Genomic DNA, 72,089 nt, shown 5'->3' with positions numbered 1-72,089 from the left:
CTAGACTATAGACTAGACTATAGACTAGACTATAGACTAGACTATAGACTAGACTATAGACTAGACTATAGACTAGACTATAGACTAGACTATAGACTAGACTATAGACTAGACTAGACTATAGACTAGACTATAGACTAGACTATAGACTAGACTATAGACTATAGACTAGACTATAGACTAGACTATAGACTAGACTATAGACTAGACTAGATAGACTAGACTAGACTTAGACTAGACTATAGACTAGACTACTAGACTAGACTATAGGCTAGACTATAGACTAGACTATAGACTAGACTATAGACTAGACTATAGACTAGACTATAGACTAGACTATAGACTAGACTATTGTACCAAAAAGTCCAAAAATTTAAAAACTTAATTAAAATTCTCACCTCAAAATATCGGAAAAAAACACAATTTTAAAAAACACCAACAAAATAAATGAACACTTTATTACCCTGTCATCTAATTTCTTATGCAGACTTTACACAGAAAAAACCATGAACATTTCTATTACGGATTTCGCACAAAATCCCTGCCATTCATTGGCACAATACAAAATGGTTGAGCACGAAATGAAATACAAACATTTATTTGACATTTATCACTTTCATCAAGCGTAAAAATGTACAATGTCTAATTTGTCTTTTTTGATTTCCGTTCTAATGAAAGTCTGAGTGACTTTTAACAATCTAAAATGCTAATAAAGCTTAAACAATATTACGGCACACACACACTTAGGGAAGGAGAAAATACACACAACCCAATCATCTACATAAAAACACGAAAAACAACAATAGAAATCAACACCAACAGCATGGCGTAACAGTAAAAACAAAAAAACCTTTAGCAGACTTTGTCTTCCATTTTACAATTCAACTTAGAGTAAAACTGTATATGTGTGTGTGTGTGTTTGCGTGTTAGTAAAAGAGTGCATAAAAGCAAAACACCCCTGCCCTCCGACAAGTTCAAAAATGTAATGAATGTTTTACTGCCATTTTGTTCTGTTGCTTTTTTTCTTGCAAATTTAGCTGGTAATGTGAAGTTGATGCCAGAATATCATTGTTTAATTTGCATTTTTAGTTGTGTAAGTGCAAGAAACAAAGAAAAAGCTTATTATGCATAATATTCCCGACAACCAGCTGCTGGTGAATGCAGAAATTGTAATGGATATTAGATAAATAAATATTTTAAATGTCAGACGTTTTGGAAAATAATATTTATTTATACCTTTTGTTGGTTTTAGCAAATGTGCTAGAAAATTTTTGGTTAGAAAAAGAATTTTAAATTAAATTAGAAACTAAGATAAACAAGTTAGAGTACTATATTCGGCTATGCCGAATCTTAAATACCCTCCACCAGCAAGCTACTTTTTATTGAAACCCATTTAACTATCTAATTTTTAGATAACTTGGCAAAATTTTTGTTTCCTTATTGAGGGTACTAACATTTATGCATGTGTCAAACTAATTTTAATTAGGTCGAGAAAAATGTATATTAATATGGGAGCTAAGACAACCTATGGAGCGATCCGGAAGAAAAAATCCGTAGAATGATTTATATATACAAAATACACATTTATGTCGAATTTTATCCCGATAACTTTGATTGTTAATGTGCATTTGAGTAATTTTCGGAAATGGTCCTTATATGGGAGTTGTGACCAATTATCAACCGTTAAGGGAAAAATTTCAGACCTTATATGGGAGCTATGACCAATTATGGGCCTATCCGGAAAAAATTTAGTGGAATAATTCATATTTATACGAAATATATTTATGTCGAATTTTATCACGATAGCTTTATTTGACAATGAAATATGTATTTTTAAGTGATTTTCGGAAATGGGGTTATATGGGAGCTATGACCAATAATGGACCGATCCGTAACAAAATTAGTGAAATGATTTGTATGTATACAAAACATATTTGTGTCGAATTTTATCCCGATATCTTTATAATTCAATGAAATATATGCGTTTAAGTGATTTTCGGAAGTGGACTTTATATGGGAGCTATGACCAATTATGGACCTATCCGGAAAAAATTTCGTAGAGTGATTTATATTTACACTAAACATATTTGTGTCGAATTTCATCAAGATAGCTTTATATGACAATGAAATATGAGCTTTTAAATGATTTTCGGAAGTGGGCCTTATATGGGAGCTATGACCAATAATGTACCGATCCGTAACAAAATTAGTAAAATGATTTGTATGTATACATAACATATGTGAGACGAATTTTATCCCGATATCTTTATAATTCAATGAAATATATGCGTTTAAGTGATTTTGGGAAGTGGACTTTATATAGGAGCTATGACCAATTATGGACCTATCCGGAAAAAATTTCGTAGAGTGATTTATATTTAGACTAAACATATTTGTGTCGAATTTCATCAAGATAGCTTTATATGACAATGAAATATGAGCTTTCAATGATTTTCGGAAGTGGGCCTTATATGGGAGCTATGACCAATAATGGACCGATCCGTAAAAAATTTCGTAGAATGATTTGTATGTACACAAAACATGTTTAACTCGAATTTTATCACAATAGTTTTATTCATCAATGAAATATGTGCGTTTAGGTGATTTTCGGAAGTGGACCTTGTATGGGAGCTATGGCCAATTGTGGACCGACTGAGATCTGCGTTGACAGTATGATTTCTGTTCACATTATATTTATATGTGCAAAATTTTGTGTTGATACCGATATATTTGAGGGAGTTATTAGCGATAAACTAATTTCCGGGAATATATACCTTTGTATGGGGGCTATGGGAAATATTGAATCGATTGTAAAGATTTTCAACATAATTAATCACTGCCATGAAAAAATAATGTGTGACAAAATTCATCGAAATATCTTTGGTAGTTTCTGAGAAAACTTCAAAAGAATGATGAAAAAAACGTAATTTTTTTCGAGGTAGTCTGAAATTTTTACTCATAGCTTTTTACGTTGTGAACCAATTTTGCTGATTTTCAATACCAAACTGCTTAGGATAACAATAAATATTTTGGGTGAATTTGGTTGATTTCCTTTGCTTAGTTTTAACGTGAGCGTGTTTTACACAGACAGACAGACAGACAGACAGACAGACAGACGGACAGACGGACAGACGGACATAGCTAAATCGACTCAGAATTTCATAAGGACCCAGAATATATATACTTTGTTGGGTCTTAGATGAAAATTTCTTGGTGTTACACACGGAACGACAAACTTATATATACCCTCTATCACCACTGATGGTGGTGGAGGGTATAAAAATATTTATGGGAAATTTTCTAAAAAAAAAGAAAATTTATGTAAAATTTTCTAAAAGAAAAAAATTATGTAAACACTTACTTTAAAAAGAAAATTTGATGAAAATTTTCTATAAAAAGAAAACTTATGGAAAAATGTCTTTAAAAAGAAAATTTATTGAAAATTTTCTCTAAAAAGAAAATTTGAGAAAAATTTTCTATAAAAAGAAAATTTATTGAACATTTTCTTTAAAAAGAAAACTACTTATGGACAATTTTCTTTAAAAAGAAAACTACTTATGGACAATTTTCTTTAAAAAGAAAACTACTTATGGACAATTTTCTATAAAAAGAAAATTTATGGACAATTTTCTATAAAAGAAAATTTATGGACAATTTTCTATAAAAAGAAAATTTATGGACAATTATCTATAAAAGAAAATTTATGGACAATTTTCTATAAAAAGAAAATTTATGGACAATTTTCTATAAAAAGAAAATTTATGGACAATTTTCTATAAAAAGAAAATTTATGGACAATTTTCTATAAAATGAAAATTTCTATAAAAGAAAATTTCTATAAAAAGAAAATTTCTATAAAAGAAAATTTCTATAAAAGAAAATTTATTGAAAATTTTCTATAAAAGAAAATTTATGGAAAATTTTCTATAAAAGAAAATTTATGGAAAATTTTCTATAAAAGAAAATTTATGGAAAATTTTCTATAAAAGAAAATTTATGGAAAATTTTCTATAAAAGAAAATTTATGGAAAATTTTCTATAAAAGAAAATTTATGGAAAATTTTCTATAAAAGAAAATTTATGGAAAATTTTCTATAAAAGAAAATTTATGGAAAATTTTCTATAAAAGAAAATTTATGGAAAATTTTCTATAAAAGAAAATTTATGGAAAATTTTCTATAAAAGAAAATTTATGGAAAATTTTCTATAAAAGAAAATTTATGGAAAATTTTCTATAAAAGAAAATTTATGGAAAATTTTCTATAAAAGAAAATTTATGGAAAATTTTCTATAAAAGAAAATTTATGGAAAATTTTCTATAAAAGAAAATTTTGGAAAATTTTCTATAAAAGAAAATTTATGGAAAATTTTCTATAAAAGAAAATTTTTGGAAAATTTTCTATAAAAGAAAATTTTTGGAAAATTTTCTATAAAAGAAAATTTTTGGAAAATTTTCTATAAAAGAAAATTTATGGAAAATTTTCTATAAAAGAAAATTTATGGAAAATTTTCTATAAAAGAAAATTTATGGAAAATTTTCAATAAAAGAAAATTTATGGAAAATTTTCTATAAAAGAAAATTTATGGAAAATTTTCTATAAAAGAAAATTTATGGAAAATTTTCTATAAAAGAAAATTTATTGAAAATTTTCTATAAAAGAAAATTTATGGACAATTTTCTATAAAAGAAAATTTATGGACAATTTTCTATAAAAGAAAATTTATGGACAATTTTCTATAAAAGAAAATTTATGGAAAATTTTCTATAAAAAGAAAATTTGTGGAAAATTTTCTATAAAAAGAAAATTTATGGAAAATTTTCTATAAAAAGAAAATTTATGGAAAATTTTCTATAAAAAGAAAATTTATGGAAAATTTTCTATAAAAAGAAAATTTATGGAAAATTTTCTATAAAAAGAAAATTTATGGACAATTTTCTATAAAAAGAAAATTTATGGACAATTTTCTATAAAAAGAAAATTTATGAAAAATTTTCTATAAAAGAAAATTTATGGAAAATTGTCTATAAAAAGAAAATTTGTGGAAAATTGTCTATAAAAAGAAAATTTATGGAAAATTGTCTATAAAAAGAAAATTTATGGAAAATTTTCTATAAAAAGAAAATTAATGGAAAATTGCCTATAAAAAGAAAATTTATGGAAAATTTTCTATAAAAAGAAAATTTATGGAAAATTGTCTATAAAAAGAAAATTTATGGAAAATTTTCTATAAAAAGAAAATTTATGTAAAATTTTCTATAAAAAGAAAATTTATGGAAAATTTTCTATAAAAAGAAAATTTTCTATAAAAAGAAAATTTATGGAAAATTTTCTATAAAAAGAAAATTTATGGAAAATTTTCTATAAAAAGAAAATTTATGGAAAATTTTCTATAAAAAGAAAATTTATGGAAAATTTTCTATAAAAAGAAAATTCAAGGAAAAGTTTTTTATAAAAAGAAAATTTATCGAAAATTTTCTATCAAAAGAAAATTTATCGAAATTTTTCTATAGAAAGAAAATTAATAGAAAATTTTCTATTAAAAGAAAATTTATGGAAAATTGTTTATAAAAGAAAATTTATTGAAAATATTCTATAAAAAGAAAATTTTTAGAAAATGTACGAAAATTTTTTATAAAATGATTGAAATATTTTAAAAAGAAAACTGTGATATGTTGCTGAGAGAAATGTGAAAAAAGAGAGAAGATAATTCATCAAAATTCTGAACTAATACTTAAAGTAATATGGATGAAGAGCATACTTTTAGTCGCAAAATAAATTTTATATTTATCATAAAAGAATCATAACACTTTCAAAATTTACTTTGCATTAGTAAACAATTTAAGATAAGAAAACGTTTGCATTTTATTAATATTTTTTAATACTTTATTTTTTTACAACTTCAAACTAAGTACATAATAACTGCTTAATAAAACATTCTATTCGTACAGCAATTACAATTGAGCTGGTACCAATTTATAGAAATCCACTAAACGTTGAGCTTCACGCCATCCCGATTCCACAGCACCGTGAACCGTAGAATAATAATGATTGTGGGTAGACTCACCAGCGAATTGTACTCTGGGTTTACCCTGAACATCGGTCAAAGGATAAGCCAAATCCCAGGCTCCAGTACGTAACTCATCGGTGTACATGGAACGAAAAGTGTAGCTGCCACGAAAACTGGCATTGGAATACCATTGGGTGCGTTTAAAGTTGATGGGTTGTGGTATGGGGAAAGTAAAGAATTTTCTAAACAACCATAAAAGACCATTCAAAACCTCTTCTTCGGGTAGGGATTCCATATGACGAGCATGAGGACCTATAATCCAGCCTTGCCAGAGTCGGGGTTGGTAAGAGACACGATAGAAACCAAATACACTTTCCAACCAGAACAGCTCAGATCTTCTTAATTCCTTAAGTTCTTCTTCCTGCCAAAGGAAGCACACACCCGACCAGTCTTGAGGGCCAAAAGGTTCTTTAAACTCTAGGAAGAATTTGTCAACTGTGCCCAATTTTAAACCTTCAATGGCTCTAATTTTTTGTCTAGGCAATGAAGGAGTAAATAAGGTCGAGTGGTTTTCCTTTAAAACTCCTAAGGAGGTAGTGCATATAACATGATCGGCCGTTATCACCTGACCATTAAAGCAACGTATTTTGACCTGGTTATCTTGAAGCCAATCAATATTTTGTACTCTATGATTGAGTAAAATACGTTTTGTTAAAACTCCCCAGGGGTTTTTGTCCTGGGCTTTCATTAAAATATCCAAAAAAGTTTTAAACCCCTTATCTTTCCAGTTCAGCAGCAAATCTCCTTCACATAGCCAATATTCCAAATGACCTTTACCGGAAACTTCAAAAAGATGATCAGAGGCTTCTACAGAACTTTCAAATTTCTTAAAATTTTCGAAAAACTCTACAGCCACTGTATGATCCACTTTTGTGGGTAATTTTTCCACCTCACTCCAATATTTCTCAGTCAAATAAGAACCCAACGAACCCTCATAAGCCGTCAAACCCTCTTGTCTTTCGGGTATAGAATTAAAAGCAATCGATTTCAATTGTTCAGCTAGATTTTCCTCCAAAATCTCTTTATTCGATCTAATACATTTGTAGTCATCATAAACAGTGCCCGTACTCTCCAATACATTCAATTTCAATTTTTGTACGGTCTCATAGATGACATTATTTTTCTCACCATGACACCACTGAGCACCCAAATCGACCACACTATCGCCAAACGGTATGGTGTGTATGCGACCACCAATACGATTCTCTGCTTCTAATATAATGACATTTTGACAACCGGCCTCTAGCAATTTAGTAGCGGCCGCTATACCAGATGGTCCGGCGCCGATTACAACAACTCGAGCGGTTTGCAAAGATTTGCGGGTAACACTGGGTGCTAGAGACATTGCTGTTAAAGCTTTTAGTATTTGTCTAATAAGTGGTATTATAAATATTTATCTAATTTATAGTTTAACTAGTATTTATTAATAATTGATTTAAATAATAACACCAAATATATAAAAATAGCACGCACGGTTTCTTCTTTTATGATTAAGTCTATTCAACACTTTGTTTGCTACTGAAATATGTATTTTGCTCTTGCTGGTTGTTTTTAGTTTATTATGCGCATTATCGCTGAGTGTTTTTCACTAAAGAGTTTTATTGTAGTTTATATTTTTTAAGAGAAAAAGGGAGAAATGTGTGAATACTCTCTTAAATTGTAATCTATGCAGGTAAAATACTAAATATCTAATAGATTTTTTTGTATTGTATGTTTTTGCATAGGTAAATAAGTAGATTAAAAATATTATTTATATAAGTAATAAAATTATTTAAAAATAAACGTATTACAGAGGGTTTAATCTATGTATGTAGATATTTGCGGCCTTAGTAGTTTTTTCACAGGTACCCTATATTAGTATACGTGGTATTTTCCAATAGTTTGGTAACACCTGGAAATACACAAAACACTTCAGTTAAGTTCCAGTTCTAGTTCAATTCTAGTTCAGTTTTAGTACGAATTCAGTTCAAATTCAGTTCTAGTTCAGTTCTAGTTCAGTTCTAGTTCAGTTCTAGTTCAGCTCTAGTTCAGTTCTAGTTCAGTTCTAGTTTAGTTCTAGTTTAGTTCTAGTTCTAGTTCAGTTCTAGTTTTAGTTCAGTTCTAGTTCAGTTCTAGTTCAGTTCTAGTTCAGTTTCTAGTTCAGTTCTAGTTCAGTTCTAGGTTCAGTTCTAGTTCAGTTCTAGTTCAGTTCTAGTTCAGTTCTAGTTCAGTTCTAGTTCTAGTTCAGTTCTAGTTCAGTTCTAGTTCAGTTCTAGTTCAGTTCTAGTTCAGTTCTAGTTTTAGTTCTAGTTCAGTTCTGGTTCAGTTCTAGTTCAGTTCTAGTTCAGTTCTAGTTCAGTTCTAGTTCAGTTCTAGTTCAGTTCTAGTTCAGTTCTAGTTCAGTTCTAGTTCAGTTCTAGTTCAGTTCTAGTTCATTTCTAGTTCATTTCTAGTTCAGTTCTAGTTCAGTTCTAGTTCAGTTCTAGTTCAGTTCTAGTTCAGTTCTAGTTCAGTTCTAGTTCAGTTCTAGTTCAGTTCTAGTTCAGTTCTAGTTCAGTTCTAGTTCAGTTCTAGTTCAGTTCTAGTTCAGTTCTAGTTCAGCTTCTAGTTCAGTTCTAGTTTAGTTCTAGTTCAGTTCAGTTCTAGTTCAGATCTATATCAGATCTAGTTCAGTTCTAGTTCAGTTCTAGTTTAGTTTAGTTCAGTTCTAGTTCAGAACTAGTTCAGATCTAGTTCAGTTCTAGTTCAGTTCTAGTTCAGTTCTAGTTCAGTTCTAGTTCAGTTCTAGTTCAGTTCTAGTTCAGTTCTAGTTCAGTTCTAGTTCAGTTCTAGTTCAGTTCTAGTTCAGTTCTAGTTCAGTTCTAGTTCAGTTCTAGTTCAGTTCTAGTTCAGTTCTAGTTCTAGTTCAGTTCTAGTTCAGTTCTAGTTCAGTTCTAGTTCAGTTCTAGTTCAGTTCTAGTTCAGTTCTAGTTCAGTTCTAGTTCAGTTCTAGTTCAGTTCTAGTTCAGTTCTAGTTCAGTTCTAGTTCAGTTCTAGTTCAGTTCTAGTTCAGTTCTAGTTCAGTTCTAGTTCAGTTCTAGTTCAGTTCTAGTTCAGTTCTAGTTCAGTTCTCAGTTCTAGTTCAGTTCTAGTTCATAGTTCAGTTCTAGTTCAGTTCTAGTTCAGTTCTAGTTCAGTTCTAGTTCATTCTAGTTCAGTTCTAGTTCAGTTCTAGTTCAGTTCTAGTTCAGTTCTAGTTCAGTTCTAGTTCAGTTCTAGTTCAGTTCTAGTTCAGTTCTAGTTCAGTTCTAGTTCAGTTCTAGTTCAGTTCTAGTTCAGTTCTAGTTCAGTTCTAGTTCAGTTCAGTTCAGTTCTAGTTCAGTTCTAGTTCAGTTCTAGTTCAGTTCTAGTTCAGTTCTAGTTCAGTTCTAGTTCAGTTCTAGTTCAGTTCTAGTTCAGTTTCTAGTTCAGTTCTAGTTCAGTTCTAGTTCAGTTCTAGTTCAGTTCTAGTTCAGTTCTAGTTCAGTTCTAGTTCAGTTCTAGTTCAGTTCTAGTTCAGTTCTAGTTCAGTTCTAGTTCAGTTCTAGTTCAGTTCTAGTTCAGTTCTAGTTCAGTTCTAGTTCAGTTCTAGTTCAGTTCTAGTTCAGTTCTAGTTCAGTTCTAGTTCAGTTCTAGTTCAGTTCTAGTTCAGTTCTAGTTCAGTTCTAGTTCAGTTCTAGTCAGTTCTAGTTCAGTTCTAGTTCAGTTCTAGTTCAGTTCTAGTTCAGTTCTAGTTCAGTTCTAGTTCAGTTCTAGTTCAGTTCTAGTTCAGTTCTAGTTCAGTTCTAGTTCAGTTCTAGTTCAGTTCTAGTTCAGTTCTAGTTCAGTTCTAGTTCAGTTCTAGTTCAGTTCTAGTTCAGTTCTAGTTCAGTTCTAGTTCAGTTCTAGTTCAGTTCTAGTTCAGTTCTAGTTCAGTTCTAGTTCAGTTCTAGTAGTTCAGTTCTAGTCAGTTCTAGTTTCAGTTCTAGTTCAGTTCTAGTTCAGTTCTAGTTCAGTTCTAGTTCAGTTCTAGTTCAGTTCTAGTTCAGTTCTAGTTCAGTTCTAGTTCAGTTCTAGTTCAGTTCTAGTTCAGTTCTAGTCAGTTCTAGTTCAGTTCTAGTTCAGTTCTAGTTCAGTTCTAGTTCAGTTCTAGTTCAGTTCTAGTTCAGTTCTAGTTCAGTTCTAGTTCAGTTCTAGTTCTAGTTCAGTTCTAGTTCAGTTCTAGTTCAGTTCTAGTTCAGTTCTAGTTCAGTTCTAGTTCAGTTCTAGTTCAGTTCTAGTTCAGTTCTAGTTCAGTTCTAGTTCAGTTCTAGTTCAGTTCTAGTTCAGTTCTAGTTCAGTTCTAGTTCAGTTCAGTTCAGTTCTAGTTCAGTTCTAGTTCAGTTCTAGTTCAGTTCTAGTTCAGTTCTAGTTCAGTTCTAGTTCAGTTAGTCTAGTTCAGTTCTAGTTCAGTTCTAGTTCAGTTCTAGTTCAGTTCTAGTTCAGTTCTAGTCAGTTCTAGTTCAGTTCTAGTTCAGTTCTAGTTCAGTTCTAGTTCAGTTCTAGTTCAGTCAGTTCTAGTTCAGTTCTAGTTCAGTTCTAGTTCAGTTCTAGTTTCAGTTCTAGTTCAGTTCTAGTTCAGTTCTAGTTCAGTTCTAGTTCAGTTCTAGTTCAGTTCTAGTTCAGTTCTAGTTCAGTTCTAGTTCAGTTCTAGTTCAGTTCTAGTTCAGTTCTAGTTCAGTTCTAGTTCAGTTCTAGTTCAGTTCTAGTTCAGTTCTAGTTCAGTTCAGTTCTAGTTCAGTTCTAGTTCAGTTCTAGTTCAGTTCTAGTTCAGTTCTAGTTCAGTTCTAGTTCAGTTCTAGTTCAGTTCTAGTTCAGTTCTAGTTCAGTTCAGTTCTAGTTCAGTTCTAGTTCAGTTCTAGTTCAGTTCTAGTTCAGTTCTAGTTCAGTTCTAGTTCAGTTCTAGTTCAGTTCTAGTTCAGTTCTAGTTCAGTTCTAGTTCAGTTCTAGTTCAGTTCTAGTTCAGTTCTAGTTCAGTTCTAGTTCAGTTCTAGTTCAGTTCTAGTTCAGTTCTAGTTCTAGTTCAGTTCTAGTTTAGTTCTAGTTCAGTTATATTTCAGTTCTATGTAATACATGTCTGTCTTAATTGCAATGATTTTTTTAATATTAGGAAAATTACCAACTAATTTCAAAAATTTCCGAAACTGCTTTGCACACAAAAATTATACGATAAAGATAACAAGACAAAGCAAGGTATGTATGTAAATAGTTTAATTATTTATGTAGAGCATTTTGAGAGTCGTCTTTGTCAGTCTATAATTTATAAAATCTTAAAAAATTATTCTCTCAAACCGCCTTGTGTCTCGTATCAAATGTATTATAAATCTTATCAGTTTTCCTATTTGGCTTGCAGTCAACTAAAATTATATGATATACATACATACAGTGTCAATTACTAGTAAAATAATTTACTAGCTTACAGTAAAGACACTTATAAGTGGTTGTACCTACGAACATTTTAGTTGTAGTAAAATTAGCTAAAATAACTAGAGAATTAAATATTTAATTTCAAAAACAAGTTTACCTATTGCTGTGAACGATAACAAGTACTTTGATTAGAATAATATTATCTTAAGAAGTTATGGGGGATTTACGAGGGGGTGCTAGGAAATTATGGTTTATATATTTCCAAGACTTCACATTAACACAAATCCACTACAAATAAGAATTAAAAATTTATAAAGTTTAATCATCCAATTTCATTATTTAGTAACCTGAAAATCTTATAAAAATTTTTAAATGTCTTTATTAATTCTTAAAGATTATTTAATAGTAAATAATTAAGCACATGATAAAATATACTGACTGTCTGCTTAATATTTTGCAAAATTATAAGTTGTTATAAATTCCATTAATAAAATGCCAGAAGACAAAAGACAAAAATGTAGCAGCAGCAGCAACAAAAATAACAACAATAACCATAAATTAAATTAGCGAAAAAAGAGAACAAAAACATTTTACTTATATTTGCTCATTACAATAAAGACTTTTCAGCATTAACAATTTAAATATTTTATGATTTTCAATTACAGGATAATTGTCAACGGATTGTTAACACAACAACAACAACAACAGAAAAAGACAGCAACAACCACAAATATCATGACTATGATGACAATGAAAATGTTGACACTGACAACCGTAGTGGCAACAAAAATATGCAAAATATCAACTATTTTAAGCTTAATCATAAAAACAACTACAATAACAATAAGAAAAACTCAATGTACCATGAGAAGGACTATAAACAACATAGAGCAGGAGTAGGAGCAGCAACTTCACGCATTGATAAAACACCAGACGACAATAATAAGGTTGATGAGCAGGATGATGAAAATGAGAGTGTGTATAAGCCTGAGCATGATGAGGATGGTGCTGACGATGATGCGAATAATGACAGCGACATTAACATTAACAACAGCTACAGTAATAGCAACAGATACATTCACAGCTACAACCACAAAAAACAAACAATAACAAAAGATTATGCTGAAAATAACAACAACAATATGGTAAACAAGAAAACCAGAAATAATAACAACAAAAACAAACAGAATTTTCAAAATGAGAATGAAGAGGAAATACAACCCGAAGACATGGAGGATGAAGAGGATGAATGGTCAACCTCATTGTCATCCTCATTATTAACAGCAGCAGCAGCATCATCATCGTCCTCATCATCTAGTAGCGGTGGTGGGGCTATAACATCGGATGAAATACAACCAGATATAATACCATATCCGCCACCACCATTTTCCGCAAATAAGCACACAGGCAGTGGCAACCACAACAGCAACAAAAACAACAATACCAACAATGGCAACAACAAAAATAATAACAATAACAGTAATAATAATGATAAACATAAAAATACACATACAAACTGGCTAAAAGAGAAATTCAAACTGGAACACAGTAAACAAAAACAACATCAACACAAACAACTACAGCAGCAGCAACAACAACAACAATACTACGAACACTGGTTACTACAACAATACAATAACAAGCCATATCAAACAGAAAGTCTGGCAACATAGCAGCATCAACACTATCAGCAGCAACAACAACAAAAAGAACAAAAACAAATTAAGCATAAACAAAAACAATACCACGACCATCATAACCACCACCACCAGCAACAGCACCAACATCATCAGCTTCGGCAACAATAAAAGGAACAACAACAACAACTAAAATGGTCACAAAATTACCATAAACATGCAGTTGATAGTTTTTAGTCGAATAAGCTCTAAAACAACAACAACAGCAACAAAAAGTAACCGAAGAGTAAACTTGTAGATAAAATAACAAATGGCTTAAAATGTCAGATGTTTCTATTTAGTTCTGGCTTTCTTTTTTTTCCCTGGATTTTTTTTGCGGAAGTAAAAATTTTTAGCATTTTTATTTAAGCGCAAAAAAAGAAACATGATAATAAAATATTAAAGGGGTTTAGAGTTTGTTGGTGGTAAATCCGATAAGTTTATACTCTTCACTGAAAGGGATCAAGGTGAGAAATGGTTGAATTGTAAACAATTTAAAGCAAGTAAGAATATTATATTCAGCAAGTCCGAATCTGATATATTCACCATCAAAGCATGTACGATATGTGGTTACATAAGTATATGGACTTTGGTCCTACTGGATGGGTTCCTTCTTGATTTATGAACACAGTTTACTCCTTCATAAGATTTATGCTGAGTTGTTTTATCATATTTATGCAAATCGATATTAATATTAACATCATGTTGTTTTTCCGTATAAGGGCTTTAATAGGCCCATTTATGGACCAAACTCTACAGAATTTAAAATAAGGAATTACCCAATTATTTTGCATTTTATGTAAATTACATCCATAATGATATAATGATTCTTATAGAACTTGTTTATATACGTAAAAGTCATTCTCGAAAGGAGAACCATCTATAGGGACTTGGCCCAAATATGCGCCAAAGTTCACCAAACTTTACAGTATCATATCTAACTTATGAAAAATTGTATCACGATTGTGGCTTATGGGTAGTTATCGACTGATTCTCAAAAATTCGATAGGAAGATTTTAGTTTCTATAAAACTTGTTTATGTCTTTATACCAGTAAATAGCGTTTAAGCGATTTTCGGATGGAGACCTTATATGGTCAATTATAGTCCAATCCTCATAAAATTTGGTAAAGACATTTCGGTTTTTACAAAATATACTCGTATTTTTAAGCTAGTTATGAGCATTAAAGTCATATTCTGAAGGGGACTTTATAAGGGGGATCACTTAGTAGAAAGATTTTGGTTACTACAGGACTTGTTTAGGTTAAATTTCATTGCTGTACTCGTATTTTTAAGCCAGTGATGAACGTTAAAGACATTTTCTGAAGGAGGTAGGGTAGGATCAATTAGGGACCGATCCTTTGGTAGAGAAATTTTGGTTCTTACAGAACTTGTTTATGTCGAATTTCATTGCTGTACTCGTAATGAATGTTAAAGATATTTTCCGAAGGGGCTAGGGTCAATTATGGACTAATCCTTTAGTAGAGAGATTATGGTTCTTACAGAACTTGTTTATGTCAAATTTTATCGCTATACTCGTTTTTTTAAACCACTAATGAGCGTTAAAGGTCACCTTATATGGGGAGCGATTCTCATAAAATTTTATACAGAGATTTTGGTTCTTACAGAACTTGATTATGTCGAATTTCGTAGCTATTAAAACAGTTATTACTGTTAAAACTGTTTTCCGGGGGGGCTGTTGTATGGGGGCTATACGAAAATGCCGATTTTCAATACCAAACGAACTGCATCAACTAAAAATATTTTTGCAAAATTTCAGCTCTTTAGCTCGTTCCGTTTGGATTCTATAGTGTTTTCAACAGATAGACGGACGGACATGGCTAGATCGTTTTAGAATTCAATAAGGAACCAGAATATATAACTGTTGTGGGTCTATAACCAATATTTCTATGTGTTACAAACGGAATGAGAAAATCAATAAAACCTCTATCTCTTTTGATGGTAGGTATAAAAATCGAAATACTGACATCAATTGTTAAAATATCTCGAAAAAGGAAGAAGATATAATACAGATAAAAACATTACTTTAAATATAATTTCAAAATGGTTCTACGAACATTGTGAAAAATTAAAGTTTGATTAATACAAAAACGATAAAAGCCATTTCTGGATTCCATAAAAACATATTGATAAATTTCATTATTTTCCGATTCTATATGTCTATAAAGTGTTACTTCAAACCTTGAGCCAAATTGAAAGCTTAATTTCAGTCGCAATACAGATCGGAATTGAAGAACAACTAGCGTCGTTATAGCTTCAAGGCGGCTAGGCTGACAACTTGGATGTATTATTACTACGTATACTTAACTGTTGCCTAGTAACTAGTTTGCTCTAACTGCATGCTACCGTTCTACCTCAAGTGGAGGATTTATTTTTAACCCCTACATTAGGGTATTATTGGTTTATGTTGATATTTGTAACGCATCTAAATCTATCAACATCTTACTTAAAGTATATCAACTAACCCAGAATCACTTTCTGTGTCGACTAAGCCATGTCCGTACGAGTGACTAATGTAATGAAATTTGGTTTATAAACTTAATTGACCAGAATATTAGAGAATGATTCAATAAAATAATTTTGGCAAATGTATAAATTTATACACGCCTGGTAGCAAATTGACACCAAAGTGTTTATAATTTTTCAATAACATCCGTTGTCAAAGTATGTACGGATAGTTGTCAAACTAAAACATAAAAAATTAACGAATTTATTAATCTGTGTATGATTAATTTCAGAAGGTCCTTAATTACAAATTTGTGGATTATTCTTTATTCTATTTGACCTCACACTACAGCCCTAATTTATATTAAAGGACGATTAATATTTAATCCTTGCAAAATACTTTTAAATATTAAATAAACAACAAAAGATTGTTGTCATACATAAATACTATGAAAAAAAGGCTTAAATATAAACAAACCAACCAACCGACAGAACTATAACATGTAAATACTTCTTTAAAAAAAAATAAAATAAAATAAACGTAAATGACTACATGACCATAACGTCAACTTTGATCCTGTTGTGAAGGATATAAAAATAAGGAAAAATAATATAAAAACATCAAAAAGGAAAATTCTTGTGGCAAACAGGCTTAACACAAAAAAGAAAACAAAATAAATAAATATAAAAACAACTTGCAACAATTCACAAAACAAACACCCCCCCAGCAAGTAAGCGTAATAAAACCGTAAACAAGTTTATGGTTTTATATACATACATATATTTTTTAATTTTTATTATTTATTTAAAATTTTAGTTAAATAAATTTAAACCAAATTTTATTTTATTTAGATTAATTAGTGAACAGTGAAATATCTATCAACGAAGCGTTATGCTCTGGCTTCATTTTTTTTAGGTTTTATGTAAATATTAAATTGTAAAAATTTTTATTAAAACAAAAGGATTTTAATATTTAAATAATAAACACAAAAACAACACTTACACAAAAAAAAAACACACACATATCTAGAAACAAACAAAAATATATCTTGATAATTTTAAGTAAATAAAAATAATATTAAGCAAAAACAATGTTAATTGAAAAGTAAATTTTAAAAGAAATTAAAATAAATTGGAAATGAACAAAAAAAATAATTAAAATTGATTTATTTTTAAAATTTTTTCACAATTATTGCAAAATCTTTAAGTTCTGTTAGCGAGGTTTTCTTAATGTAAGTATTTGTTGTATAACGTTTAATGCTGAAAAAAAATATGAAATATTAATTTTCGTAATTTTTACTAAAAACACACTACAGAGTAAAGTTTTACTAAATTATCAGTTTTTTGCAAAAACAAACAATTTTCCACTAAAACACTTTTTTTATGCAAAAGCCTTATCAGGCATTGAGGTTAGCTTGGAGAAACAAAAGCTCTTCGAGTCCAAGACTCACTCCTCTCTCACCTTTTCTCTGGTTATCTCAATCTCCATCCTTCATCCTTTAACTACTCATTTCTTGAACATCTCATATCAAACCACAACTTCCTCTATCCCATTTTTCTCTTGTAATCTACTTACAGGTATCACAAAGCAACCAAATCACAAATTAGTGAAAAATGTCTTTTTGAATACGAAGATTCTTTCACTAATAAGATCAGTTCCTTCACTTTTTCTGTAAACAGTTCATTCTCTAAAGAACAGTCATTTAACTAATAAACTGTACTTTCACTAAGGAATAATTTTCGTATTCATGAACACTTAATAAAGTTATTGATGATTTATTATAGAAATTTTGCTTGGAAAATGTGCTCAATTAACTACAATCACCAAACCTGCTTTATCAGGCAGGTTTGGTGAAACAGCACTGAATAGTAGCTCTTCGAGTCTAAAACTCACTACTCTCATCCTTAACTCTCTAGCTCATTTTCGCAAAAGTACACGTTTTTCACAAACAAAAGTTCATTCAATGAAGAACAGTTTTTTTTTTTTTTTGCTAAAGAAAAGTTATTCCAATGAGATATATTTATTTTACTAAAGAAGTGTACTTTCACTTAGAAATAATTCGTTAACTAAAGAATAATTAGTTTTTTCACTAATGAACATTCACTAAGGAACACATATTTCATTTAAGATATTAGTTCTTCTACTAAACTCAAGACGTGTTCATTCACTAATGAACAGTTCTTTCAGTAAGATGCGTTCTTTCACTAATGAACAGTTCTTACATTAAAGAATCGTTCTTTCAGTCAAGACGACTTCATTTACTAAAGTATAGTTATTTTACTAAAATACAGTTTATTCAATGAAATACAGTTCTTTCACTTATGATCTCTCTTTCCCTAAAGAACAAGTCATTCATTAAAGAACAGATGCTTTACTGAAAACTTTTTCACTAATGAACAGTTCTAAAGAACATTTCATTCACAGTTCATGAATACATATTTCATTAAGATTAGTACTTTTACTAAACTCAAGATGAATTCATTCACTAAAGTATAAAGTAAGTATAGTATATTCAGTAGAAAACAATTCTTTCACCAAAGAACAATTCCTTCAATAATAAAAAGAACTAAAGAACAGTTCTTTCAGTAATGAAGAGAACAGTTCATTTGCTAAAGAGAACATATTTCACTTAAGAATAATTTTTCACTAAAGATGAGTATAGTTCTTTTCTTGTGCTCACTCTTTCACTAGATAGCAGATCATTCACAGAATGACAGTTGGGATTAGCTGTTTTACTAAAGAACAAATCTTTTACTAAAGAACAGCTCATTCACTAAAAGTTTACTAAAGAGCAGTTCTTTTCTAATAAACATTTCATTCTCTAAAAAAACAGATCTTCTAGCATTACAGGAATTTTGGAAAAAGTGCTTAATTAACCACAAATTACCGATTAATATATTTATAAATATGGCGCTTATTCTTTCTTTAATAAAGAGATAATTTCTCCACTAAAGGAATAATTCCTTCAATAAAGAACTGTTCCTTGATAAAAGAAAAGTTCTTACACAAAAGAACAGTTCTTTCACTAAAGAATATTTCATTCACTAAAGAACACTTTTTTGACTAAATAATTATTCTTTAACTAATGAGTAGTTAATTCGCTAAACTATAGTACTTTTACTTAAGAACAGGTCATTCATTAAAGAATAGATGCTTTACTGAAAATTTCTTTCACTAATGAACAGTTCATTTACTAATGAACATATATGTATTTCACTTAAGGTAAGTACTGTTAGTAATCTCATGAAGAGTTTATTCAGTAAAGTACAATTTATTCACTAGAGAACAGTTCATTCACAAAAGAGCACATATTTCACTTAAGGATTGTGATCACTCTTTCACTTGTGATCACTATTTCATTAGAGACCATATTTTTCACTAAAGAACTGTTAGTATTAACTGTTTCATTAAAAAACATATCTTTTGCTAAAGAAATGTTCCTTCACTTAAAAGTTCACCAACGAGCAGTTCTTTCACTAAAGGAAAGTCATTTTCTAATCACCGTTTCATTCTCTCATCACTGAAGATCAGTTTATAAACTAAAGATCTGTTCTGTCACTGAAAAAAATGCTTTCAATAACCAAATATTTCATTCACTAAAGAACAATTCTTTCATTATAGAGCAGTTCTTTGACAAAAGAACTTTTTACTTAAGAATAATTATTTCCCTATAAACAGCTCACTCACTAAAGAATAATTTTTTCATCAAAGTTCCTTCACTATAGACTAGTTCTTTCTTTGAATATTTTTTCGCATTTCATGTATTTAAGAAAATTTTTTTTCAATAATGAACAGTTCTTTCAATAAAGAATAGTTCTTTTATGAACATTATACTAAAAAAGAGTTCTTTCACCAAAGAACACTTTATTTACTAACGAATAATTCTTTCATCAAAATTCCTGCACTAAAGATCAGTTCTTTTTCTAAATATTTGTTCGTATTTCATGTATAAAAAAACATTTTTTTTTTAATAATGAACAGTTCTTTGACGAAATAATAGTACTTTTATGAACATTGTACTAAATAACAGTTCTTTAACTATAAAACACTTCTTTCCATAATGAATAATTTTGTCATTAAAGTGCCTTCACTAAAGACTAGTTCTTTTTTTTAATTTTTTAGCATTTCATGTATAAAAGAAATTTTTTTTTTATAATAAACAGATCTTTGAATAAAGAATAGTTCTTTTATGAACATTATACTAAACAAGAGTTATTTCACTAAAGAACACTTTATTTACTAACGAATAATTCTTTCATCAGAGTTCCTTCACTAAAGATCAGTTCTTTTTCTGAATATTTTTCACATGTCATGTATTAAAGAACAATTTTTTCAATCGTGAAAAGTTCTTCGAATAAAGAAAGAATAGTTCTTTTATGAACATTATACTAAACAACAGTTTTTTCACTAAATATCAGTAAGAAACAGTACTGTCACTTAAGAATATTTTTTATTTTACTAAGGAACTGTTCTTTGACTGAAGAATAGTTTTTTCCACTAGAGAACAGTTGTTTCACTAAAGAACAACTCTTCATTTATGAATAAATTCTATCAATTAAAGAATTCTTTCTTTCACTTAAGAACAGTTCTTTTTTTTCACTTAAGTTCAGTTCTGTGGCCTCCGATAGGTTAGTGGTTAGTGTTCTAGTCTGGTAGACCGGTGGTGATGGGTTCGATTCCCACCTGAGGCACTGGTTAAGGAGCGCACAACAGTCCCGACAGAGGCCTAGGAGTATTTCTTCGGATTTGATGTATATACATCCTCCTTTCAAACTTTGTAAAAATAGAATATAAAAAGTTTCAATCTGGATTAATCAGAAAATTTTAATATAGTTTTATTTGTAATAACTTAAACGGAAAAATAAAATTCTATTGCTGTGTAAAATGGTCCTTCGAACCTAAAGCTTAAGTGATGATTCACAGCTTATAAAAATCTTATGGTTCTTAACATTTATTTGAATAAATGCTATTTTTTTCTTTTTTCAATGGAAATTTTTTAGCTTCGAAAATATATTAAAAATAAATTTTTCCTACAAAAAAGCTAATAAGATCTTACTTTTCATTTGTTAAATAATGCTTTGATGCCTAATGGAATTAAAAAACAAAAAATATTTTTATTATAATTTTTTCATAAATATAATTGTTAAAATTTTTAATTAAGTAGATAAATATAAATATTTTTGTACACAGAAAAAACTGAAAAACGATTTCAATTACCAATACCTCGTTTTCCATTATTTTATTTATTGAAGTTCAACCTATAACAAAAAATGTATATTCAATTACTACTTATAATTGATTTCGGATAAAACATTTTTATTTTTTTATATTTTTGTTTTTGTTAAATACGTATTTGATTATACATTTTTATGATTCAAATACAAAATGAATTGAACCCTTTTAAATTTTTCGATTAATCGTTTAATTGAAAATTTTTTAAAATTAATTTTTTCTGTGTACAAACATTAAAAAACAGAAAAAACATTATATTAGCAATAAAGAAAATGAAACAAAATTTTAATCAATAAAAAAGGGAATAATATTTAATTTATACAATAAAAAATAATTAAATAAAAAAAATTCTTGTAATTCTCTTAAATCATGGTTTTAAATTATATATAATTTTTTAAATTTCTTCTACTTTACCAATTATGCTAATTATTATTTTTTTCCAATTTATTGAAATTTATAATTCCCCCTAATATTTAACTAATTATAAAAACACCAGCTATTGTAAAAATATAAAATTTATTTCCTAAGTAAGTAAAATCTCTAAAAATAAATGTTATTTTGTTACATGTGTGATTAGATTTATTAAATCTAAAAAAAATCTATTAGTAAATATTAAAACTCTTAAAGAATGGCAAAGTTTACACAATTTACCATAAAATAATAACAAAAACAGAATTTGAAAATTAGAATAAAATTTAAATAAAAGTTAAATATATAAATAGAAAAACCCCCAAGAGAAATCAATAATAAATAAACTTTAAGAAAAATATGTATTTTTGTGAACAAATATTATCAATGTATTTATGGAACATTATACTCAAGATGAAATATACATATAACTGAAAAAAATAGAAATTAACCTCCTCCACCTTTCCCCCGAATTAAAAATAAATAGAAACAAATTAAATATGTGAAAAATGTAGAAAAAGAACAGGGTGTAAGGAAGTTATGGTGTTTTATAAAATTTGTTTTATATATTTTTAATCTAGTCGTGATACATAAAGAATACGTGTAAATCATAACAACTCGCACGTCGAGATGCGTGTTCTTGTAATAAATATTCATTGGTAATAATCTCTGTGCATGAGTTCTTTTACTAAAGAATTTGTTTTACTAAATAAATAATACTTCGTTCTCTAATATATATTTCTTAAATTAAAGAATAGTTCATTCACTAATGAGTAAATCTTTCACTAATGAATAGGTATTTTTACTCAAGAATAGTTGTTTCACCAAAGAATAGTTTATTGACCAAAGGTAATAGCAATTCTTTTGCCAAGTAATAGTTTTTCACAAATGAACAATTACAGAAGATTTTTTTCCAAAAACATTATTGTCCTTAAAGAACAGTTCATTTACATATCATTCACTAATGAGTAAATCTTTCACTAATGAATAGTTTTTTACTCAACAATAGTTGTTTCGCCAAATAATAGTTTGTTGACCAAAGATAATAGCAGTTCTTTTGGCAAGTAATAGTTTTTCACAAATGAACATATACCAAAGAGTTTTTTTCAAAAGCATTATTGTCGTTAAAGAACAGTTCATTTACATATAAATAGCTCTTCTACTAATGAACAGTTTTTCACTCAAGAATATTTCTTTGATCAAATCATAGTTTATTCTCTAAAGAATACATACTAAAGAACAATTTTTTAACTTAGAAATAGTTCTTTCAAAAAAGAACAGTGCTTTCACTAAAGAAAAGTTCTTTCACTAGGGAATACTTGATTTGCTAAAGAGCAGTTCTTTAAATAACAATTCTTAAACTTATGGTTATTTAACGAAAGTTCTTTCACTTTCCAAGAAAATTTTTTCATTAAAGAACAGTTCAGTTACATTAGAATAGTTCCTTCACTTATGAAGAGTTTTTTAACCAAAGAAAAGTTTTTTCATTAAAGAATATTTCTTTGAACAAAAAGTAGTTCATTCACTAATTAAATTACTAAATAAACTTACTCGCCAAAGAATAGTTCATTTAACGAAAGTTTTTTTCAATTTCTTTCCAAACGAAAAGTTTTATTACATTAATGAATAGTTTATTTAATAATGAACGAAGTAATAAATTTTTCTCTAAAGTGATTAATTCACACACATCCTTCACTAATGATCAGTTTATTCTCTAAAGAAAGAATAAAATGAGTGATTTTCTATTCATGGAATATACAAAGTTATAAATATCTAGTAATTATAACTTTGTCAGATCAAAACTCGGATATTGAAATCATAAATAGTTGTTGAAAGTTTCATTAAGGAATCGTTATTTCACTGAAGAATATTTCTTTCACTATGAATAGATCTTTCAGAATAGATCACCAAAGAGTAGATCTGTGACTACATATTTTACTAAATAGTTCTTTTACTAGTTCTCCCAATAAAGAATAAATGCTCTCTCTCTCTTTCAAACTAAGAATAAAAACTCTCTCTTTCACTGCAAATAATTCTTTAACTCAAGATTTATTCATTCACTAAAGTACACTGTTTTCACTAAAGAACAGTTTTGTCCTTGAAGTGCGCAGTTCCTACTTTCTTGGATACATAACTAAAACGTTTCTTAAAGAGGAGAATTTTGAGCCACAGACTTTTTTTGAACCTTAGTGGCAGTTAAATAATTACCACCATAAATGGTCTTTCGAACCTCTGACATTATTTTTAAAATTCGAAAAAAACTTTAAATAAAACATAATTTATGGAAAACTTCAAATATATTACTGTTAAAGTGGTTCGTTCGAACCTTGGAAGACATTTTCAATTGATGTAATAAACAAAGTTATAAATATCAGCAAGACCAAAGCAGGTTATTGAAATCTTAAATAGTCCTGCTTTTACTAAAGAACAGTTTTGTTATTGAAGTACGTCTTTCTTAATTTCATACGATTCTTCCATTAGACTTAATCTCTTAACTCCTACATACCGTCCGCATTACTTAGAAGTAATTACCCAGCAAACAAAGAACTTCCAAAGAAGCGAAAAAGAAGTAGAATTTACTCCATGGAAGTAGTGAAGAAGTCTTCGGAAGTCTTTAAACATCACTTCCACAGAAGGTAAAAAATTCACTAATTGCTACCTTTGAAGTGGTGATAAATGTTATTCCTTTGGAAGTACTTCGCTTTGTTTTAAATTTTTTTACAAAAGCAAAAAAAAACAACATATCAAAAACTAAAGCTATGTCTACACAGTTGTCAGATCTAACAATATTGTCAGATCTAGAAATGTGCTGACAATGACCTAACAATGAAAAATTACCAACACAATGTATATTGTAAGTTTATAAGGTTGCAAGATATTTGTCAGATAATCTGACAAAACATTGCAAGACAATTATCTGACAATCATTTTATCTGACAATATTGTCAGACAAAAAATTTTCAGTTCACACAGAAGCCAGAGTTTGTCAGAATTTATTTTTGGGGCGAAAGAAAATTGTTTAAATTTTTTACTTTTTTTATTTAAAAATGACACCATTGTCAGATATTAAATCTCGAGAATCTGACAATATAAAATAATTTGACAACGTCTGTTAATTTTATGGCAAATGAAATGTTTGTCAGATTTTTGACAATTTTGCTATTAAATGACAATCTGACAATGACACAACTATATAACATCTGACTTCATTGTCAGATACAATTGGTAAGTTTACACGATTGTAAGACATTTTCTGTAAATTTATCTGACAACCATGTAGACATATTGACACTATGGACGTATTCTTGTAGACTAAGTATTTTTTCTCTCAAAAATACAACTACTTACTTATCTTCTTATTTGTAGGCAATCGTAGTAAGTACTTATCTAACTGCCTACTTGTAAGCGAATGTTATAAGTACTAGCTCACAATGTCGTTATCGCGATAAAAAATGACTTCAAATGCTGTTGTTTTTGTATATTATAACATTTTAACTCATTACTTTTCAATGTAAGTTTTTGCTGGGTATTTCTACTATAATTTCTTTTGTGTCACAAAACTTTGGCAATCGCTCTGTTATAAATACTGAATTAAGGCTAATCAAAGTGTGAAATTTTTTTTGTAAATTTTGCCAAATTAAATTGCAATTATCCTACGTGAAAGACATCAATCCATAGATTCTTCTCATGTGTAAAATTATAGCAATGAACATTTTGTAATTTGAATAAAATTTTTTTGAAATTCGAAAATAATTGACACTGGACAACGAAACTTTATCCTGCTGACAAAATGCATTTTTCCTAAACATAATTGCTAATAGAAATATATAAAAAAATATTTTATTACCAAAAAGTTTTTAAAAAAACATATAAACCAAAAAACAACTGTAAATGCAGTCGAAACTTGATATTAAAAAAAAATACACAAAACGATATTTTTTTGTAAGATAGTTACGCAAAACTACATTTAAACAAACATTATTTTACAAAACTCTAAAATAAATACAAAAATTTAGTAACAATATTGGCAATTTATAAATATATACGATATTTAAAAGAACTTTGTATTGTATAAAAAAAAAAATTATGTAACATTTGCATACATATCTATTAATATACATAAATAATTACTAACATGAAAAACATAGAAAAATAAACTTTGTTCTAAACAAATCTACAAATAAGTTTTATTTTATAGCAAAATATAGAAGTATTTTATTTAAAAACCAATATTTTGGAAAAATATAAAAAATTACAAAAAAAAACACCTTTTACTGTAGAAATTAAATTTGAAAATAAATAACAAATGCTCTATCACAAAATGGCTATGGTTCTAAATAGGATATTTAAAAAGCATTTACTCACACACACAAAACACACTGTCACACACACACACTTCTGGATTTATTGATCCTTAAATAAACCCAACCATACATACATAAATACTTATACACATCATTACTCGTAAGTTTATATCATTTCAAATATTCCATATTGTATTTGTTGTGAAATGATGAAATGTTTATATGACTTGACTTTTTTAACACATGAAATGCTTTATGTCAACTTCTCCACTTACACACAAACTTGTTCAGACTTACAGACAGACAGTTACATACACATAAGTACATATGTATGTATATGTATACATATATCTGTAATTATATATACAAATTTGTATATGTTTTCAAACCCAGCAGTCTTTGGGATTAGTTCTAAAACCTTTCAATTGTTCTTTTATTATCACTGGATAATGTCCTTTTTTGCATTACCTTTCGCTAGTGGAGTCTATAGTGTAAAGTAAAAAAAATGTTCTTTTATTTTGCAAGATTTTTTAATTTTAAAGATTATTTTTATAATTGAACATTTCTATCAAACACAATATTTGTAACATTATCTATAGTAACACAACACTTCATTGACCACCAGTGGTCTCAAAGGTAACTAGTACTTTTTTAAAAATACTAGATTTTAGTAAAAAAGTTCACTTAAAACCGACGGGTTTTCTTTTTCTATACATCTCCTTTATTTTACCCCCACAAACACTTCTGAATTATATATCTCTTACACCCACACACACTGACACGCAATTAGTAAAATGTAATTAAATTCTTTAAAATATATATTTCTATAAAAAAAAAAAAAAAATTCATGCAAAAAAACTTTTTGTAGTTATTTAAGTGAAACTTAATAAAAAACAGTGTGTATGTAAAAAAGCAAAAAATTTAAAATGAATATAATTTAAGGTAAAGTAAAATTAAATTTAAAAGAAAAATATTATAAAATGAAATGAAATTATATATATATTGCATACATGAATTAAATTGATATTGAATAAAAATGATATTTAAGAAAAAACCTAAAACTGTTTTATTTTTTGTGGGAGTTGGACAAACATATTGTAGTAACATGTGTAGCTAGAAGATGTTATAGTATTTGTTCTACAAACATTGTAAAATCCTTTGCAAACGGAATTTGAACATATGAAGCTATGGTAAGTTTAAAATATGTTGTAAAAACGACTGATAGGAAAGACACTAGACTATTGACTAGATTATAGACTAAAATATTGACTAGACTATAGAATAAAATATAGACTAGAGACTATAGACTAGACTATAGACTAAACTATAGACTAGAGACTATAGACTAGACTATAGACTAAACTATAGACTAGAGACAATAGACTAGACTATAGACTAAACTATAGACAAGAGACTATAGACTAGACTATAGACTAAACTATAGACTAGAGACTATAGACTAGACCATAGACTAGACTATAGACTAGACTATAGACTAGACTATAGACTAGACTATAGACTAGACTATAGACTAGACTATAGACTAGACTATAGACTAGACTATAGACTAGACTATAGACTAGACTATAGACTAGACTATAGACTAGACTATAGACTAGACTATAGACTAGACTATAGACTAGACTATAGACTAGACTATAGACTAGACTATAGACTAGACTATAGACTAGACTATAGACTAGACTATAGACTAGACTATAGACTAGACTATAGACTAGACTATAGACTAGACTATAGACTAGACTATAGACTAGACTATAGACTAGACATAGACTAGCCTAGCTAGACTAGACTATAGACTAGACTATAGACTAGACTATAGACTAGACTATAGACTAGACTATAGACTAGACTATAGACTAGACTATAGACTAGACTATAGACTAGACTATAGACTAGACTATAGACTAGACTATAGACTAGACTATAGACTAGACTATAGACTAGACTATAGACTAGACTATAGACTAGACTATAGACTAGACTATAGACTAGACTATAGACTAGACTATAGACTAGACTATAGACTAGACTATAGACTAGACTATAGACTAGACTATAGACTAGACTATAGACTAGACTATAGACTAGACTGTAGACTAGACTATAGACTAGACTATAGACTAGACTATAGACTAGACTATAGACTATACTATAGACTAGACAATAGACTAGACTATAGACTAGACTATAGACTAGACTATAGACTAAGACTATAGACTAGACTATAGACTAGACTATAGACTAGACTATAGACTAGACTATAGACTAGACTATAGACAGACTATAGACTAGACTATAGACTAGGACTATAGACTAGGACTATAGACCAGACTATAGACTAGACTATAGACTAGACTATAGACTAGACTAGAGACTAGACTAGAGACTAGACTATAGACTAGACTATAGACTAGACTGTAGACTAGACTATAGACTAGACTATAGACTAGACTATAGACCAGACTATAGACTAGACTATAGACTAGACTATAGACTAGACTATAGACTAGACTATAGACTAGACTATAGACTAGACTATAGACTAGACTATAGACTAGACTATAGACTAGACTATAGACTAGACTATAGACTAGACTATAGACTAGACTAGAGACTAGACTATAGACTAGACTATAGACTAGACTATAGATAGACTATAGACTAGACTATAGACTAGACTATAGACTAGACTTAGACTAGACTATAGACTAGACTGTAGACTAGACTATAGACTAGACTATAGACTAGCTAGACTAGACTATAGACTAGCTAGACTATAGACTAGGACTAGAGACTAGACTAGACTAGACTATAGACTAGACTATAGACTAGACTATAGACTAGACTATAGAACTAGACTATAGACTAGACTATAGACTAGACTATAGACTAGACTATAGACTAGACTATAGACTAGACTATAGACTAGACTATAGACTAGACTATAGACTAGACTATAGACTAGACTATAGACTAGACTATAGACTAGACTATAGACTAGACTATAGACTAGACTATAGACTAGACTAGAGACTAGACTATAGACTAGACTATAGACTAGACTAGAGACTAGACTATAGACTAGACTATAGACTAGACTATAGACTAGACTATAGACTAGACTATAGTCTAGTCTATAGACTATAGACTAGACTATAGTCTAGTCTATAGACTATAGACTAGACGATAGACTAGACTTAGTCTAGTCTATAGACTATAGACTAGACTATAGTCTAGTCTATAGACTATAGACGACTATAGGACTAGTCTATAGTCTAGTCTATAGTCTAGTCTATAGTCTAGTCTATAGTCTAGTCTAGTCTATAGTCTAGTCTAGTCTATAGTCTAGTCTATAGTCTAGTCTATAGTCTAGTCTATAGTCTAGTCTACTAGTCTAGTCTATAGTCTAGTCTATAGTCTAGTCTATAGTCTAGTCTATAGTCTAGTCTATAGTCTAGTCTATAGTCTAGTCTATAGTCTAGTCTATAGTCTAGTCTATAGTCTAGTCTATAGTCTAGTCTATAGTCTAGTCTATAGTCTAGTCTAGTCTAGTATAGTCTAGTCTATAGTCTAGTCTATAGTCTAGTCTATAGTCTAGTCTATAGTCTAGTCTATAGTCTAGTATATAGTCTAGTCTATAGTCTAGTCTATAGTCTAGTCTATAGTCTAGTCTATAGTCTAGTCTATAGTCTAGTCTATAGTCTAGTCTATAGTCTAGTCTATAGTCTAGTCTATAGTCTAGTCTATAGTCTAGTCTATAGTCTAGTCTATAGTCTAGGTCTATAGTCTAGTCTATAGTCTAGTCTATAGTCTAGTCTATAGTCTAGTCTATAGTCTAGTCTATAGTCTAGTCTATAGTCTAGTCTATAGTCTAGTCTATAGTCTAGTCTCTAGTCTAGTCTATAGTCTAGTCTATAGTCTAGTCTAGTCTGGTCTATAGACTAGACTATAGACTAGACTATAGACTAGACTATAGACTAGACTATAGACTAGACTATAGACTAGATTATAGACTAGACTAGACTAGACTATAGACTAGACTAGACTATAGACTAGACTAGACTATAGACTAGACTATAGACTAGACTATAGACTAGACTAGACTATAGACTAGACTATAGACTAGACTAGACTAGACTAGACTATAGACTAGACTATAGACTAGACTATAGACTAGACTATAGACTAGACTATAGACTAGACTATAGACTAGACTATAGACTAGACTATAGACTAGACTATAGACTAGACTATAGACTAGACTATAGACTAGACTATAGACTAGACTATAGACTAGACTATAGACTAGACTATAGACTAGACTATAGACTAGACTATAGACTAGACTATAGACTAGACTATAGACTAGACTATAGACTAGACTATAGACTAGACTATAGACTAGACTATAGACTAGACTATAGACTAGACTATAGACTAGACTATAGACTAGACTATAGACTGGACTATAGACTAGACTATAGACCAGACTGTAGACTAGACTATAGAAAAAACTTCATCTTCACTCAAAAAGTGAGCATTTCCTAAGGCTCATATCTTGCAAACAGTTATGAATTTATATTTACTCTCTGAGGCAATGTTGTGGCTCTTCTCTTAAAGAATAAAATTGGTGAAGATATAAAATCAAAAAGCTATATCTTCACACTTTAATTTCAAATGCGTACTTTTACATTGTGAAACTTCGCTGCTTTTGTTTACGACACCTGTACGTATACGTATTAATGATTTATTGATATTATAAATATTAAGTACACGCGTAATTAAAATATTGTAACACGTAAAAAATCCATTTTTTAAAAGTTTTTTTTTGCGATTTTGATCTTAAAGATGAAGTTTTTTTGATTTAATATGTTCATGTATGTAAGTTTTAGACACTTAGTAATAAGAATATGACACATGGAAACGTAGTCGATTTTTTGGGCACCTGTAGCCGCTCTACATTTTCTTATCAATAACATTGTAAAAAATATATATTTTATGAAAGATAAATATTTTATAAAAATTAATAAATACTTTTAAACTAATTTCATTTTATTAAATAAATAAATATGGGCAAAAAACCTTAAGATTTCAATATACATTTTGTTTTTATAACATTTTTACAGTTGATTTATTTTACTACTATCGCCCTTTCCCTTGAAACGAGGAAAAAGTAACAGACAGATAAAATTAATCGTAAAAAATGTTTAGAAAAAAAAGAAATATTAGACGTTTACTAAAATTTTGAAACACAACACAAAATCAAATGTCAATAAACATAAAAATAAAAAGCAAAATGTTGTAAAAAAATATATTGTTAGCAGACCGCTAACTAAGCATTTTGCCAAATACAGAAAATAGGATAATAAAAAAACTTATTCTTTTGTGACTACATTTAAAGCCTAAAATATAAAATATGTTCGTTAAACAAAATGAACTCATGAAATAAAGTTTATATGTCGTAAAAAGCGTAAAAACCAATTTATGAAGTAGAAAATTAGAAAATAAGAAAAATTTATAGAAAATAAATACATAAACTATTTTTCACAGTATATGAATATAAAGACAATTTCACATAATTGCTTATTTGAAATAAGTTTTATGTTGTTTTAAATTATAAATTGAAATAACCTTAAGTTCTTTTTAACTAAATTTTACAACTTATTACAAACCTTCAATAAGTTGTTTATAAGTTTAATAGCCAAAACACTTACTAACCACAGGAAACATTTGAAAGTAATTCACATACTTAAAAACCCCAACAATCGCTAGACATTTTGCTATTAAACCGTTCATGACCCTACTAATTCTATATTTCTCACTGTTTGATGCCACAATATTTCAGTTTAAACAGCATTTTGTCTACGCTTAACATATATTCATTTTACTCTTTCTCTTCCTCCGAGTGTCATTGTCATAATCATATACATCCAATGTCCACAATGATCCCTCCATCATTATCATCAACTCTCTTACCACGGCAGCATTAAATGGAATTGTTGTGGTGGCCAAAAGAGTTTTATAAAACACATTACGCTCTGTCGGTTATAGTAGGTTTTCATAAGCGTTCATGTCGAACATTTTCTTTTCCGGCTACAGTTGGCGAATTATCAATGACACATTCTCATACATATATTTTGGACAAACAGACATACGTTTGTCATATCGTTTTCACACACAGACATATGTGTATTTATCTTTTTATATGAAGTTGCATGAATGACCAATCGATAGTAATAGTGCTGAAACTGATACTTTAAGACTTACATGGATTTAAAAGTTTCGTATTTCACAAACTAAAATATATCCATGTTAAAATAATCTAGTCTATAGTCTAGTTTATAGTTTAGTCTACAGTCTAGTTTATAGTTTAGTCTATGGTCTAGTCTATAGTCCAGTCTATATTCTAGTCTACAGTCCAGTCTATAGTAATATCTATAGTCTGGTCTTTAGTCTGGTCTATAGTCTGGTCTATAGTCTGGTCTATAGTCTAGTCTATAGTCTAGTCTATAGTCTAGTCTATAGTCTAGTCTATAGTCTAGTCTATAGTCTAGTCTATAGTCTAGTCTATAGTCTAGTCTATAGTCTAGTCTATAGTCTAGTCTATAGTCTAGTCTATAGTCTAGTCTATAATCTAGTCTATAGTCTAGTCTATAGTCTAGTCTATAGTCTAGTCTATAGTCTAGTCTAGTCTATAGTCCTAGTCTATAGTCTAGTCTATAGTCTAGTCTATAGTCTAGTCATAGTCTAGTCTATAGTCTAGTCTATAGTCTAGTCTATAGTCTAGTCTATAGTCTAGTCTATAGTCTAGTCTATAGTCTAGTCTATAGTCTAGTCTATAGTCTAGTCTATAGTCTAGTCTATAGTCTAGTCTATAGTCTAGTCTATAGTCTAGTCTATAGTCTAGTCTATAGTCTAGTCTATAGCCTAGTCTATAGTCTAGTCTATAGTCTAGTCTATAGTCTAGTCTATAGTCTAGTCTATAGTCTAGTCTATAGTCTAGTCTATAGTCTAGTCTATAGTCTAGTCTATAGTCTAGTCTATAGTCTAGTCTATAGTCTAGTCTATAGTCTAGTCTATAGTCTAGTCTATAGTCTAGTCTATAGTCTAGTCTATAGTCTAGTCTATAGTCTAGTCTATAGTCTAGTCTATAGTCTAGTCTATAGTCTAGTCTATAGTCTAGTCTATAGTCTAGTCTATAGTCTAGTCTATAGTCTAGTCTATAGTCTAGTCTATAGTCTAGTCTAGTCTAGTCTATAGTCTAGTCTATAGTCTAGTCTATAGTCTAGTCTATAGTCTAGTCTATAGTCTAGTCTATAGTCTAGTCTATAGTCTAGTCTATAGTCTAGTCTATAGTCTAGTCTATAGTCTAGTCTATAGTCTAGTCTATAGTCTAGTCTATAGTCTAGTCTATAGTCTAGTCTATAGTCTAGTCTATAGTCTAGTCTATAGTCTAGTCTATAGTCTAGTCTATAGTCTAGTCTATAGTCTAGTCTATAGTCTAGTCTATAGTCTAGTCTATAGTCTAGTCTATAGTCTAGTCTATAGTCTAGTCTATAGTCTAGTCTATAGTCTAGTCTATAGTCTAGTCTATAGTCTAGTCTATAGTCTAGTCTATAGTCTAGTCTATAGTCTAGTCTATAGTCTAGTCTATAGTCTAGTCTATAGTCTAGTCTATAGTCTAGTCTATAGTCTAGTCTATAGTCTAGTCTATAGTCTAGTCTATAGTCTAGTCTATAGTCTAGTCTATAGTCTAGTCTATAGTCTAGTCTATAGTCTAGTCTATAGTCTAGTCTATAGTCTAGTCTATAGTCTAGTCTATAGTCTAGTCTATAGTCTAGTCTATAGTCTAGTCTATAGTCTAGTCTATAGTCTAGTCTATAGTCTAGTCTATAGTCTAGTCTATAGTCTAGTCTATAGTCTAGTCTATAGTCTAGTCTATAGTCTAGTCTATAGTCTAGTCTATAGTCTAGTCTATAGTCTAGTCTATAGTCTAGTCTATAGTCTAGTCTATAGTCTAGTCTATAGTCTAGTCTATAGTCTAGTCTATAGTCTAGTCTATAGTCTAGTCTATAGTCTAGTCTATAGTCTAGTCTATAGTCTAGTCTATAGTCTAGTCTATAGTCTAGTCTATAGTCTAGTCTATAGTCTAGTCTATAGTCTAGTCTATAGTCTAGTCTATAGTCTAGTCTATAGTCTAGTCTATAGTCTAGTCTATAGTCTAGTCTATAGTCTAGTCTATAGTCTAGTCTATAGTCTAGTCTATAGTCTAGTCTATAGTCTAGTCTATAGTCTAGTCTATAGTCTAGTCTATAGTCTAGTCTATAGTCTAGTCTATAGTCTAGTCTATAGTCTAGTCTATAGTCTAGTCTATAGTCTAGTCTATAGTCTAGTCTATAGTCTAGTCTATAGTCTAGTCTATAGTCTAGTCTATAGTCTAGTCTATAGTCTAGTCTATAGTCTAGTCTATAGTCTAGTCTATAGTCTAGTCTATAGTCTAGTCTATAGTCTAGTCTATAGTCTAGTCTATAGTCTAGTCTATAGTCTAGTCTATAGTCTAGTCTATAGTCTAGTCTATAGTCTAGTCTATAGTCTAGTCTATAGTCTAGTCTATAGTCTAGTCTATAGTCTAGTCTATAGTCTAGTCTAGTCTATAGTCTAGTCTATAGTCTAGTCTATAGTCTAGTCTATAGTCTAGTCTATAGTCTAGTCTATAGTCTAGTCTATAGTCTAGTCTATAGTCTAGTCTATAGTCTAGTCTATAGTCTAGTCTATAGTCTATAGTCTAGTCTATCTATAGTCTAGTCTATAGTCTAGTCTATAGTCTAGTCTATAGTCTAGTCTATAGTCTAGTCTATAGTCTAGTCTATAGACTATAGTTTTTTCTAAAGTCTCAACTTTAGTTTGCTCTACAGCTTGGGTTGTTGTCTCGTATATAGTCAGAACGTAGTCTAATATATAGTCTGGACTATAGCCTTGTCTATAGTTTGGAGTATTATCTAGACTTTAGTTCGGTATACTGTCCCGAACTATATTCTTGTATACAGTCTATCCGGTGTTATAGTCTGTTCATGTATCATGATGTGTTATAGTCTGTTCAATAAGTTGGATTATTTTCTAGACTATAGTTTGTTGCATAATATGTTGTTTTTGTGGTCTTGACTATAGTCGTGATAAATTTATACTGTATTTTCGGGACTTAAATCTGATCTATGGTATGGTCCCTTGTTTGATCTCTAGTCTGGACTGTAATATGATTTATAGTTTGGATTTTACTCTATTCTGTAGACCGAAACTTAGTATTTTCTGTAGTCTATTATGAAGTTGTAAATTCTGCAATATTTGTGAGTAAAGAAAATACACAAAAGAGAAATCTCAAAACTAACATAAACTGAGTATTTAATAGTGTGAATGAAAAATGGTGTAAAATATAACTTCCTGTTTAATGAAATACGAGCCAAAGCTGAAGTGATAACACCAAAAAACAATACTCGTAAATGTTTTATAAAACATTTCCCTATAATATTTACTGTTGGCTTACATTTACATACAAACACTCATACAAACATACATATAATGAATGATAAAAATGTTGCTGAATGTTTTGTGGAGACATTTGGACAGACATTTGGTATTAAAAGAAAAAAAAATACAATGTTTTTATTCACGAAATATTTACGCGTGTTTACTTGTAATTTATGTCATCAAATAATTTTCATTCTTATACACTCACATACGCAGACATGCAATTTCCCTACAAATACGCTTAAGTATTTATAAACACATACTCACATCACACAAATATATATCACAATATCAACAGCAACATATCCGCATCCTCATTAAATTGTAGGCTAAAACCAATATTCGTACATCACACATAGTGTGTGTATGAACAAGCACTGTCACATTTGCAAAAAATTACATGCGTTTCGTCCTTTTATTCACTTGTCCTTGTTGTCACATTTTTTTCTTCCATTTATGCGATTAAGTATTTCATTGTTGAGATCCTTGTCGTCATCGCTGTTTTATGTTTATTTGCCCCTGTATATACGTACATACAAACATACATACATATGTATATTTATAATTTTTTTATCTGTTTACAACATCAACATTATTTTGATTGGTTTAACAAACATTAACTGTAACATCAATTTGATGGGCCATCATTTGTGGTTATTTTGTTGTTGTTTTTGTTGTGGCTGCTGTCGTCATCGTTGTCGTTTAAATCGATGTTGAAAATGTTGTTTTTTAAATGTGTGAACTTACAAACAATCACACACACACACGCATCGAAATGCACATGACAACCTCATGAAAATGTTAAAATATTTTCCACTTTAATATTTATTTTAGTTGATATTTCGTGTTGTTACATGCATTTCGAAAATCATCTTTTTTATTTGTTAAAATACACACACTTGATAGTTATCATTCCGAGTTAAAATTAAATTTGAATTTAAGCTAACAAAATTTGTGAAAAGAGCCATAATCATAATTATTATAATAAAGCTGAAACCTATCATAATAAAAGTACTTAAGTCCAGACTATATTCTACACTATGGTCAAAACTATTGTCCAGACTATAGTTCCACGTATATTTCAGACTGTCGTTCAACATGTTATCCACATTAGAGTCCAGACTAAATTCCAGACTATAACTCAAACTATGGTCTAGACTAAAGTCCAGAATATAGTCAACTAAAGTCCAAATTATAGTCCTAACTCCAGTCCAGAAAAAATCTAAACTATAGCACAGACTATAATCAAAACTATATCAAAGACAATATTCGAAATTATAGTCAAGCCAATCGACTAGCCTATCTTCTAGCCTATAGTGTAGTCTATAGATTAGTCTCTGGTCTAGTATATAGTCCAGTCTATATTCTAGCCTATAGTCTAATCTAGTCTATAGTCTAGTCTACAGTCTAGTCTATAGATTAGTCTGTGGTCTAGTATATAGTCCAGTCTATATTCTAGCCTATAGTCTAGTCTATAGTCTAGTCTATAGTCTAGTCTATACTGTAGTCCATAGTCTAGTCCATAGTCTAGTCTATAGTCTAGTCTATACTGTGGTCTATAGTCTAGTCTATAGTCTAGTCTATAGTCTAGTCTATAGTCTAGTCTATAGTCTAGTCTATAGTCTAGTCTATAGTCTAGTCTATATATTCTAGCCTATAGTCTAGTCTATAGTCTAGTCTATAGTCTAGTCTATAGTCTAGTCTATAGTCTAGTCTATAGTCTAGTCTATACTGTAGTCTATAGTCTAGTCCATAGTCTAGTCTATAGTCTAGTCTATACTGTGGTCTATAGTCTAGTCTATAGTCTAGTCTATAGTCTAGTCTATAGTCTAGTCTATAGTCTAGTCTATAGTCTAGTCTATAGTCTAGTCTATAGTCTAGTCTATAGTCTAGTCTATAGTCTAGTCTATAGTCTAGTCTATAGTCTAGTCTATAGTCTAGTCTATAGTCTAGTCTATAGTCTAGTCTATAGTCTAGTCTATAGTCTAGTCTATAGTCTAGTCTATAGTCTAGTCTATAGTCTAGTCTATAGTCTAGTCTATAGTCTAGTCTATAGTCTAGTCTATAGTCTAGTCTATAGTCTAGTCTATAGTCTAGTCTATAGTCTAGTCTATAGTCTAGTCTATAGTCTAGTCTATAGTCTAGTCTATAGTCTAGTCTATAGTCTAGTCTATAGTCTAGTCTATAGTCTAATTTATAGTCTAGTCTGTAGTCTAGTCTATAGTTTAGTCCATAGTTTAGTCTATAATCTTATCCCGAGAATAAAACTGAATACTGTAGGACTCACGCTTGTAGTCAGAATATTTATATTGACGTCACCTTGATAAAGTTCTACAGGAGCTCTCAGTCTAGAGCAGGCGTTGGCAGATAGTGTTTGTGTTTGGATATTTGTGAAAGCAAGGGAAATTGCTCGTTGCCTATTTCTGATCATGGTCATGTTTGTTTTTTACTCAAGTGAGGGCTTGTAAAAGGAAGAGCGTTTATACATTTTCTGAGTCTGAATGAATAACATTCCAACCTTAAGCTTCCCAAGTATCTGCTGAGATATTAGGTTCGATTTGACATAAAAATTCTGCCTTTAACATAGAAACGCACTTATAGTCAGAGCCTTAAACACATTTCCTTCACATTTTCCAGAAAATAACCTAATTAGTGGTATTTTAACTACATTCTAAGTTCCTTATAAAATATCACCAAAAATAACCAAAATCCCACACTTAATAACACTTGTGCAAATATTTCCTTAAAATTCCACATAAAATATTAATAAAATAAATGTATATTTTGGTCTAACCAAAAATCAATAAACCCATTAAATTCAAATTTTTGGCAAGTTTTATGTGTTTGTATAGAAGCTCGAACATTTTGTTAAAATATTTTCCATTCAATATTGTTTACCCAAATTCATTTGTAAAATCTGAAACTTAATAAAAAGAGCTTTTAATGTTCTATTCTCTACTAAATAAATATTGCGTTATAACAAGGAAAATAAAAAAATAATAAAATAAAAAAAAAATAACTGGGCCATTTTTTAATATTTTTATAGAAAATGTTTTAGTTAAATGAGTGAAAGAAGAAGGACAACAAGCAGCAAAAATAAAAATTGTGTTTAGTTAAGCAAATCCTTTATCACTGTTTGATTTCCTTTTTAGACATTTTACATGTTTTTGATGTTGTTGATGTAATTGTTGTTGCCGCTGCAGAGTTTTTGTTTTTGTAAACAAAAAATACTGACAGTTTTTATACTAAATCAAATAAAATCCAGTTTGATTGAATGATTGATGGCTGGCACGGAAAAGAAAAGGCCAACTTGGTTTTTGGTTCGAAAACAAATACCAAAAAAAGATAAACACTTAAATACACACAACTATAGAAAGATAAGCCAGCTAAATATTCGATTATTTTAGAGGAAATAAAACAAAAAGGACATAAAGCTTGTAGTTGTTTTTTGCTATTCAGCGTAATAAAGCAAAGAAATAACGCCAGTGTAAATAAGTCGGTTTTGGTTGATTTGTCACTGTTAATAAAAATGTCACTCAAACGATTTTTCTTGTTTTCTTTTTTTGCCATTTTTAATAGGAAACCACCAAAATAAAAAAGGACTTTATTGCTTGCTGCATAAAACGATGGCATACTTGTTGTAGAAAAACAACAGCAACATGGAAATATTGTTATAAAACAAAATGGTAAGGAATGTCTTTACTCTTGTTCCTCTTACATATTTCATTATTTTACTAATGACCGTAACAAAAAAAGGAAAAATGATAAAGTCCTTGTTTTTCACGAGAAAATGAGAATCTAGAATAAAATATTAAAGCTACATACATGCCATTGAAAAAAATCTACAAGAACAAAAAATTAATAATTCATGAGTTTTGTCAGTGAGACCAAGCAAGCAACAATCATCCGGTTGCAAGTTCTATGTTAATGGGACTAGTTAAATTGTAGTCAAAAGTCATTGAATTTTTTAAGGAAGGAAACCTGAAATTATATAGCAATATGAGAATGATTTTCTAGGAAATTGGATTGGATTTTACTATGAACTAGAACTGAACTAGAACTGAACTAAAACTAGAACTGAACTAAAACTAGAACTGAACTAGAACTGAACTAGAACTGAACTAGAACTGAACTAGAACTGAACTAGAACTGAACTAGAACTGAACTAGAACTGAACTAGAACTGAACTAGAACTGAACTAGAACTGAACTAGAACTGAACTAGAACTGAACTAGAACTGAACTAGAACTGAACTAGAAATTATTTGTTCGACCACAATGTTTGCAATGTTATAACTTATCAAGTTGTTCCTTAAGTTTAAGCATAAAAATCCATCATTTATTATCAAATGAATAAACATGCAGGAAATATACTTAACCTTAGATAACCTTCCCTACCTCCACAAAAAGAGAAATTGTTTTAAATAACAGACCGGAAACGGATGTTAAATGTTACAAAATATTTGTAAACTTATAGAGAACTGAAAAATAACAACACTAAATTCAAATGTACAAAAGCTCTTTAAAAAACAAACCTCTACAAAATGTCACTTAAATATGAATAACAACACTCAACCGCCAACCCCTCCCAAAACTGCATCGAAAAAAAAAAACGTGGAGAAATCAAAAATTGTACAAGGAGTCACAAGGGGCAGAGGAAAAACTGTCCTGCCTCACTCAAAATGTAGTTATTAAACAGCCTCAACCATAACAAACACATGTCGTATGAAGTATGAGCAGAATTCTGTGTGTTAAAGACAGATATTTTGTTTGTGTAGATTTGAAAAAGTATTAGTGCAAATGTCTGCGTATATATAGGAGTGTGTGTCTTAAATGTTAAATAGTGTTGTGGTTTTTATGTAAAAATTGTTGTGGTATGTTTTTTTTTTTTTTTTTTCTTTTTTTCTAATTTCTAGGACCACAGTCTTGCAATCACACAAACACACACATGACCACAACACTGACACACATATCATAAATATACATACGTAGACTTATACACATATGCAGACAACTATACATATTCGTAAAGTTTGTAATAAAGAATATATTGGGTTTTGAGGTTTTGTCATATATAAACCGTATGTTTTTTGAAGGGTGTGTATGAGTTTGAAATGAATATTATATTTTAGGTACGCAGGCTGCTAGGGAAGTAAAGGATTACACTGGATATAGATATTATTAAAAATTTCAAAGATCATTAGATGAAACACAGTGCAAATGTAGAGAACATACAACAAGAAAATGGACCTATTAACTAAATAAATAATGATATCAATTAATTTGTTAATTTGTAAAACAAAAATTTTTTTTATTAAAGTAATAATCAAAACAATTAAACAAAAATTGAAAATTAATAAATTCTTTAATTAAATATATAATAAAAATTAAATTTTTTATTAATTAATTTATTATAAATAATATATCAATAATTTTTTTGTGTACTTTATTGTATAATGCTAAATTATTCCTAACTTAATATGATTTGTAAAACTGGACTTATTATTTTAGCACCATAGGTCTACTAATATTTAGTTTCAAAACATAACTTTATTATTTTCATAACTGACTCCTTACTGTTATTCTATGAATGTATGCACATACATACATACATACATACATATGTATATAAATATTCTAAGAGATATAAAGGGTCTCCCGAAATACAATAAAAAATGGAGATCATCAGAGATGCATATTTTAAACAGTGTTTTTCAGCGCTTGATCATAGCTAAAGCTTAAAGATTATATATTCCAATATCACGAACTTCGATTGGGTGTTTTAATGCACTAACAACTTTCTTTATTTTTTCGTCAATCGTTCTCGAGGATAATAGGCAAACCAAGCTTTTGTAGATGATATCTCATCATTATTTATTTGATAAGTCAACCTGTTGCCTTGATGATCTTCCCAATATTGATATGTTTGCAATTCTGGGGAAAAGTGGTGCTACCAATACCTCTAATCTGCCGGGACTATAAAATGATGAATCCAAATAAATCCTTGGCTACCACGACTACTGATAGCCTACAGGGTAGACTTTCGGTCTTTGTCTAGTCTTGGTCTCTTCGGGGTACATAGTTTAAACCCAAACTCACGGGAAAGGAATGTCGGTTAAAAAACGGATGCACGTTAAAGTCTATAATACAGGATAAGTTCGGTGCTGTTGACGATGCAAAAGATACGCATTAACAAGAGATTTTCGACCCACTTTTTGCATACAAATTTAACTGACAACAGGTTCGAGAGATGAATATCGAAGTGCTTTACGTGAACACTTGCCATGTTGGCCTATTTCACGGTGGTCTTTCTCAACCACTAGGTGAGCTTTTGTTACGACTCACCACCGCCCCATTGTGTTTGTTATACGCAGGTGGAAATTTACGTATATGGAAGTTCCGGTCCAGTATACGAGCACTTTGCTCAAGTACTTGAGCTATCGAATCTCTGACCATTACCCGTTGCTTAACTTCCGAGATGCAAAACATCACTTCGGTTTACAACTACGCAGATGGTATGGGCTTTGTTGAGTCGGCAACAGCACCTAGAGACATAACTGGTAGACCGTAGTATGGATCCATCAAATAAGCCGAGACTTTGTTCTTACTTACAGTGACACACTGTGGTAATTCTGGTATGAACAGAGTTTACTCTGAACATACCTGGACAAGGAAGGAAAATTCAATGGTATCACTTGTATAAGATACCTTTCATCCATCATCATTCAATCCAGCACTCTTCTCATTCATCCGACACACTCATAAAAGAACAACATACGACACATATTCAACCTGTTTTATATACAATTAACACCAACTCATTTCCAACGCTTAGTCCCAAAAACACTCCTCTGTGGGGTATCTGTTGTCATTCGGCAACAGCATCGAACTTATGCCGAAATATAGACTTTACCGTACATCAGTCATTTAACCGCAACTCAATCTTCCCGCGAATTTGGGTTTAAACCACAGCCACTACGTGGATCCCGAAGGAACCTCAACCTCAACTAACTGACCAGCAGGGAGAAGTCCTGCGGGCAACTGGCCACCCGTAGTACCAGATTATGTGGTTCTCTGATTAGATCCATGTCAAATCACATCAAAGACTAGCCGAGAAGTTTATAGTCCCGGCAGACTAGAGGAATTGGTAACACCTCTTTACCACAGGATTGCAATACACCAAGATAGAGGTCTTTCATCTAGGAAACATGCCCCGGGGGGAAGGTTTGAGAGATATATTCTAGACACCATTGAATTTACGGAGTTGATATAAAAAACACCATTGAATTTGTGGAGCTTTATGAAATCAAAGGTGAATATGATGTTTATGTATATTAATACTAAATTTTGGAACACCCTTTATATGCTTGTCTGGTTAAAACTTTTCGTATATATGTATGTATGTATGTATTTGTAAATCATTGTGTGTATGTAAATTGTTGTTTTTTTTCTGGTTGGGTTTTGTTGGCTGGTCCGTAATACTTTCTTTTGACTTTCCTTTCGTTTAGTTTATTTTTTTTTTTTGTTGTTTTTTTTAGATTCTGTGTCATCGTAGCTGTCAAAAGCAATAAAATTAAGTTTTGTCCTGTTGTTTTCTTTATTTATTTTTTTCTTTATTATAATTTTATTTAATTTTTGTAGGGTTTTATTGTAACTTTTGGTGGCTTTAAGTTAATTTGACAAATTGTCGATGACTGACTGACATATACAAACATATAGTAGATAGCCCGACAGCAACAACAACTAAACATTATAAATAGCAAAATATAATTTATTCAGCAGGACATGAACATATCAGAATGATTTAACCCGGTGAAGTTTAGCTAAAGGTTCCATCAATGATTACTTGACTAGTAAAGTTATTAATATGTATTTGTTTAAAAATATGTATGATAACTAAATCCTATATACATAGTTTAAATTGAGAGAATAAGTCCATCCAATCTAAAAGATAAATTTAATTGTGATATAAATCATAAACTAATCCACTTAGCTGCAGGTACATGCACTCCAAAGAGCCTGCAGATCATATGTATGTCTAAATGCATATGTAAATGTATGTTGTCAGAAACATGAGGTTATTTTGTATTTTATATATTTTAGGAACTATTGACATTTGATTGATTTTCTATAAGTCTGCTAATTTGCATAGAAATGCTATTTGTATTAGTTTTTGGTTGATCTAACCAACAAACACACGTGCATTCAAACTTATTCAGACTTATTGACGTCTGTCTGCTTGCTGGTGTATGTATGTTTGTGATGGGGTCATATGACACAAACAAAGTTTCTATTTTAATGACGTTTAAATATGTTAAATGACTCGGTAAATTGTTTAATACCCCGTAGTTGCAAATTTGTATGCAATCGTATTATGCGAAAATAGTGATCAACTATTATAAATAAACATTTCTGTTATTGACAGTTGCTTCTTTTTTTTTTTTTTTGTGGGAGCTGGAGACAAAATAATGTTTAATTAGCCGAGGGAAGACAGATGAGCTGATTTTTGAGGATGGTGTCATTTGTATTGGTATTTGTAACAAAAATTCAGAAGAACGTAAATAATTTGTGAATAATTAGTTTAAACGTAACTAACGAACGAACGAACATAGTTAACTAACTAACTAACTAAACTAACTAAGAACGACTAACGAAACAACTAACTAACTAACAAAACTAACAACTAACTAACTAACTAACTAACTAACAACTAACAACTAACTAACTACTAACAATAACTAACTAACTAACTAACTAAAAAACAACTAACTAACTAACTACTACTAACTAACTACTAACTAACTACCTAACTAACTACTAACTAACTAACTAACTAACTAACTAACTACTAACTAACTAACTAACTAACTAACTAACTAACTAACTAACTAACTAACTAACTAACGAACTAACTACTAACTAACTAACTACTAACTAACTAACTACTAACTAACTAACTAACTACTAACTAACTAACTACTAACTAACTAACTAACTACAACTAACTAACTAACTAACTAACTACTAACTAACTAACTAACTAACACTAACTAACTAACTAACTAACTAACTAACTAACTAACTAACTAACTAACTAACTAACTAACTAACTAACTCCTAACTAACTAACTAACTAACTAACTCTAACTAACTAACTACTAACTAACTAACTAACTACCTACTAACTAACTAACTACTAACTACTAACTAACTAACTAACTAACTAACTAACTAACTAACTAACTAACTAACACTAACTAACTAACTAACTAACTATACTAACTACTAACTAACTAACTAACTAACTAACTAACTACTAACTAACTAACTAACTAACTAACTAACTAACTAACTAACTACTAACTAACTAACTAACTAACTAACTAACTAACTAACTAACTAACTAACCTAATAACTAACTAACTAACTAACTAACTAACTAACTAACTAACTAACTAACTAACTAACTAACTACTAACTAACTAACTAACTAACTAACTAACTAACTAACTAACTAACTAACTAACTAACTAACTAACTACTAACTAACTAAACTAACTAACTAACTAACTAACTAACTAACTAACTAACTACACTAACTAACTAACTAACTATAACTAACTAACTAACTAACTAACTAACTAACTAACTAACTACTAACTAACTAACTAACTAACTAACTAACTAACTAACTAACTAACTAACTAACTAAACTAACTAACTAACTAACTAACTAATAACTACTAACTACTAACTAACTAACTAACTAACTAACTAACTACTAAAAAACTACCTATAACAACACTAACTACTAACCTAACTAACTACTAACTAACTAACTAAAACTAACTAACTACTAACTACTACTACTAACTAACTAACTAACTAACTAACTACTAACTAACTAACTAACTAACTAACTAACTACCTAACTAACTAACTAACTAACTAACTAACTACTAACTAACTACTAACTAACTAACTAACTACTACTACTACTAACTAACTAACTAACTAACTAACTAACTACTAACTAACTAACTAACTACTAACTAACTACTAACTAACTAACTAACTAACTAACTAACTAACTAACTAACTAACTAACTAACTAACTACTAACTAACTAACTAACTAACTAACTACTAACTAACTAACTACCTACTAACTAACTAACTAACTAACTAACTAACTAACTAACTAACTACTAACTACTAACTAACTAACTAACTAACTAACTAACTAACTACTAACTAACTAACTAACTAACTACTAACTAACTAACTAACTACTAACTAACTAACTAACTAACTAACTACTAACTACTAACTAAACTAACTAACTACTAACTAACTAACTAACTAACTAACTAACTAACTAACTAACTAACTAACTAACTAACTAACTACTAACTAACTAACTAACTAACTAACTAACAAACTAACTAACTACTAACTAACTAACTAACTAACTAACTACTAACTAACTAACTAACTAACTACTACTAACTAACTAACTAACTAACTAACTAACTAACTAACTAACTAAATAACTAACTAACTAACTAAGTAACTAAGTAACTAACTAACTAAACTTTGTGCTGCGAAACTATCCCAGCAGAAAACTTACATTGAAGCACGGGTTTCCAATGCTGAAATTTCTTACACATTTTAAGTCATTATTTTAACACAGGGGTGACATTGGAGGCAAGTACTTACCATGCTCGCTTACAAATAGGGAGTTAGTTAGGTAAGTACATACTACGATCGCCAGCAAACAGAAATATAAGTAGTTAGTTTAGTTCGTTAGAAAAAATGCCAAAAAAAATGTTTTCACCAGAAAGAATTTTTTTAGTTTGTGAAAACAGAGTTCTAAAACAAATCGTAAAAAGTTAGGGTTTACATAGTATATTATTTGTAAGTCATTACTAAACTCCTTCTTAATAATATAGACGGTATGTAGTAGTCATTGAAAAGTAAGTTGTTAAGTAAGTATAAGTCATTATCATGTTTTTGTTGAGATTCCATTCAAAACACCACATACAATTGAAATTGTTATGATACCAAAACCCAAAATAAGTACTTCTGTTACTTATTACACATGCATGACTGAACGAGTAAATCAATAAAAGAATGTGAAACCAATGGACTAAAGCAAGAAAGGCATTAATGACCAAATACTCACTCACTCAGAGAACGGGCAACATACGTCCGTCTGTCAGTCAGTCTAACAATTCATTTACTAGAAAAAGTTGTTCAATTTTCCTTAAACTATTTTCATTGCTGAATTTTATGAATATGTTTTTGTTGAAATGGGGGTTTATGTACATATGTATGTGTTTGTCCTTCGTAGTGAATGTATGTATTTGTGTAAATTACTTGCATAGCTAGAATTGTGCTGAATGTACACAAAAATAAAATCCTAAATTGCAATCTAAGATTGAAGTGCCCAGTTTCTTACTTCTACAATTTTCAATAGCATGTGGTATGTATGAAAATGTTTTTTAGCTACTACATACATAACTATGTTAGTATATGCATTTATGAAGCAGTAGTGTGATTCAAAACAGTAAACTGGGACAAAAAACTAAAATCATATTTTTTAATTCCAAATAGATTTTAATCATATTTTAATCTTATAGAAAAAACTAGATCTTTTTCATCAAAATTTTGCCCTAAACTTTTGCTGCTATCTAATTTCCAACTCCTACACTTCAGTACAAAAAGGAGCATCTGCAAAATATTGTATAATTTGTTAAACACACACACCCCTACACAAATAACAAAAGTGAAAAAATTTGAAAGAAAAAAACAAACTCTGAAAGAATTACGAGCACATTGCACAAGATTTGCTTGGAAAGGATTTTTACTTTTTTTTTCAAGTTATACTTTTTGAAAAGAAAATATTTTGTACAATCATTTTTATGCAACAAACAAATCAAATTTACGCAATGAGTGTTAAAGCATCAAGAAATATGAGCAGAAATTAGATTTTCCCCTTTTCGACATGAATGATTGTGTACGCACATGTTTAGCTGCAGGCACTTAAACTGAAACAGAAAATAAGATATTAAAGCATACTTTTAGGAGATAGTTTTAATTATTGGGTAGTGTGAATTAATATTAGCCATACAATGAGATAAATGATTATTTTAGGGGATCTCATATATAAAACAAATTTTTTCACTTTCAAGTAATTACTAAAAAAATTTTCAAAATGCTTTAAATATCCAATTTTTCTTTATAAATCTGATATTTTAATAAGAATTTTGTATATTTTTACAAAAAACAACAAAAATCAAATCCAAAAATGATTTGAATCCCGAAGATATATGGGGTTTTTAGAAAATAGATTTCATCAGACTTACATACAGAAAGACTGACAGACTGGTGAAGGGTATAAAAAGGGCCCATTTTGAAAAAAATATTATGAAATTCAGTAAGGTCATCAAGGCTTATAAAAAACATAGTTGTGCCACTTTTTGACGAGATACAAGTCTAATATAATTATGAACTCAAAAGCCATAAACGGTGGGGGGCTAGGTGAAATAGTGGACCGATTTCAACCATTTTCAACAGCCTTTGTCATATGTACAGAATTTTATCAAATTATCTTGAAAACTGCGACTAGGTGCGTGTGCACAAAGTTTACACGGAGACGCAGACGTACGCTTAATCGAATCAGAAAGTGATTCTGAACCGACTGGTACAATTTAAGGTAATTATTTATGCTTATATGTATTAAAGTTAGTTGTGCCAATTTTTGGAAATATAGAAGTATATTTGACGTAGTATAACCGATTTCAGCCATTTTCAATGGCGTTCGTCCATGGACCAAATATCATCGAATTATCTTAAAAATTGCGGCCTGTAACGTGCGCACAAGGTTTACATGGACACACAGACGGACGGAAAGACGGACATAGCTTAATCGACTCAGAAAATGATTCTGAGCCGAATGATTTATTGTAAGGTGGGTGTAGGATCATCTTAAAAATTGCGGCCTGTAACGTGCGCACAAGGTTTACATGGACACACAGACGGACGGAAAGACGGACATAGCTTAATCGACTCAGAAAATGATTCTGAGCCGAATGATTTATTGTAAGGTGGGTGTAGGATCAATATCAATATTTGGGTTTTACAATCATCAGCACAAACACATAATACCCTACCCAGTATAATGGTGTAGGGTATACAAATTTTAGATTGAAGAAATAGCTATCTTATGTCCTTTGGACAATTTTTGCTAGGACAAATAGGTGAAAAGTTACACAAATTGGATTATTACACAGTAATACCAGGTCAACAATTTCTCAGAATGATAAATCTATACACGGAATATACTCATGTCGAATTGTATCCTTAATTATTAATGAAATGTGTGGGATGTAGGCTTGATATGGGAGATATATTATATAACCGATTTCGGCGTAGCCGAATATAGAACTATTCCTTGTTTACTAAGAATCAGGATATTTCTCTAAGAGTTTATCCCGATATCCTTATTTATTAATGAAATGTGTGGGATGTGAAACTTATATGTGAGATTTAACCAATTATGGACCGATTTCAGCCTAAACGTATATAGAACTAAGAATCTGATTAGACTACTGACGAATATATAACTCATAGTTGTTTATAGACTAGACTGCAGACTAGACTGTAGACAGGACTATAGACTGGACTATAGACTAGACTAAACTATAGACTACAGACTAGACAATATACTAGACTATAGGCTATAGAGTAGACTATAGACTATACTAGACTATAGACTAGACTATAGGCTAGACAATAGACTATACTATAGACTACACTATAGACTACACTATAGACTACACTATACACTACACTATAGACTAGAATATAGACTAGATTGTAGACTAGACTGTAGACTAGACTATAGACTAGACTATAGACTAGACTATAGACTAGACTATAGACTAGACTATAGACTTGGCTATAGACTAGGCTATAGACTAGACTATAGACTAGACTATAGACTAGACTATAGACTAGACTATAGACTAGACTATAGACTAGACTATAGACTAGACTAGACTATAGACTAGACTAGACTATAGACTAGACTAGACAATAGACTAGACTATAGACTAGACTATAGACTGGACTATAGACTAGACTATAGACTAGACTATAGACTAGACTATAGACTAGACTATAGACTAGACTATAGACTAGACTATAGACTAGACTATAGACTAGACTATAGACTAGACTATAGACTAGACTATAGACTAGACTATAGACTAGACTATAGACTAGACTATAGACTAGACTATAGACTAGACTAGACTAGACTATAGACTAGACTAGACTAGACTAGACTAGACTAGACTAGACTAGACTAGACTAGACTATAGACTAGACTATAGACTAGACTATAGACTAGACTATAGACTAGACTATAGACTAGACTATAGACTAAACTATAGACTAGACTATAGACTAGACTATAGACTAGACTATAGACTAGACTATAGACTAGACTATAGACTAGACTATAGACTAGACTATAGACTAGACTATAGACTAGACTATAGACTAGACTGTAGACTAGACTATAGACTAGACTATAGACTAGATTATAGACTAGACTATAGACTAGACTATAGACTAGACTATAGACTAGACTATAGACTAGACTGTAGACTAGACTATAGACTAGACTATAGATTAGAATAGACTATAGACTAGACTAGACAATAGACTAGACTATAGACTAGACTATTGACTAGACTATAGACTAGACTATAGACTAGACTATAGACTAGTCTATAGACTAGACTATAGACTAGACTATAAACTAGACTATAGACTAGACTAGACTAGACTAGACTAGACTAGACTAGACTAGACTGGACTAGACTAGACTAGACTAGACTAGACTAGACTAGACTAGACTAGACTAGACTAGACTAGACTAGACTAGACTAGACTAGACTAGACTAGACTAGACTAGACTAGACTAGACTAGACTATATTTTGAAGTTGGACTTTTCCCCAGAAATCTGATTTTTTAACTAAAAGTTCTATTTGTTACTAAAAATCCATATTTTTAGGAATCCAATTATTCGATATTATTTATCCAATCGTTCACTAAAAATTCAATTTCTCTATAAAAAAAAATTAAAAAAAAAATAGTGACAATGAGATTTTTACTAAAAATTTCAGTTTAAAAAAAAATCCAATTTTTTGTGTAAAAATTTAATTTTTCACTAAAAGTTAGACTTTCAAAAGACCTTCACTGGAATACATAAAAGTTTTGGCAGGGGAACTCCATTTTCGATTTACTTCGGAGGTATTAGTTACATATTACTGAAAACAACTTGTGTTCGATATAAAAGCGTAGAAAAACTATTATTCAAATAAAAAAGATTTTAAATTTTATTAATAATTTATACATTTATTTGAAGATCTTTGTTGTAAAATAAAAAATAAATTCTTTAATCTTATAAAAAATACGTATATAAAAATTTAAACTTAACAAAATTTTCTCATAAATTAAATCATTAATAAATATATGTATATTACTTCATATTTCCTCACATATTGTTTCAAAAAAATTCTTGTACGTAATACAATTGTTTTTATTAAATCTTATCTAATCTAATTAAAGCAAAACTTAAAGCTAATAAAACCAAAAAAAAAAGGAAATATAAAAATTCAAATAAAAATTGAGGCAAAAACGTGCAATTCCAAATCAATCAAATCCATCAATTAACTACAAGTCATACACAAATTGTAAATATTTATTAATTTATTTAAAATAAATTCCGTTTGGACTTATCAAAAGACTGCTGAAACGCCATAAAAATGTTTACTGTTAAGGTGGTTAATCGGCCATAAATTATGTTTACGAACTAAAATAGAAACCAAAACTGAAGACAGTTAATAAAGCGTACAGCAGGCGTGCTAGTCAATCGATTTTATTGGTGTTCAATCTTATTTGGTCGGCACTATTAGAGGGATTTTTATTTAGCACACTATCTATATAAGAATCCCAGTGTTCTTGCCATTTCTGTATAGCCACCACTTTTTGTTCCGCGCTCATGGAACTATAGTTAATAGAGTTTAAAGCCAATTTCTTGAGTAATCTTAAATCTGAATGTGCTGAAGCTATGCCCAAGAAAGCTATATAAAAATCATGTGATAAAGGTGTAGCCTTCCAGAAAGAAGGATCATCTGAGGATATAACCACTGGATAGTTATCAGCAAAAAAGTAAGAGCAAGGATGATTACGATAATCCGATACTAATTGTAGAACCTGATTAGATATGGGATTAACCTCTACAGCTATATCGCGTTCCTTTAAGATTTGCAACACTAAAGGATGTTTAACTAAAGCAAAACCATGACCAATACGTTTTGTACCCAATAAAATGGCATCTATAAGATTTTCATCTACCGTAGAACCAAACCAATTAGTTTCACCAGCATGAAAATAGAAATCAATATTATCGGGCAGGCTTAATAGTTGAGGTATGAAATCTTTTAGAGGTCGACCCATTTCTTCTTGACCCACCAAATCGAAACCGGCTATTAAATCGGGATATTTTTCCTACATGAATAAAGAAATTTAAATTATCTTTCATTAGTTATTGTTGTTGTTTAAGATTTCTTCTTACCTTCGCTTTCAACAATATGTCTACATATTCCATAAAAGTTTTATTGTCTACATTACGTACGGGTGCATAGATCAATTTTGCTCCTATGAAATCTGGATATTCTTTCATAAATATATCCAAAGTGTGTTTATAGGTATCTACCGTATCAAGTGCAGTGTGCTCGGTACCTTGTAAATCATAAAGCTGTAATTATGAGGAGGTTACTTTAGTAAAGAATTATTTGGGTGATATGACTAAGATGGTTTCCGACCATGGATCTGATTTTGAAATGAAAGTGGGTATGATGTTTAGGATGATTTTTGAATACTTGTCTAATTTTTAAAGATCTGGGATATACATATATTGTGGCTTTGTATATACTCGGTTTGGAACCTAAGACTAAGGAATCTCTGGTAAATCTTAAATCTAATAATTTCTGGATGTTTTGGGGAGAAGTGGTAACGATAACGGTTTAGGCCTTAAGATATAGTCTTTACTCCTGTAAATCTAAAATCTGACTCTGTTAAGATGTTTGAGATAAATGGTACGCGATAATGGGAATAATATTTTAATACTTTTATAAGCTCCTTCTAGATCAACGATGTATACAGTATTATGGTGCTTGGTAACTTAACCGGTCCGCTCTGGTTAAAATTCGACATTGGCGTAACAAATGAACGTTCGTTCGAACCACTCAAATGTTTTATGGACGGCGCTGTGAGGACTCAAAGTAGGGCACCTTCGACATGATCAACCCAATAAAATATTTTAAAATTTTTGGTAATTAGATATAGGTAATGTAGTTATTTCATACATTACTTGGTAATGAGTGGTCGTTATAAATAACATTTATTCATTTTTTTGGAATAGGGTCTGTAGCCAAGTTAATTAGTGGTTCTAGCCTTAGTCGAAGAATAATAAACACAGAAAATAACTCTTAAGACCGATTTAAATCCGGGGAAGTCGGGTATGTATATAAAAACAAAATGCTTTAAATAAGTAGGCGTATGTATTATAAGGACACGCCTACTTTTTTATAGAATATTTCTGCACGTGAATGAAAAATGTGAGTCAATTTTAAGTCGAACAACTTTTTTGTTGAAACTTTTGTCGTTCTAGATTGGCCTAATGCACCACTGTGCAACGGGAACGAACTTTTCTTAGAGGAGTCAAATACTTCATAAAGTTGTAAATATTATCTAAGTTTTGGTTTTCAGTTATAAACTTATTCGAACGTCTAAAAAGTGTTTGTTGGTCTCCAAGAAGTTCGGGTCCTTTAGATTTAGATTTTTAAATGGAATGCGAACAACAAAGGTCCTAAGTGGGCTAACAAAGACATGAAAGTCGTCAGTGTTTTATATACTTAGTTACAAATTCTTATTCGGTTGTTCTATTTCTAAACCTTGATTCACGGTCCAGTTCTTCTTTATATCCTTCAAAATGTCATAAAACTAAAGTTTTCTAAGAAGTGTAAATTACTGGATTGTTTCACTAAGAAAATCGATAGCTGGTCAACAAGAGACCATCACACAGTTCTTTCTGAAAAATTTACTGGGGAATTGAAATTCTACAAAAATTCATAAAACTTTTCCAGCATTTAAAAGAAGCTTTTGGGAAGTACAAATCAGGGGGTTGTTGGTTTTCAAATAATTCTGATAGTTAAGATTTAGGAAATCGGAATTTGGTTAACACGGGCTCAGGGGTCTCAAATCTCTTGGATAAAGGATCTTGGTTTCCAAAGAAATAGAATCATGTCGACTAGGAGTATATGTATACTTAACCGCTACTGGAACAGCAATGTCTCCGTGGTCGGTTGTTCAAGTCGTAGTAATAGTAATAGTTTTGAGGAGGTCCAAGGTAATAAAGTTTGATTTGAATCGAACCAATTCAATCTAAATACCATCAGGAACCTCTACAAATTTAGAAGTTATAGCAATTTTATTACAGGATCTTTCAAAGTCACTTTTTTTAATCCTAGGGTCCTAAAACGTCCATGAAGTGATATACTAATTATAATATAGTTTCCTTAATCACGATCGCATTACCCTTACTCGATCTTATTGTACATCCTTTTTCGTGTTCTAATAACTCTCTAAATTTTGTTACTTTAAGCTCCAATACTTACAATTGGCAACGTAGTACGCAATTCCAAATATTGTACACCATCCGCACGAAACTCTTCTAAAGCATTATAGAAATAATCCGACCAGACGGGGGCATATGTCAATAAACCACCCAAAAGACCAAATATACTCATAAAACGCTCCCAGGCCTCATTGTTATCGACAAATTTCATTGTTGGATACATAGTCAAATGTTCACGCAAATATGTATCAACCTTATCGGCTCCTTGTGAATCCCTCACTTTCGACAACAACTCCCAACTGCAGTTGTTTTCCGCATCTGCTGAAGGTTGCGCGTTAGCAAATAATAAACTGACAGGTCTTTGATCCTCATTCGACTGGCATACCCATAGATTTTCTCGATAAGTAAGTTTTATTATATATTCCGTACTGCATAAAGCGGTATCATGAGCATGTAGTACAGCTCCCTTGGGCAGGCTGGAAATATACTTGAAGAGAGGTGATTCTTTGATTTCATCTAAAACAGCAAACAAATGCTGGGAGGGGGCAAATAAATGCGGCGTTATCAAACCCTCCTCATATTCTTTGGTCTTGACTTCCATTATAATTTGATTGGCTTGTAGCTCTTTTTGATTTAAAATTATATCGGCTCCCAGAGTTTTGGATTCTTCATAACGAAAGAAGATTTCACGCAGAGAATTATAGGCATCGGGTGAAAGTCTGTGTGGAGTTGAGTCTTGATGTTCAACATGTGGTGGTTGTTGTACTAAGTTAGTGGCTCTTATGCTCAGACGGCGGGCCTCACTAAGGGCTAATACTATTAGGAAAGCAATAGTTCTTAAAAACTTAAATGCTTGCATTTTAGAATTTTCTTTTAATTTATTTCACTTTCTTCTTTCCGTTAATTAATTTACACTTTTTCACTTAATTGTTTAGTATTTTATTTAAAAACAAATGTGTTGTGTTCTTGGCGATAGCTTTTCGCCAACTACTTCTTAATCTTTAATCGTAACAGCCTGTCGCCTGCTGTTCGTTCTATACATCACTTTCATTCACAATTTTATACACTGCTTATGTATGGAACTGTATCTGTAAGTACTTCCCCAATATACTCGTACTCACTCAAATACAATATCTCTATGTCTGAGTATTATTTAACTATAGTTTATGATTCTCAAGTACTCAAAAGTGATTTTGTTGATTGTCGTGTGCTTTTTTTGTTGCTTTCTTTCTCTTTATTTAATTTTATCTGCAAAATAAAAAATTTATTTTATTCGAATTAATATTTGTGGGTTTCTTTTAGTTAAGTTCTGTTTAGTTTTATTAGCACAAATTTCTTTATTGTCGATTGTTATTTATAAGTTGTTTTTATTGTGGTGCAAAAAAAAAAAACATTCTTATCACCAACATAGACCATGCAAAAGAGGTGCTAGATGAGGGGTAAAGTGCATTTCTCTAAGGGTTAGTAGTAAATTTGATAAGAATTATTTGTTTAAAATATGATGGTTAGTAAATTTTTTTGATTTTGTTGAACTTTGTTTGAATAATCAGCTGTAAATATAGAAAATTATTTGTAAAAATGCACAGTTACTTTGGGTCATTTTTATTTTCAATTTATTGCTCATGGATTGTTCCAACAATGTTCCCAACAGTTCGAAAAAAATTCTATGTATCCGAAAAGACAGTAATTTCGCTCTAATTCGTCTTTCGTCATGAATGTACTTTTTGTAAACGAGAGTAAAGACAATCGCCACTTTAGTGTACCTTTGTAAGCGAGAACAAATTCTGTAGCCACTTTACAGTCTCCAGGTTAACTAGAGAGTATACACTAAAAAATCAAACCTATGCTAAAATGTTAATTGCAATGCATTGATACCTTTACACTAGCTTTCTGGCAATCTCTTTATAATCTATATAGTAGGGTTCTATAGTTGAAACGAAAAGTCGACTTTTCGACTTTTTTCATTTAGTTAAAAGTCGACTTTTCGACTTTTTGCATTTAATAAAAAGTCGATTTTTCGACTTTTTTCATTTAATTAAAAGTCGACTTTTCGACTATAAGTTTTTTATAAATAGTCGACTTTTCGACTTTTTTTAACTTTTTTCGACTTTTTCCGACTTTTCGATTTTTTTCGAATTTTTTCGACTATTTTTGGACTTTTTTTTCGGGGTTTTCCGACTATTTTAGAGTTTTTGATTTTTTTTCACTTTTTTTAAAATTTTCGACTATTTTTGACTTTTTTCTACAATTTTGGAGTTTTCGACTTTCTCCGACTTTTTGCGACTTTTCGACTTTTTTCGACTTTTTACGACTTTTCGACTTTTTTCGACTTTCTTCGACTTTATTCGACTTTTCGACTTTTTTCAACCTATCGACTTTTTTCTACTTTCAGACTTTTCGACTTTCAGACTTTACGACTTTTATTAACAAAGTCGACTTTTTGACCTTTTTCACAGACGATAGTCGAGTTATCGACTTTTTTGGAACAAAATAGTCGACTTCGACTTTTTTCGACAAAAAGTCGATTGTTCGATGATTCGAAAGTCTATTTATAGAACCCTACTATAAAGTGACATGTTTAAATAGCAAGTCATCTGGGAAGCCAGAGGCTGGATATAATCTACAGAAGTAGTTCTTGACTATCCCGCCGTACTGCTAGGTAGTTATAAAACCGCAAACTTTAAATTGCGTAATGAAAGGAATTGTACATATTTTATTATCACATTTATAATCTGAATTAAAATAAAATTTAATTATATACCTTTTTTTGCATAAAAATATAATCAAGTACGGAAATCAAGATGGCCAAGCCCGATTGAATGGTACCCTAAATCAATATAAACTAATTTTCGATAGTCGAATTGCGTTGCTCAATTATGTATCGAATAAATAATGACGTTATTTAAAAGCGATTCGTTTTAGCGGAAGTAAGGACTTCATTTAATCCAAATCCAATTAAGTCTATTTGAACAGAACAGCTTTAAAACCCGGGGCAATAAAAAGTGTAACGAAAAAATCTTTATGGTCTAGTTATACCCTACTAGTTACTAGTCTACCCTACTAGCTACTAGTCTAGTTATACACTACACTATAATAGGGAGGGTATTAGGCGTTTCTGCAGATGCTGATGACCCAAAAATATTGGTACTACCCACCTTATATCAATCAACTCAGAATCACTTTCTGAGTCGATTAAGCTACATATGTCCGTCTGTCCGTCCGTCTGTCTGTGTGTCCAACCTTGCGCGTACGCTACAGATGCTGATGAATTAAAAATATTGATCCTACACCCACCTTATATCAATCAGCTCAGAATCACTTTCACAGTCGATTAAGTTATGCCCCTCTGGCTGTCCGTCCGTCCTTCAGTCTGTGTGTCCAACATTGTGCGCACGCTCCAGGTCGTAATTTTAAAGATAATTTGATGAAATTTGGCATGTAAGTCTGTTTTGGTCTAAGGACGAACGCTATTGAAAATGGTTGAAATCGGTCAATTATTTCATCTAGCCCCCACACAACCGGACCCTTAGAATAGGGCTTTAGAACCCATAATTATGTTAAATATTCTAGTATTTTAAGAAAACTTGGCAAAACTAAGTCTAAATGATACTGCTGACATTCGTTCATTTGACCCGATCCCCCATACAAAGTCCCCTTCAGAAATTAACTTGAATGTCCACAATTCACTTATAAACACTAGTATCACTATGAAATTTTACACAAATAAATCCCGCCAATATATTTAATTAGGATCGGCCTAATGTTTGTCCTTGCCCCCATTTAACCAGATTTTCCGATTTGGGTCTTTTAGCTCATAACTACGTCAAACTTCGAAAAATCGGCAAGCACCGGACCTTCCGATTTGGGACTACTACCACCTATCCAAAAGTCGTAACACTATATAGTATTTGTCCTTAAGTATACCAGTAGGTTCAGAATCACTTTCTGATTCGATTAAACTATGTCCGTTTTTTTTGTCCATGTAAACCTTGTGTCCATGCTACAGGTCGCAATATTCAAGATCATTTGTTACAATTCAGAACATACTATTTAACACAAGAAACTTAATAAAAAATATCAAAAAAAAACAGAATAAAAAGTAGACTGGAAAAACTTTTTCAGCCAATTAAAAAATTAATGGATTCAATTACAAAATTTAATATAATTTGTATACTTAGGTTTAAAACCATAAGATAATTAAGATAAATAAAAATTGTCTTAAAAAAAGATTAAAGTATTCGACAAGTGAATATGTTTCATAAATTAAGTCGAAAAAAACCAAAAACAAAAACATAAATATTTTATTCTTAGTTATCTTATTTACTACATAAAATATTTCAATTAAGTACTAAATTTGATATGTCATTATTTTTTTTTAAAGATAATCAAACTTTAAATCTAATTGCGTACAACAAATAAGATAAGACTGTACAAACCCCAAAAAAAATTTACGAAAATTCTTTAAATTTAGCTAAAACTAAAATAAACAAAACATCAAAGCCCCCTTCCAGAAAAAATAAACAAAAAATATAAATTCATTAATAGCAAATAAACAAATAACACCTGCTAATTATAGATTTTTAATTAGAAAACAAAAAACGATTGTTTATTATTAATTAATTTCAGTAATAAATTTTCAAATAAACAAATTAACAAAACAACAAAAAGATCTTAAAAATTTAATCCAAAAATATTACATATTCCAAAATTTGCTAATAACTCTAACAATCACAAATTTTCTATCTCCAATTTATTCAATCTCTTATTAACTTCATCAATCCAATGAGACCACAAAAAATTCCATAATTTCCAAACTTCCAGTTTTTTACTCTCTTCTAAACCGCTGTAGTAAATCGAATTGTAAGCCAATTGTTTTAACATTTTCAAATCTCCCTGCTGGGGAGCTATATACATAAAAACCATGTAGAAATCATGAGTCAAAAGATCTGCTTTCCAGTAAAAGGGATAATCGGAACCGATAATTAAGGGTAAATTATAATGGAAAAGTAAAGAGGCTGGATGATCTCTTAAATCGGCTATGTTGTGATTAAATTGATCGGCTATGGGATTTATGATAATTCCCATATTCTTAGAGGCCAATTTGGTAACAAGATATGGGTGTCGCAAGAGAGCCTTGTGGAAAGTAATGCGTTTTGTTCCAAGCACATAGGATTCTAGTATTTCAGCATCCACTTTGCTGTTATGCCAATCGAGGTCTGGCGTTGTGAAATAAAAGTCTAAACGGTTCTGTATTCTTAGTAAACGGGAGGAAAATTCTTTAAGGGGTCTTGCATTTTTCTGCAGAACAGGGTCATTGATCAGATCGATGCCAATTACAAAGTCAGGATAGAAGAACTGCAAAAGAAGTTTTCATTGAAAAATTACAGTTCTAGTTCAGCGTCTTAGTTCAGTTCTGGTTCAGTTCTAGTTCAGTTCTAGTTCAGTTCTAGTTCAGTTCTAGTTCAGTTCTAGTTCAGTTCCAGTTCTTGTTCAGTTCTAGTTCAGTTCTAGTTCAGTTCTAGTTCAGTTCTAGTTCAGTTCTAGTTCAGTTCTAGTTCAGTTCTAGTTCAGTTCTAGTTCAGTCTAGTTCAGTTCTAGTTCAGTTCTAGTTCAGTTCTAGTTCAGTTCTAGTTCAGTTCTAGTTCAGTTCTAGTTCAGTTCTAGTTTCAGTTTCAGGTCAGTTCTAGTTCAGTTCTAGTTCAGTTCTAGTTCATTCTAGTTCAGTTCTAGTTCAGTTCTAGTTCGTTCTAGTTCAGTTTCTAGTTCAGTTCTAGTTCAGTTCTAGTTCAGTTCTAGTTCGTTCTAGGTTCAGTTCTTAGTTCAGTTCTAGTTCAGTTCTAGTTCGTTCTAGTTCAGTTCTAGTTCAGTTCTAGTTCAGTTTCGAGTTCAGTTCTAGATTCAGTTTCTAGTTCAGTTCTAGTTTCTAGTTCATTGGTCTAGATTCAGTCTATTCAGTTCTAGTTCAGTTCTAGTCAGTTCTAGTTCAGTTCTAGTTCATTTCTAGTTCAGTTCTAGTTCAGTTCTAGTTCAGTCTAGTTCAGTTCTAGTTCAGTTCTAGTTCAGTTCTAGTTCAGTTCTAGTTCAGTTCCTAGTCAGTTCTAGTTCAGTTCTAGTTCAGTTCTAGTTCAGTTTCTAGTTCAGTTCTAGTTCAGTTCTAGTTCAGTTCTAGTTCAGTTCTAGTTCAGTTCTAGTTCAGTTCTAGTTCAGTTCTAGTTCAGTTCTAGTTCAGTTCTAGTTCAGTTCTAGTTCAGTTCTAGTTCAGTTCTAGTTCAGTTCTAGTTCAGTTCTAGTTCAGTTCTAGTTCAGTTCTAGTTCAGTTCTTGTTCAGTTCTAGTTCAGTTCTAGTTCAGTACTAGTTCAGTTCTAGTTCAGTTCTAGTTCAGTTCTAGTTCAGTTCTAGTTCAGTTCTAGTTCAGTTCTAGTTCAGTTCTAGTTCAGTTCTAGTTCAGTTCTAGTTCAGTTCTAGTTCAGTTCTAGTTCAGTTCTAGTTCAGTTCTAGGTTCAGTTCTAGTTCAGTTCTAGCTCAGTTATAGTTCAGTTATAGTTCAGCTCTAGTTCGGTTTTAGTTGAGTTCTAGCTCTAGTTCAGACCCTGAAAATGTCCATACCTTTAGCAAAATTGCGTTCTGCAAATCCAAATCAAATTGAGTTTTATTATAATCTATCGTCAATGCATAAATTAACTTGGATCCATACAAATTTCCAGATTGTAGTGACATCTGTCTTGAAGAATTCCTCATAATATCCATTCGCTCCACAATATCTGTATAATAATTGCCCTGCAAATCATACAGTTCTGGCAAACTTGATCTCATTTCCAAATATTGTACATTGTCCATTAAACATTCCAAATAAGTTTGAGCTAAATATTTCCGCCAAACGGGAACAAAAGTAATTAATCCTTGAAGTAATTGCTTAATTTTACCCAGTTTAACTCTAGAGTGTTCGCCTAATGAATTTAATATGAAAGATTTCTTTAATTTCCAATCAATCTCTTTATGACCTTGAACTAGGCGTAAATCTTTTAACAGTTGCCATTGGCATGTAAGATTGAAATAGCCTGCTATTGCAATAGGCTGCTGTAAGGAAAATCTTAAAAATACATAATCCTCGGTCTTAGGATCTATACAAAGCCATAGATCTTTTTCGTAAGTAAGATTTAAAAGAAATCTTGTATTGGCTAAGGCCTCTTCATGGACATGTAAAGCTGCTCCCTTGGGCATTATTTTTAAAATATTATACAGAAGCGATTTCTGTATTATTGGACGCATTTTCATAAAATTTCCATTTAGTTTTCGTAAAGTAACATTATTTTGCCATTTTTCATATTCCTGATTTTTTAATACCATTAATTTTTTATTTAGGTTTTCCTCGTTTTCAGTTAGTTTTATTCTACTTCCAAACTGTAGCCATTTTTCAACCTCGATAATATTTTTTCGCTCATTTTCATAACTTGAATAATGAAGATATGGCAAATTCACGTAACGGCTTTCAATTAAATGTATTAGGAACAAGGTTAGTGTAAAAATTAGTAATACGAAGGCCAACCAAAATTTATAATTACAAAATTGTTGCATTTCTTAAGATTTAACAAAGATTTTGAAACAATTTAAAATCACTTTTGAAAATTTTGTGTTAATAAAATGACAAGTTTTAATCAAAATTTTCGACTACAAACTTTCCGGAAAGCAGGGTATGTAAGAACTTTATTAAATTTATATTTATACCCTACACCACTTTAGTGGGGAGGGTATATTGGATTTGTGCTGATGTTTGTAACATACAAAAATATTCGTCCTAGGCCCACCTTAAAGTATACCAATCGGCTTAGAATCGTTTTCTGAGTCGATTAAGCTATGTCCGTCCGTCCGTCCGTCTGGCTGGCTGGCTGTCCATGTAAACCTTGTGCGCAAGGTACAGGTCGCAATTTTCAAGATAATTGGATGAAATTTGGCACGCACGTTTTTATTTGACCCAAGGACGAAGCCTATTGAAAATGGTTAAAATCGGTCCATTATTTCACCTAGCCCCCATAGAACAGAACCCCCCGAAAAGGGCTTCTGAGCTCATAATTATGTCAAATATACAGATATATCGATAAAATACGGCACAACTAAGTTTTATAGAAGTCTTGATGACCCTGCCAAATTTCATAAAGATCGGGCCCCATTTGACCCTAGCTCCCATACAAAGTCCCCTTCAGAAAATTACTTGAATGTCCCAAATTAACTTATAAACACAAATATCGCGATAAAATTCAGCACAATAAAATATTATGTAAATATAAATATATTCACAAAATTTTATCGGGCTTGGTCCATATTTGCCCCTAGCCCCCATATAAAGCCTCTTTCAGAAAATTAGTTTTTTATCCATAAATTGCTTAAATGTATCGGAACAAGGAAATATTGAAGATAAATGCTTTATTATGAAAAATAAATCACATTTAATATTCATAACTGGTGTAGGGTATCATATGGTCGGCCACGCCCGACTATACTTTCTTACTTGTTTTTTTATTATCGTTGCAGGGTCATAAAATTTCCCTTCTCCAATTTAATCACACATATTTTTTAAGGTCCTATTATTTTAACCAACACTGTAAAGACATCACGTTGTCAGGGTTCGTAGTAACTTTATTAGACAAACCTCAGCAGACAAACGTAACTCTTAATACCAAATGTCCCTAATAAACAAATACTTCCCATTTACTATTTGGCATATTGGAAACAGCAAACACATATTGCAAAATTTAAGAAATTTCCTAAAATCAATAAAAACTTCCTCACCCAGGTAATTTGGCAACAAAAAAATTCCCTAAAAGAGAAAGAGGCAGAAAAAGTATTCAAATTAAAAATGTGAATGAAACCCACAATAAGGATTTGTATTTCGAAATTCTTTGTGTTACAGATGCATTTAATTTTCTAAAACTCTCTGCCACATGCATATTTGCAGCATGCTGCAACCATTACCAACGACAACAACAATAACACAGAAAGATAAAAACCTAGTGTTTCAATACCTAAAAGGCAAGAAAGAGTGAATGTAACATAGGACAAAGAGAAAGAGATGGCAGAGAGTGCAAGGAGGGCTGCATTTTCTAAAAATAACCCAACAAAGCCAAATGATGATAATAATAAAAACACAACAACAAAAACATGTGTTTCAAAACTCAATTTTCAAAATTGAAACTCTGAGCAGAAAAAGATACTTCAAATGTGGAAGATTATGTTGCAATGAAGGGCATGACTGAAACAAAAAAACAACATAAATCGTCTCTTGAACTAGAGAGCAAAAGCAAGTTTTAAGATTTCAAAGTGTCATAAAAAATCATAGAAGGGGGTTGTTTGTGCTGCATCTCAACAAAACATTTGCAACATTTTAGATTAAAACGTGTTTAACACTACAAGAGTAAAGACATCATTTGTATTATAACATTCTTCATAACCAAAGATTAGTTTTCTATTTTCCGATATTGGAAAGATAATGGAAAAAGTTACTAAAAATAAAATTATAACACAAAAGGGTAAATATTATTGTGTAACTAAATAAATATTATTCTCGAAGATTTCAATAAGAAAGTGATTTTAATTAAAAGAAATTAAAAAAAAACTGCGATAAATTATATCTTAATAAATAATTCGTATCTCTTTTACAAAAAGTCTAGTGATATAAAATAAATTAAAAATGCTAACCCTCTAGTTCAGTGCTTGTTCAGTTCTAGTTCAATTCTAGTTCAGTTCTAGTTCAGTTCTAGTTCAGTTCTAGTTCAGTTCTAGTTCAGTTCTAGTTCAGTTCTAGTTCAGTTCTAGTTCAGTTCTAGTTCAGTTCTAGTTCAGTTCTAGTTCAGTTCTAGTTCAGTTCTAGTTCAGTTCAGTTCAGTTCTAGTTCAGTTCTAGTTCAGTTCTAGTTCAGTTCTAGTTCAGTTCTAGTTCAGTTCTAGTTCAGTTCTAGTTCAGTTCTAGTTCAGTTCTAGTTCAGTTCTAGTTCAGTTCTAGTTCAATTCAGTTCTAGTTCAGTTCTAGTTCAGTTCTAGTTCAGTTTAGTTCAGTTCTAGTTCAGTTCTAGTTCAGTTCTAGTTCAGTTCTAGTTCAGTTCTAGTTCAGTTCTAGTTCAGTTCTTCAGTCTTGCAGTTCTAGTTCAGTCTAGTTCAGTTCTAGTTCAGTTCTAGTTCAGTTCTAGTTCAGTTCTAGTTCAGTTCTCGTTCAGTTCTAGTTCAGTTGCTAGTTCAGTTCTATTTCAGTTCTAGTCAGTTCTAGTTCAATTCGTTCAAGTTCAGTTTCTCGTTCAGTTCTAGTCAGTCTTTGTCATTTAGTTCAGTTTAGTTCCGTTCTAGTCAGTTTAGTTCAGTTTAGTTCAGTTCTAGTTCGTTTAGTTCAGTTTCTAGTTCATTCTGTTCAGTTCTAGTTCAGTTCTAGTTCAGTTTAGTCAGTTCTAGTTCAGTTCTAGTTAAGTCTAGTTCAGTTCGAGTCGTTCTAGGTCAGTTCTAGTTCAGTTTATTCAGTTCTAGTTCAGTTTCTAGTTTCAGTTCTAGTTCAGTTCTAGTTCAGTTCTAGTTCAGTTCTAGTTCTAGTTCTAGTTCAGTTCTAGTTCAGTTCTAGTTCAGTTCTAGTTCAGTTCTAGTATTTCTAGTCAGTTCTAGTTCAGTTAGTTCAGTTCTAGTTTCAAGTTCTAGTTCGTCTAGTTCTAGTTCAGTTCTAGTTCAGTTCTTGTTCAGTTCTAGTTCAGTTCTTGTTCAGTTCTAGTTCAGTTCTAGTTCAGTTCTAGTTCAATTCTAGTTCAGTTTTTCTAGTCAGTTCTAGTTCAGTTCTAGTTTAGTTCTAGTTCAGTTCTAGTTCAGTTCTAGTTCATTCTAGTTTTCAGTTCTAGTTCAGTTCTAGTTCAGTTCTAGTTCAGTTCTAGTTCAGTTCTAGTTCAGTTCTAGTTCAGTTCTAGTTCAGTTCTAGTTCAGTTCTAGTTCAGTTCTAGTTCAGTTCTATTCAGTTCTAGTTCAGTTCTAGTTCAGTTCTAGTTCAGTCTAGTTCAGTTCTAGTTCAGTTCTAGTTCAGTTCTAGTTCAGTTCTAGTTCTAGTTCAGTTTCTAGTTCAGTTCTAGTTCAGTTCTAGTTCAGTTCTAGTTCAGTTCTAGTTCAGTTCTAGTTCAGTTCTAGTTCAGTTCTAGTTCAGTTCTAGTTCGTTCTAGTTCAGTTCTAGTTCAGTTCTAGTTCAGTTCTAGTTCAGTTCTAGTTCAGTTCTAGTTCAGTTCTAGTTCAGTTCTCGTTCAGTTCTAGTCATTCTAGTCAGTTCTAGTTCAGTTCTAGTTCAGTTCTAGTTCAGTTCTAGTTCAGTTCTAGTTCAGTTCTCTTCAGTTCTAGTTCAGTTCTAGTTCAGTTCTAGTTCAGTTCTAGTTCAGTTCTAGTTCAGTTTCTAGTTCAGTTCTAGTTCAGTTCTAGTTCAGTTCTAGTTCATTTCTAGTTCAGTTCTAGTTCAGTTCTAGTTCAGTTCTAGTTCAGTTCTAGTTCAGTTCTAGTTCAGTTCTAGTTCAGTTCTAGTTCAGTTCTAGTTCAGTTCTAGTTCAGTTCTAGTTCAGTTCTGTTCAGTTCTAGTTCAGTTCTAGTTCAGTTCTAGTTCAGTTCTAGTTCAGTTCTAGTTCAGTTCTAGTTCAGTTTTAGTTCTTTTAGTTCAGTTCTAGTTCAGTTCTAGTTCAGTTCAGTCCTAGTTCAGTTCTAGTTCAGATCTAGTTAGTCTAGTTCAGTTCTAGTCGTTCTAGTTTAGTCCTAGTTCAGTTCTAGTTCTAATTCAGTCTAACGTCTCTTTTAATCCACTATCTCCAATTTGATTTGATCTTGCTTGAACATTCTCTTTCAGATTATCACTATTAATAATTTAAATTAATTCTTTCAGATTACCTCCCTAGTCAACTTCTTACATCCCGTCGTTCAGCAAAAACCCTTACAAACACGTCTACAAGATTTAAACCACGATTGTTTGAGAGAAATTTTTTCAACATTTAGACTTAGCAGCACAATTTCTTTACTCAAATCATCACAGCAATTTTACGATATAATACTCTACGATATTTGGTATCCCTACTATGATGACATCTTCGATATAAGCAAGATTTGTCCATTATCACACAAACCAAAGATTTTCAAATGGATTTTTTAAGTTTAATATTAAATAATTTTTCCCGAATACAGGGCATAGTTTTAGAAATATTTCAAAAATATATGAATAAATTTAATAACAAAGAATTTCCGCAAATATTAACTTTAAAGATATTAAATACCAAAAATTCGAATACAGATAATAATATATTAGATTTACAACATATTTATAAGTTTCCCTATTTACAGGAATTACAATTAGAAGATATTTGTATAGAATTCTCTTTAAAAGAACATTTGATACCTTTGAAAGTGTTAACTTTAAGAAATGTTACTGTGCTAAATGCTAATGAAGGAGATTTATTAAAAATAATTTTATCTAGCAACTTGGAAAAATTAACTTTACAAACTTTGCCCAGTGAGCATTTTGCTTTCACAACTTTGGCGAGATATCTAAATGTCTGCAGTTGAAAGAATTAACGTTAAGTTCACATTATTTACATGAACCCAGATTATTGGACTATATATTAGACCTACCCTCTTTACAAATCTTGACATTAGAATCCAAGGATAATTTTTATTTCTCCTCCAAAGATCATACCATATTATATGTGATCCTTAAGATATTCTCACAAAATCCTTATAAAGCTATTAGGGGCCTGCAGTTAAATGGAATGCCGGAGAAGATATTTTATCTGTGTCCTTATCTACAAGACATCAAAACACTAAATTGGTTTGTTACCAAAATTTTTCATCGCAAATTAGACGGTTCGGTAGAATGGAAATCGGATGTGCCGCAAGTTATAAAATCGTTTTATGATTTTGTGGTAGATAATGGATGTTTAGAAAACTTGTATGTAAAAGATAATATTTTCCATAAAAAGCGCGTGCTAAAGGATGCGGATTTTGAAGAAAAACTTCAGGAGTTGAGAGAATCGAAGGGGTTTCAAAGACTGAATATTATTAGTAGTTATAAGCAATCCGACGTAAGTAAAATATTTTATGATCTGCCAGAAGGCGGTGTAAGATTCTTTATTGAAAGTAGATAATAATTTAAATAAAATTGTAAAGAAAAGTAGCAAAATTTTTAAAAAAATGTTTTATATTCAAAAGGTAAGGGAACCAACTAAAACAGAACTATAACAGAACTATAACTGAACTAGAACTGAACTAGAACTGAACTAGAACTGAACTAGAACTGAACTAGAACTGAACTAGAACTGAACTAGAACTGAACTAGAACTGAACTAGAACTGACTAGAACTGAACTAAACTGAACTAGAACTGAACTAGAACTGAACTAGAACTGAACTAGAACTGAACTAGAACTGAACTAGAACCTGAACTAGAACTGAACTAGAACTGACTAGAACTGAACTAGAACTGAACTAGAACTGAACTAGAACTGAACTAGAACTGAACGAGAACTGAACTGAACTAGAACTGAACTGAACTGAACTAGAACTGAACTAGAACTGAACTAGAACTGGACTAGAACACTAGAACTGAACTAGAACCTGACTAGAACTGAACTAGAACTGAACTAGAACTGAACTAGAACTGAACTAGAACTGGACTAGAACTGAACTAGAACTGAACTAGAACTGACTAGAACTGAACTAGAACTGAACAGAACTGGAACTAACTGAACTGAACTGAACTGAACTAGAACTGAACTAGAACTGAACTAGAACTGAACTAGAACTGAACTAGAACTGAACTAGAACTGAACTAGAACTGAACTAGAACTGAACTAGAACTGAACTAGAACTGAACTAGAACTGAACTAGAACTGAACTAGAACTGAACTAGAACTGAACTAGAACTGAACTAGAACTGAACTAGAACTGAACTAGAACTGAACTAGAACTGAACTAGAACTGAACTAGAACTGAACTAGAACTGAACTAGAACTGAACTAGAACTGAACTAGAACTGAACTAGAACTGAACTAGAACTGAACTAGAACTGAACTAGAACTGAACTAGAACTGAACTAGAACTGAACTAGAACTGAACTAGAACTGAACTAGAACTGAACTAGAACTGAACTAGAACTGAACTAGAACTGAACTAGAACTGACTAGAACTGAACTAGAACTGAACTAGAACTGAACTAGAACTGAACTAGAACTGAACTAGAACTGAACTAGAACTGAACTAGAACTGAACTAGAACTGAACTAGAACTGAACTAGAACTGAACTAGAACTGAACTAGAACTGAACTAGAACTGAACTAGAACTGAACTAGAACTGAACTAGAACTGAACTAGAACTGAACTAGAACTGAACTAGAACTGAACTAGAACTGAACTAGAACTGAACTAGAACTGAACTAGAACTGAACTAGAACTGAACTAGAACTGAACTAGAACTGAACTAGAACTGAACTAGAACTGAACTAGAACTGAACTAGAACTGAACTAGAACTAGAAACTGAACTAGAACTGAACTAGACTGAACTAGAACTGAACTAGAACTGAACTAGAACTGAACTAGAACTGAACTGAACTAGAACTGAACAGAACTGAACTAGAACTGAACTAGAACTGAACTAGAACTGAACTGAACTGAACAGAACTAGAACTAGAACTAGAACTGAAACAGAACTGAACTAGAACTGAACTGGAACTGAACTAGAACTGAACTAGAACTGAACTAGAACTCTAACTGAACTAGAACTCAACTAGAACTCAACTAGAACTCAACCTAGAACTGAACTAAATAGAACTAAACTTGAACTGAGTTAGGATCCTAGTTTTTATACTTGATACAACCATCTTTGAGCTACTCAAAGGAGCTGAGGACATAAAATAAAAGTAGAAAATGTTTCGCAACACTATAGATTTTCATTTGAAATCCCTAAAAAATAAAATTTTTGAAATTGACATTCTACAACAGAAAGAAATTCTAAAACAAAATTTTTTCAGTTCACTCAAAATTTTTCTACATTTTCCAACAAAATTTTAAATCTGTCTCTAATAAAATCGGATATATACAACTTTTTTTATTTTATACAAATATTAAACATAAAACAACTAAAAACAGTTGGCAATAGAATAAAATTACAACATTTTGGACACCGTAAGAGGAACGGAAAATCTATCATAAGTCAACCTTCGAAAAGTTTAATTTATACATATAAATAAAAGTTTTACAAAAATGTCTGGACATAATCCAAATTATACACAACAATTAAGTGCCAATTGCCCGAGAGGTGCACGAACTTATTCAAGTGCTGGAAGACCATTTACCCCAGCAGATCTAAAACCGTGTCCCTTGGAATCGTCATATGAACGCAGTAATAGAAGTTTATGTTTTCCTAATACTGATGATTCTACGCAAGATATTTGTCCAAATATGGTGGGAATTTAATGTACAATGACTATAATATATTTTTGTAAATTGAAATTTTCCCGTTAAAGTCCAGCAAAGAATATTCTGGCAGAGCCTTTGATCCTTCTCTAGATATATCACGTATTCGAATGGAACGTTCGCAGCAGCCGTTTCAACATAAGCAGGCTAGTCAAAGAGGCTAGTCGTTTAAATTTGGAATATGAAATGGCTAGAAATAAGGAGATAGCTTTGGGACGTTTAAGAGCTGAGCAAGCAGCAGCTTGTCCAAGACCTCCTCTCCACTATGAGAGGCAGGCAACTGCAAGTTGTAAGCCACAATTGGCGGCAAGCGCTAGAGGTAGAGAATTCGACTTAAGAGCGGAAATTCAACGTCAGCTAGCGGAGGCGGTAAGTTTTTTATTAATTGGTACGAAATTTATATCTGTTTTTTTTTTTAATTTTTAAGGAATCGCCTAATGTTTGTATGAAACCCGGACGTGTTAATATAAATAGGGGACGTCCAGTGGATGTGGAATAGGGTAGGTTTTAACAAACAAGGAAAATGCTTTTTGTCATTATTTTTATTGACAGGTTTATGATTATAATATGCAAGCATTGCACTCCAGCTGGCAGAAGCGGTCGAGCTTTGGATCTACAAAGGGACTTGACCTTCCGCCGTTTAAATTTGCCTACTCCCTAAGCAACAGCAACGTGCTACCTCTTGCCCTACACCCGTACAATATAGTTCTCCTAATTCTACTATACAACGTTTGCCTAGAATATGTCCGCGACCATCTCAATCTGTTTGTGTGAGTCCCACACGATCTATTTCACCTTCAGAGGGGACTGTCAGTCCTTATGCAACTCCAATGCATGACCGAACTACCAGATCAGTGACCCCGGTATGTCGACCCTTACGTACACCAGTTTGTCCGGTTGACGAAGAGGCTGTAAATCTCCCTCCAATATTACAAAAACTACAATGACCACTACCACTACAAGGGTAAGATTGTATATTTTTGATGAAAGTAATTAGATTTCATTTTTAAGATTTGAATGATCCATTCTAATCGGATTAAAGGTTTTATGCTATCGTGATTTTAAATGCCATTTTTTAGTAACTTGTAAAATTTCTTAACAATAAAAATCATTCCATTGCAGCCCTTCACTCCCCAGCAACTCCGATTTGTCCGACACCCCAAAAATCACCCAATATAACAACTGAATTGTATGAAGATCAAACGCCTAGACGCAAGGCACGGGTAAGAGAAAATGCCCTTTTCTAACAAACCTAAAATTGTTTAAACTAAATTTAAAAAATTGGTAGAATATTTCTCATATTACTCAAGATAATACTCTTCAATTGGATTCGGGTTATGGACGAACACCAGCCAAAGGTTTTGCACCACAGACACCTTTAAAAACTCCCGGACAACCATCAAATGCAAGTTTCCATAAAACCATAAGCCCTTCGACAATGAGAGACAACATTACCCAAATGGAATCAATGAGGCTTGATGAAAGTATGAATTCAAAAGCTAAAACATTTTTAAACAAAACGGTAATAATATTATCGGATATAACTGAATAAAAATTAAATGATCTATTTTTGAAGCAACCGGTTCCACCACCTCCGCCTCTACCGCCTTCGGATCCTAATAGTACAAACTGCGTAAGTATAAGTCTATATTATAGATATATATAATAAGGCCGTGTCTACTTGTCACACTACAACAAGTGTACTCGTATTACGAGAAACGAATATACTCGAGTTTACTCATCAACTAAAAACTTATACACTCTCCGTACTAGAGACATATTTTATTACTCATAGTATTTGCTATCTTAACTATTTAGCGAGATTTGCAAAGAACTTATCGTTCTGGTGATCAGAGCCCACGTTGTCCAGCTCCCACTATTCCAACGACGAGAAATTTTAACCAATCTAGTTATTATAATAATGTAAGTATATCAATTATGTTAGAAATATTAATTTTAAAACTATATATCTGCTCTAGGGCACTTGTCTTATGGAAGAAGACTATAGATCCCTACCTAACAGAACCTACCCCCGTACAGTGCAAACTCAAAGATCTCAATACTGCCCAGCTCCAACAAATGAGTCATATTATGTAAGTCTATCGTATTATTCAAAATAATATTGTCCTTTTTATCTTTTTAGTACAATGCCTCGCTGTTTGCGGAACCCAGCCAATATCACAAAAGGCAATGTGAATATCCTGACAAGTCGTATATAGATCTTACGGATGAGACACAATATTTAGGTGATGATATGGATATCAGTGGTCAAGATGAAGTAGATCTTTTCAAATTTTATTTTATATATCCTCATAACTAATAATTTTTCTTAGTTATTTTCCCGTTCCGCTTGCCCTGCCAAGCGTGAAGACCCCAGCCAAATGCATTCTTGGCGAATTACTCCTGAGGATCTTACTTGCTGTGAACGCACTGGCTATGAAACATTCCAAAGTCAACAGCCAGATTTAAGTTCCACTATGGTACAGACCTATGCCATCTCAACAAAGTGCTGATTATGGTTAGTTTTGATACCGTTATTCTGCCAAAATATTTCATTTTATACCACCATAGGGTGCTGATTTTGAGGCCACAGAATATCAAGAATTGCCTTCATCTTTGAAACCTCAAGCTCCCACATGTCCTCCTTGTGAACAACCCAAAGCTAGTTTGTTTCGCTGTTTAGCTAAGAAGTTAAGTTCTACTTATGATTTTATTTCCTCTTTGGTAGCACCACAAAAATCAGCAATAACATTGCCAACGGATCAGACAACGGGTCAAGTATTTGATGCAACGGTGAGTTTGAAAATAAAATGGTAACTAAACTACTTTAG

General features: G+C 31.0%; 6 protein-coding genes across 8 annotated transcripts in view; 3 read left to right on the top strand and 3 right to left on the bottom strand.

Moving 5' to 3' along the window:
* The window catches only part of LOC119612602 (homeobox protein 13-like), a 36,025-nt gene extending 22,597 nt beyond the window's left edge, over positions 1-13,428 (top strand). For both annotated transcript variants that reach the window (XM_037968413.1, XM_037968411.1), the window contains exon 4: positions 12,117-13,428. In XM_037968413.1, the coding sequence (XP_037824341.1) occupies positions 12,117-13,124 (1,008 nt within the window). In that variant the 3' untranslated portion in view covers positions 13,125-13,428. The remainder of the gene's footprint in view (positions 1-12,116) is intronic.
* On the bottom strand, positions 5,863-7,574 carry LOC119612603 (spermine oxidase). Its single transcript, XM_037968414.1, has one exon. It carries the CDS (start codon positions 7,412-7,414, stop codon positions 5,954-5,956), a length of 1,461 nt encoding a protein of 486 aa, XP_037824342.1. The 5' UTR covers positions 7,415-7,574; the 3' UTR covers positions 5,863-5,953.
* A 37,375-nt stretch (positions 13,429-50,803) lies between the features above and the next one.
* LOC119612604 (adenosine deaminase 2-like) lies at positions 50,804-55,049 on the bottom strand. Its single transcript, XM_037968415.1, has 3 exons — positions 53,840-55,049; positions 51,736-51,918; positions 50,804-51,668 (listed from the first exon to the last, which is right to left on the bottom strand). The coding sequence occupies exons 1-3, from the start codon at positions 54,656-54,658 to the stop codon at positions 51,027-51,029; spliced, it is 1,644 nt and encodes a 547-aa protein (XP_037824343.1). The 5' UTR covers positions 54,659-55,049; the 3' UTR covers positions 50,804-51,026.
* A 3,340-nt stretch (positions 55,050-58,389) lies between these two features.
* On the bottom strand, positions 58,390-61,435 carry LOC119612605 (adenosine deaminase 2-like). Its single transcript, XM_037968416.1, has 2 exons — positions 60,407-61,435; positions 58,390-59,154 (listed from the first exon to the last, which is right to left on the bottom strand). The coding sequence occupies exons 1-2, from the start codon at positions 61,373-61,375 to the stop codon at positions 58,528-58,530; spliced, it is 1,596 nt and encodes a 531-aa protein (XP_037824344.1). The 5' UTR covers positions 61,376-61,435; the 3' UTR covers positions 58,390-58,527.
* Positions 61,436-63,284: 1,849 nt separating this feature from the next.
* LOC119612606 lies at positions 63,285-66,932 on the top strand. The gene is made up of 3 exons (XM_037968417.1): positions 63,285-63,338; positions 65,681-65,891; positions 66,307-66,932. Exons 1-3 carry the CDS (start codon positions 63,285-63,287, stop codon positions 66,930-66,932), a joined length of 891 nt encoding a protein of 296 aa, XP_037824345.1.
* Positions 66,933-70,111: 3,179 nt separating this feature from the next.
* On the top strand, positions 70,112-72,051 carry LOC119612607. 2 transcript variants are annotated; one of them, XR_005232159.1, is made up of 10 exons: positions 70,112-70,222; positions 70,381-70,481; positions 70,547-70,780; positions 70,835-70,891; positions 71,077-71,181; positions 71,238-71,351; positions 71,402-71,536; positions 71,592-71,776; positions 71,830-71,923; positions 71,987-72,051. XR_005232159.1 is itself a non-coding variant. In XM_037968418.1 (9 exons), exons 3-8 carry the CDS (start codon positions 70,697-70,699, stop codon positions 71,769-71,771), a joined length of 675 nt encoding a protein of 224 aa, XP_037824346.1. In that variant the 5' UTR covers positions 70,112-70,222; positions 70,381-70,481; positions 70,547-70,696; the 3' UTR covers positions 71,772-71,776; positions 71,830-72,051. The 2 variants fall into 2 exon arrangements, 1 of the variants encoding a protein (XP_037824346.1); XM_037968418.1 differs by having other exon boundaries at positions 71,830-72,051.
* The last annotated feature ends 38 nt before the right edge of the window (positions 72,052-72,089 follow it).

Source organism: Lucilia sericata, unplaced genomic scaffold (assembly GCF_015586225.1).
Source record: "Lucilia sericata isolate MDLA Ls3-8-SP2 unplaced genomic scaffold, ASM1558622v1 Contig001755F_arrow, whole genome shotgun sequence".
In the NCBI taxonomy this organism is placed as follows: Eukaryota; Metazoa; Arthropoda; class Insecta; order Diptera; family Calliphoridae; genus Lucilia; species Lucilia sericata.
This window is presented reverse-complemented; position numbering and strand designations above follow the sequence as displayed.

What these genes read in the sequence shown, in the direction of transcription:
- LOC119612604 (XM_037968415.1), bottom strand. Translation starts at nt 54,658, where the DNA reads ATGCAAGCATTTAAGTTTTTAAGAACTATTGCTTTCCTAATAGTATTA. An exon ending in TGCGTACTACGTTGCCAATT is followed by an intron (nt 51,919 to 53,839) that starts GTAAGTATTGGA and finishes TCATAATTACAG; the next exon opens with CTTTATGATTTACAAGGTAC. An exon ending in ACATATTGTTGAAAGCGAAG is followed by an intron (nt 51,669 to 51,735) that starts GTAAGAAGAAAT and finishes TTATTCATGTAG; the next exon opens with GAAAAATATCCCGATTTAAT.
- LOC119612607 (XM_037968418.1), top strand. Translation starts at nt 70,697, where the DNA reads ATGAGAGACAACATTACCCAAATGGAATCAATGAGGCTTGATGAAAGT. An exon ending in CAACAAATGAGTCATATTAT is followed by an intron (nt 71,352 to 71,401) that starts GTAAGTCTATCG and finishes TTATCTTTTTAG; the next exon opens with TACAATGCCTCGCTGTTTGC. An exon ending in ATATCAGTGGTCAAGATGAA is followed by an intron (nt 71,537 to 71,591) that starts GTAGATCTTTTC and finishes AATTTTTCTTAG; the next exon opens with TTATTTTCCCGTTCCGCTTG.
- LOC119612606 (XM_037968417.1), top strand. Translation starts at nt 63,285, where the DNA reads ATGGAAAAAGTTACTAAAAATAAAATTATAACACAAAAGGGTAAATAT. An exon ending in AAAAGGGTAAATATTATTGT is followed by an intron (nt 63,339 to 65,680) that starts GTAACTAAATAA and finishes TAATTCTTTCAG; the next exon opens with ATTACCTCCCTAGTCAACTT. An exon ending in TGATGACATCTTCGATATAA is followed by an intron (nt 65,892 to 66,306) that starts GCAAGATTTGTC and finishes TTGCCCAGTGAG; the next exon opens with CATTTTGCTTTCACAACTTT.
- LOC119612603 (XM_037968414.1), bottom strand. Translation starts at nt 7,414, where the DNA reads ATGTCTCTAGCACCCAGTGTTACCCGCAAATCTTTGCAAACCGCTCGA.
- LOC119612605 (XM_037968416.1), bottom strand. Translation starts at nt 61,375, where the DNA reads ATGCAACAATTTTGTAATTATAAATTTTGGTTGGCCTTCGTATTACTA. An exon ending in AGAACGCAATTTTGCTAAAG is followed by an intron (nt 59,155 to 60,406) that starts GTATGGACATTT and finishes CTTCTTTTGCAG; the next exon opens with TTCTTCTATCCTGACTTTGT.